The 72,089-nt window shown below is 34.6% G+C and overlaps 2 protein-coding genes, 1 long non-coding RNA gene and 2 pseudogenes across 4 annotated transcripts; 4 read left to right on the top strand and 1 right to left on the bottom strand.

Annotated features, from left to right (window-relative positions):
- Positions 1-23,630: 23,630 nt before the first annotated feature.
- Positions 23,631-25,867, top strand: LOC147383948 (glucan endo-1,3-beta-glucosidase-like). The gene is made up of 2 exons (XM_086426695.1): positions 23,631-23,741; positions 24,665-25,867. Exons 1-2 carry the CDS (start codon positions 23,687-23,689, stop codon positions 25,612-25,614), a joined length of 1,005 nt encoding a protein of 334 aa, XP_086282821.1. The 5' UTR covers positions 23,631-23,686; the 3' UTR covers positions 25,615-25,867.
- Positions 25,868-28,316: 2,449 nt separating this feature from the next.
- LOC147383947 (glucan endo-1,3-beta-glucosidase pseudogene) lies at positions 28,317-29,323 on the top strand (annotated as a pseudogene).
- Positions 29,324-32,688: 3,365 nt separating this feature from the next.
- LOC147383946 (glucan endo-1,3-beta-glucosidase pseudogene) lies at positions 32,689-45,693 on the top strand (annotated as a pseudogene).
- An 841-nt stretch (positions 45,694-46,534) lies between these two features.
- Positions 46,535-53,775, bottom strand: LOC147383945 (phenylacetaldehyde reductase-like). The gene is made up of 6 exons (XM_086425993.1): positions 53,608-53,775; positions 51,479-51,648; positions 49,450-49,641; positions 48,469-48,631; positions 47,645-47,831; positions 46,535-46,901 (listed from the first exon to the last, which is right to left on the bottom strand). Exons 1-6 carry the CDS (start codon positions 53,726-53,728, stop codon positions 46,757-46,759), a joined length of 978 nt encoding a protein of 325 aa, XP_086282119.1. The 5' UTR covers positions 53,729-53,775; the 3' UTR covers positions 46,535-46,756.
- A 6,046-nt stretch (positions 53,776-59,821) lies between these two features.
- LOC147383944 (uncharacterized) lies at positions 59,822-66,159 on the top strand. Of its 2 annotated transcripts, XR_015172722.1 has the most exons (4): positions 59,823-60,021; positions 60,898-60,999; positions 64,087-65,011; positions 65,886-66,159. It is a non-coding gene; the product is annotated as an uncharacterized LOC147383944 (long non-coding RNA). The 2 variants fall into 2 exon arrangements; XR_015172721.1 differs by having other exon boundaries at positions 59,822-60,021; positions 64,087-66,159.
- The last annotated feature ends 5,930 nt before the right edge of the window (positions 66,160-72,089 follow it).

Genomic DNA, 72,089 nt, shown 5'->3' with positions numbered 1-72,089 from the left:
AGATTTCTTAGAAGCCTTTGTGAAGACTATGAGGTCGTCCACTAATAGCAAATGACTCAGAATTGTGCAATTTCTAGCCCCAACAAACCTCTCCACCTTACCAGTTTTAACAAGATCATTAATCCCTTGGGAAAGAGCTTCCTCCCCCAAATAAATAAACTTAGGGACAGAGGGTCACCTTGACGAAGACCACGACTCCCTTTGAAGTAACCAAAAGAACACCCATTTACCATAACTGAAAACAAACGCACTAGATATGCAACCCAAGACTAGCTTAATAAAATGGATAGAAAATCCCATTCTAATCTGTCATAGGCTTTTTTCATATTGATAAATTTGGGGTCCAACTCAAAACCAATTGGCAATGAGTGGAAAGGCTCAAGATCATATAAGGACTTATAAGGAGAGAGACAAGGCAACTTGTGTCCGAAGTGAGACTAAACTCAACACGCCCCGCACGTGTGGATCGGATTGGGCCAAAGCATGTGGAAATATGAAGTGGGTAACATGGAGAAGAGAAAGGTCTGCTCTGATACCATGATGAATTTGGTGGTCTAACTCAAAATCAATTGGCAATGAATGGAGAGGATCATGATCTTATAAGGGGAGAGACAAGGCAATTTGTGTCCAATGTGGGACTAAACTCAACACATATTGATTTGGAGTGCGATATTATTACCTCTAGTTTTTCTATTGAGGTCATCAATATCTTCATGAACCAAAATGAAGTTGTCATAAATATTCCTACCTTCGACGAAAGCCCCCTATTCTGGATAAATTAAAATAGGCATAATCTCTCCCAATCTGATAGATAGAATTTTATATAGATAATTGCAAAGACTACTAGGTCAATAATCAGAAAATGATATAAGTACCTCAATCTTTGGAATCAGGACTATAGAAGTATAGTTAACCATTCCAGGAATAAAACCACATCTGAAAAAGAAGGTAACCGCCTCAATCAAATCATTCTTTATAATATTCCAAGCTACATTATAAAAAATAAAAACATGAAGATTCATAGAGCATGTTGCAAACTTAATCTCATCATCAGTAGGAACCTCACAGAGCTTATCATTCTAGGCTTGAGTTACAGTTCTCCTCAAACCTTCAAGAATATGGGGATTAAAAGACGTAGGCTCAGATGAAAGAATTTATTCAAATTCCCTTGTTGCAGCCTCACTTATACTTTTCGAATTCGAAAAAATGGAACCATTGGAAGCTTTTACATGCTTGATAACATTACGAGTTGATCGAATCTTTGTAGACATATGGAAAAATTTGGTATTCTTATCACCGTCTTTAAGCTAGGTCATTCTAGATTTCTGACGCCAAAAAGATTCCTCATGATCGACCCATTTATTATAGTCCAGCTTTGCTTTCTGACCTTGCACGTAGGATACCGCAAGTTTGTGTTCACAACTTTGCACCATTGAGGATCTCTATGGGTTAAAGTGATTTTATCAGGAGCCCCAAACCACCAAACCCAAATAGAGCTACAAGAATTTGAATTATCATTAGAGAATGCTGTTGAAGCACCAAATTGTTGGAATTATTATTATTATTTTTATTATTAAAATTATTTTGTGGCCCTTTCACATATACAAATTTTATACAAATACTAGACTGTAATTTGTTCAAAACATAAAGGGTAAAATTGAAAAGCATGCTTGTGGTCTGGCATTGGTTACCAACATCAAATATGATGGGTTAGTGAACATCCTATCAAATCTTAAGTGGTATTCACCTAATACTAGAATTCTACGATGGGTAGAAAATCTAATATCCTCTTTTATAAATAGGTAGTCGCCCCCCTCTCTCTACATACAGATTGTTCTATTATTAAAATAGAAGTTCTCATCACCAAAAGTGTAGGCAGAGTTGGGGTAGTACGCTTATTCTTTGTAGATCAAGATCAAAGTATTCTTCGCGGATTATCGAAAAAGTAAATCCAGGTATTTTAATATTTATTCCCTTTCCATTCGATTATTATGTTTTGTTCAAGATCAAATCCTAGATCCATGAATATTATTTTTGTAGTAGTTTTTCCCAACAATTGGTATCAGAGCCATGATGGATTTATTCTTATTCAAAACCCTGATAAAAAAAATCTGAGTTGAATTAGATTTATTTTGTTTTAAGAAATTTTTTTCTTAAATTTCCAAGTCGTTTTATTCCAAAATAAATCTACATTTTTTCCTTCTTCAAAGAACATTAAAAACCCTTGTTCAATTTTTGATGAAAGAACCTGAAGTAGCACTTCGATTTTATCAAGAAATTGATCAAAGAAACAAACAAATTATTTTCTGATCAAGTTCGCATCTCTGCGTTGATCAACCGGCACATTCATGGGCTGAACCCATTGAAACGATAGTAAAGTTCCATTTTTTTTTTCGTTATTTATTTAAAGAAAATTTGCAAAGAAGAAACGATTTCGATTGGATATTTTCGAAGGTTAATCTTTACATGGTTGGAATCTATACTGTATAAACTGAAATTTTTTATATATTTTTCTTATAAATTCTCAAATCAATCGTGGGTTTTACAAACCGATGTTATCGAATAGTTTCCAATGATCGTAGTTGTCGCTTGAAGCCGGCGATCAAACTTGCCAGTAGATGAAAGAGGAGGCCGCATTTTTGAATGGCAACAGATAAGGTTTTCCCAATTAGTTCAGTCTTCTTGATGAAGAAGACAACTACTGGTTTCGATTGAGATTTTTTCTTTGATTTGGGCCAAGCCCGATAGCATTTTTCGGTTGGGTTTTTGTTTTTAGTTGGACCGTTTGGCTGTTGTGATTGGGCTAAGCCCAATTCAAATTATAACTGATGTTTTAAGTTCTGATGGGTCATGCCCGATTTAGCCATTCTGACCAGCTTATTCGACCCATTTGGGTCAACTTATGATCTGGTTCGAGTCAAACTGATTCAGTTGGTTCAAGTTGAACCAACCCATTGAAAAATCATTTTTTTTTATTTAAAAAGTTTGAAAATCATAACTAATTCATTTTAATTTCAATTTGGATAAAACAAAAGTCCATTCTGAATATTTTTCGAGATTTATTCAATGAAATTGTTAAAAATAATTTATTGACAGCAACATATAACAGTAAAATCAGGTCAAGTTATACCCTTTTGGAGAATATATCTACAATTGCTTTCTTTTATGTTGATTTTTTTTTATTGTTGTTGCTACTATCACAAATGTTTGTACCTACATTCAAAAAAAAAAATAATTAGAAAACAAATGTAGACATATTAGGGTATAGGTCTAGCGTATAGGGGTTTAGGAAGACACTTTGAGTGATCGTTCAAGAAACGTGATGAAAATAAAATAGTGATTTTCCTAAAGGTGATTGTTTTATAGAAGTTGCATGTTCTTGAATTCTGAGACTTAGTATTTCACTAAGATCACTTTGTGACACTCTTTTACATGAAATCACTAACTTATGTCTAAGGGTGATTTATGGATATTTGTGTAGATCAAGTAAATAGAACATTCACAAGTGTGAAAGGGGGAGAAAGATAACCATCTTGCCTATTAGTGTGGATAATGTTTAGATTAAATTGGAACATGAGTGGTTAGGTCTATGTACATACTCCAACGCAATTTTAGGGAACATACAACATATTGAAATCTCAATCCAAAGGCGGGTCTTAATGATGCGACTTATTTGTACCTATAGAGTGGAAAGTTTTACCTTTAATAAAACACTCTGAAACAATTCGAACAAAACCCTTGATACGAATTGAAAGAATTGAATCCCACAATATATATTAATGTTTGACCATATCTTATTACAACTATGGATGTGTCATTGATTCAAAAGAGTTTGGTAGGAATTGAGCCACTTAATGACTCTAATTATACATCATGGAGGATGAACATTGACATCTTGTTAGGATGCATGGATCTTTAATTTTGTTCTCTTTGGTAACATGCCACGAGCTCCACTTTTAGATTCTACGGAGTTGGTGATGACTCATTTTGTTAAATGGAAAAAGACTAATAGATTATCTAAAATGATCATTCGAGCAACTATTAGTGAGACTCTTCGAGGTGGTATTTAGACCATAGATATAACAAAGAACTGTTGTAGATCAACAAGAAATAGTTTGTGGGAACAAAGAGATCTGTTTAGTATGAGTATTTGGGTCAGTTAATGAATCTGAAATATGATGATAACAAAAATGTGCGGAAACACATCTTAAGATGTCCAAGCTTATCATTGGTCTCCATGACCAAGGGATTATTTTTGAAGATGTTCTTCTAGTTTACATGAAAGTTTTATCTTTATCTAAGTCTTATGACATTTTTAAAGTCAATTACAGTGCACAATAAACTAAATGAGATCTAAATCAACTTATTTCCCTTTGTGTCACTGAGGAGGTAAGATTGAGAGGTTCGAAGGTTGAGTCAGCACACTTGGTAGTACACCCAAGTAACAAGAAAATTTTCAAGAATAATGATTTCAAAAAAGGTGGCAACAAGAACTTCAAGCAAGGAAAGGGATTCAAAGGTTTCAAGAATCAGAAAAAGCTTGATCCTTGAACGACGATTTGTCACTTTCTTGATTATCTCGAGAGGTTGAAGGGTAATAAAATTTTCAGTCTGTCGAAAGATATGGAGATTGTTGAAATCAATCATACTGGATTTTTTTAATATGGTCAAAATAGTAGGAGTGAAAAGCGAAAGAAGGTTATATTTGAAGAGAAATGTAGTGATCCACCAATATATTTTATTTCGTAACATTTACCTCATTTGGTGGATTTACCTGTCCGTACAGTCATTGTAAAAGAAGATGCAACCATCCAACCAAAATCCAATCCTCAAGTGGTGGTGGTCCCAGTCTACAACCAATCATTCCCATTAAGAGATTTACCCGAGAACGCAGACCCGCTATTACAGATGATTATGAGGTGTACTTTTAAAAATGAGATATTATCAAAGACGATGTAGATGATCCTTTTACATTCAAAGAAGTGATGAATTCAAATGAATCTCAATTTTGGTAAGAAGCAATGAAAGAAAAATTGAGATCTATGAAAAAGAATGAAGTATGAGAACTAATGATGTTTCCAAAAGGTCGTAAGATAATAAAATGCAAATTGGTTTTCAAAACTAAAAGAGAAAGGTAAGGTCGAGAGATTTAAAGCAAGGCTTGTAGTGAAGGGATTCAAGCAAAAACCAGGTATTGGATTCAGTAAAACTTATTCCCCAGTTTATTCTAAAGATTCACTAAGGATCAACTTGGTGATAGCGACACATTATGATTTAGATTTACATTAGATGGATGTAAACACTGCGTTTCTGACTGGCGAATTAGAGAAGGAGATTTATATGATAGAAACTAATGGTTTTAAAGTTGATGAAATAAAACATCTTGTTTTCAAATTGAAAAGATCAATCTATGACTTGAAATAATCATCAAAACAGTGGTATTTGAAATTTGATCAAGTGGTTACCGGATATAGATTTAAAGAAAATGTCCTCGATAAGTGCATATATCTCAAGATGAGTGGGAGTTGATTCATCATTCTTGTACTCTATGTTGATAATATATTATTAGCAAGCAATGATGTTCATTTCTTGTCTGATACAAAAAAAAATTTGTCAAAAAGTTTTGACATAAAAGATATGGGGGGTGCTCAATATGCTATAGGGATTAAAATTCACAGAAATAGATAAGTTGGGTTTTTGGGTTTGTCACAAAAGGACTCTCGCTAAAGGTTTTTAAGGAACATTAACTCGTATGAGAGTTATCATGTCATTTTTTCATGTTATTTAAATACTGAGTTTCTTTTATGTTTGTTTTGGTTTATCTATACTCTTGATAAACTATTTCTTGTCGCTTAAAGAAATTGATTATGATTAGTCATTATTTATGCATTATTGTGTACACATGTTATCTTTGCCTATGAGTATATGTATTCGTAAAGTGTTAAAAAATGCTTGGACTAGACGTGAGTTGGCATCACGTTGATAAAATCTTTATTCTGGATAGAAAAATGATGGAATATCACATGACTCGTTGCTAGTAAAATATCAGAATGACATGTGATGAGTATGAAGCTGGACACCTAGAGAATGTATATACAGACTATATTGAGGAGTGTACATTGCTTAATACCTCAAAGAAAGTTCATGTAAAGGTAAACTCTTAAATTCATTGATAGTACTAGTTTTGAGACCATGAAACTATCTTAGGGCCAACAAATGAGCACTTTGTACATCCATGATCCATCATTAGTGGTATTTTTGAATGAAGGTGATAGTTAAAAGATTATCTGAAATTTTTTGAAGAATTATTTTTTAAAAGAGTGCACTTAATTATTCAAAAGGTAATAATCTAAAAAGTCGTTTTAAACAAAAGGTATATATGAAGGTCAAGTAGGAGATTGTTGGAATTATTATTATTAAAATTATTTTGTGGTCCTTTCATATATACAAATTTTATATAAAAATACTGGGTTGTAATTTGTTCAAAACATAAAGGGTAAAATTGAAAATCATGCTTGTGGTCTGGCATTGGTTACCAACATAAAATATGATGGGTTAGTGAATATCTTATCAAATCTTAAGTGGTATTCATCTAATATTAGAATTCTATGATGGAAAGAAAATCTAATATCCTCTTTTATAAGTAGGTGGTCGTCCCCCCTCTCTACATATAGATTATTCTATTATTGAGATAGAAGTTCCCATTACCAAAGGTGTAGGCAAAGTTGGGGTAGTATGCTTATTCTCTTCAGATCAAGATCAAAGTGTTCTTTGTGGATTATCGAAAAAACGAATCCAGGTATTTTAATATTGATTCCCTTTCAATTTGATTATTATGTTTTGTTTAAGATCAAATCTTAGATCCATGAATATTATGTTTGTAGTAGTTTTTCCCAACACAAACTTCTTCGATATCAATTGAAAATTATTTTTCTTGTTCGAAATTGGCTCAAGAATAGCGATCAGCTTTAGATGAAACTAATATTTAATTTTCTTCAATTTTATTTGAGTTGAGAAATTAACAATTCCTCTAACATTCCAAATAATTATAGACATTTGAAAACTATTTTTTCTTGATCTTGTCATCTTAGAGGAACCCAAAAATGACAATGATTTCCTTCTACGCATCTTCTTAATCCCCTCTTTGAGCCCACCTATATCAGAATTATAATCCATGGATTTAAGCTCATCGTCATCACTACAGCTTCAAAAAGAAAGAGAATCTTCAACAGATTGATTTTGAATATTCAGACCTCATTCATTAGCCTGACCCAAAAGAACCATAAGTGACCTGAATTTTGGATAATTACTAACAACGATTTTTTCCTTCGCTTTCCTTACATTAATCTTCTTCTCAACCAACTTATTATTTTTATTTTTCTCATCTTATCCTTGCTTTTCTCTGGCAGAACAGACTTTGGCTAATCATTAGCAACATTAAGATCTTTATTCTTAAATTGGCAAGATGCTTCTAGATGGCATACTTTTTGACAGAACTTACAAAAATGGGGCACAACATCATAATTAACTTTCTGCCAATATCCCATTGCTCCATGACTGATCCTAATACTATCAGGATGATCTTTCATCATATCTAGGAGTACACAGACTTTGGCTCCATTCAGACAAGAACCTTTTTTCGTTGCTAAATCAATAGTAAGAATTTCACCCACCAGAGAAACAATACTTCTCAAATTCTTCTCTTCATGATATAAAAAAGGAATATCGGGAAAGGTGATCTACCCCGGCATCACCGAAGCATCCTTGTCAGAAGGTCTAAAAAATGGAGTCCACTTGAAGAGTCTCATAGCATAATCGTCCACAAAAATATGTTCTTTCATCCAAATGGTCACCATATCTGAATGATTATCAAAATTCATAAGTATATGTCGGGCATCAATGGTGGACGCCTTGCAAGCAATATGAATGTTCCAGCATTTAATCTCCTTCCTAACCTCTTCAACTCCAGGACTAAAATATTTGGTTTTCTAAGAGGATTTAAAGAACTTCGCTACTAGAGCAAATTGAAATCTCCTCAATCCTGCTTGCACATCAACCTCAGAAAAACTCACTACTGGTTTACCAAAGTGAGTCGTTTGCTTAGGACATGGCTTATCCATAAATGTTTCCTGAGGACCTGGATCATCCTCATCGAAGGTTTTATTCCGAGCCACAATGATAAGGTCCCAATTATTCGATTTTGGGACCGTAATTGAATTAAGATTACCATTGCATAAATGTTAGTTCCTTTAAATAATTGCAAAATTATTTTATTTATCCAAATTAATAAAGCTAATGATATATTAGTGTTAATTGTAGCGCACGTGGAAGTTATCAAATCGCGAAACAATTACGGTTACAATACACGAGCCGAAAGGAAGTATTCGAGGAATTTGTCCTCGAGATTTTCACAGAAGCTTCCAATTGCTTCGGTGGTTGTAACTGAATGGGTAGTTCGAAGCGAATCATCCGAAAAGTTGACCCGATTACCCGAATACAAATGTTATAAATTGGAGGGTTGATTTTAGAGAAGGGCCTTCTCCTTGCTCTCTTCTTCTCTAAGTTTTGATTTCTCCTCTTTGTAATTCTCTGCAATTTTCCTTTGAGTGAGATCTTGAGTGTAGTGAGAACATCAAGAGGAACCACTCATTGTTTATGTAATTGTTGGAAGAGCTATAAAAGGAGAATTTCGGATCGATCATCGTCTTCATCTTCTTCACCCATATTCTTTGCTTTTTATTAATTGTTGCAATTATGAATCTTGCAATGAGTGGCTAGAATCTCCTTAGAGAGTTCAATAATGCCAGAGCAAGTCCATCCATTTAATGTAGTTTCAAATTCATTATTCTTGCTTATCTTGTTAAATATTCTGTAAATTCTTCTTTGATTAGATCCCTTAGCTTATATTTCTGATTCAACTTTGATAGCCATTACTTAGATAAGTTCAAGAATGGCTATGCTCTGTGAAGAATCAGAATATAGATTAAGCAATCTCAATCAGATTAGGATTTACATGAATAACTTCTAGTTACTTTCGTTGATTAAACGGCTCCACTTTCCGATCCATGAGCAATGACTTGCTACATGGATTGAGTTAGATTCAGAATTAATCTGCATTGTGGATGGTTTGCAAAGGCTACATTGAACTCTCTAATCCTTCTCTCTTAGAATTTCAATCTTTATTTTCTGTTTAGATTTCAATTTAGTTTCTACTACAACTTTGTTTTGTTTTTAAAACTAATCTGTTTTCCAATTCTGTTTTGGCATTTTTATCCGAATGAATCCGTGAATCCTCATTGTCCCTGTGGAACGAATTCGACTTACCCAAAGTCCATTTCTTAATCTTAATCTCTGCATCTCTATTGCAAGTTTTACAACCGATCAAAATGGCGCCGCTGCCGGGGACAGCGAGTTGATTCATTTTCAATTCGGAAAGTATCCGAAACAGTTTCCGAAACAGAACCGAAAGTGTTTTGCTTGAAACAGAAGCCAAACGAACAGAAAAAAAATTGAAAAAAATTTCATTACAATCCTCAGGATATCAGAAACCATTTCCAATTTGAAAAATCGATTTTCATCAAAATTTTACCGCGCCGCGGTTGCTCCTTAGTGCGCCGCGGTGACGTGGCAACATTTTCTGCTGATTTTTGTTGGACAAGTTTCTGACATCATGGACATTGTAATGGTCATATTGTTTTTTTTCTTAGTATTCTGATTTGAATAATTTTGTTCTGTTCAGGTGAAGGACTCGACGGAAGGCGACACGTGGAATTTTTTATCTACTAAATTGGTTCTATCACCAAGAAGATCAGCACATTCAAATTTTCTCTGCATTTTTATTTTTCTTAGAAAACAATTTGTATTAGGTACTTGAACTTGTATTAAATTTTAATAGTATCCGAGAGGGCTCGGATTGTAATAGATTTAGGGACGGACGATAGTGGGACGAAACTATCTCAGCCCCTCGGGTTCGTACACCAAGTTTGGTGTTGGTGGCCCGAGTCGACTCAATTAGATCATCCCCCGTCTAGAACGGGAGGTAATTTCGAAACACTCACGCATCACTCGCTAGTGAGTTTCTGTATTGCTTTTGAGTGACTAATTTGTACACATTGGATTGCACCTAGTAACAAGGGCACCCTTACGAGGATGGCACCATAAGATAAGAATCGGAGTTCATTACCGATTTCTTGCCCTTCTAGGAAAATCAAATTCACAGCAAATTAATTAATTAAAATTTGATTAGACTGGACTCTAGGTTCCATCGAGCTCATTAAGCAAAGCTAATCAAAAGTTGCACCAATTGCACTTCTTGATCGTGAACAGTGCCTAGCGCAATCTTGCCCTGTAGTTCTACGTGAATTCAGGGGATAGACTACGTCTATTCAAGACGAGAGGTGATCTAAGAGTGCCCTTGCTCAGCATTGTGCGCCACCTCTCCTCTGGAGATTAAACTGGCTGTTCCGATTTCAGAGATTTGGGTTGGAGGCTTTGATTAATCCTTTGAACCAGTTAGGAGCTGTCTAGTAATAGGCACCCAGTTCTCACGTGTGAATTTCTCCCTCCTATTGTGTGCAATTTGGTAGTGTATGTTAGGTAGGAGATCGCAGAAAAATCCAATTGTATTTGATCCGGAGATCACAAGGTCTCACCCTCTACCTAAGGTTAGAAGAGAAAGCAACACCGTTCTCACTCCACCAGTCCCAGAAATGGATCCACATCCACTTCCACCTCATCACATCCATGAGGATCAACGAACGCTCAATGAGTTGTTCGCACCTATTACTGCCAACCCTCCATCATGTATAATTCTACCTGCCGCTAACGTGGCACAATTTGAAATTCGGGCAGCCACCATCAATATGCTGCCCAAATTCCACGGTTACGAGAGTGAACAACCGTACAATCACCTCAATAAATTCTTGACCTTATGCCAGACATTCAAAAATGGTCACCTCGACGATGAGAATGTCAAGCTTAGGTTATTCCCGCTCTCTCTCGAAGACCATGCTGCGGCTTGGTTAAACTCTTTGTCCTCCAACTCTATCACTACATGGGATGAGTTGTCGAGAAAATTCATGGCCAAATTCTTCCCTATGGCGAAGACGGAACAATTCAAAAATGCCATTCGGAACTTCAAGGGAAGACCGGATGAAGAATTCTCCCAGACTTGGGAAAGGTTCAATGACCTTCTTGTCAAGTGTCCACATCATGGGATAGACAAAGCCCAATTAGTTAATTTCTTTTATCGAGGTCTACCCACAGCCCAGCGTATTCTTCTCGAGTCTATGCATCAGGGTAAATTCATGAATCAAACTCCTAATCAAGCTTATGAATTCTTAGTCGAATTGGCTGAGAATGCTCGAAATTGGAGCACAAACATAGGAGATTTTGATAGAGGAGATTTAGGAGTCAAGAAGCCGGGCATGTATGAGGTTAAGTCTGATCCTGAACTTAAGAGTGTCATGAATAGCCTTGTGAGTAGCTTACAAAGTCTCAATAAGAAGTTCGACGCTTTCAGTGTCAAATCCAATTTTCAAGAAGCCACTCCAATTTGCAAGTCGCCACAGAGACATTTTCATCATGTCAGCTGTGTGAGAATTTCAATCATTCTACAGAGAATTGTCCCACCTTGACTCTCTCGCAGTCAGAGCAAGCCAATGCTGTTGGAAATTACAGCACATATAGGAAACCCACTCCTAACTCCTATAGTCAGACGTACCATCCCGATAATAGGTTTCACCCCAATTTCTCCTATCGACAAAGTGAACCTATCCAATCAGGAGGTCCTCCAGGGTTTCAGAAAAAGTTTCAATCGTCAAACTCATGCTAGTACGAACCTATCTTTGGTTCCGCAGCCATCCTATTCTTCACCTCAAAATTCTGATCAACGGGCGATCGTTGTCGACCCTATGACCAATTACTCTCCTCCTGTTGCTCAACCAAACTCAGCATTGGAATCAATGATGGCTGAGATCTTAAAGCAACAACAGCAACTCATACATCAACAAATCCAAACTACCCAGAGCCAGTCTCAGACCAACCAGGTCACTGCGCAAGCAATCAAAAATTTAGAGGTTCAGATGGGTCAGTTAGCTTCATCCATAGGAGAGAAAAACAAAGGCCAGTTTCCTAGTCAAACTGTGCCAAATCCAGCAGGAACTGTTCCAAGAGGACAGTATGAAATCAATAGTCAGGCAGGTCCCTCTAATTCTGTCCAAGCCGTCCACACCTTACGATCTGGCAAATTGGTGGACAATAAAGTTGAAATGCCTGAGGAGGTTCTATCCAAAGAAACAACCTCTAGTGCACCTTCCACAGAAAAAGAAGACCAGTCTAAGGAAACACCTCCTCCTCTCGAGAGTCGAGTGATCATTCCCAAAGCTCCGTTCCCTCATAGACTTCTAGACAACAAAAAGGGAAAACAATTGAAAGGAATCTTAGAAGTGTTCAAGAATGTTCAAATAAATATTCCCTTCCTTGACGCAATTCGTCAAATTCCCTCATATGCCAAGTTTCTCAAAGATCTCACCACAGTGAAGCGAAAAACTCCTGTGCCAAGAGAGGCTGTGATGACAGCCCAGTCTTCCTGTCTGATTCAGCAGACAATTGTTCATAAATTCAAGGACCCAGGCTGTCCTACAATTTCTGTGCACATTGGAGAAACGATGATTGAGAAATGTCTATTAGATCTTGGGGCTAGTGTGAATCTTCTTCCTTTCTCAGTCTACCAACAATTAGGTTTAGGTGAACTTAAACCTACAGATATCACTCTGAGTCTAGCAGATAGATCGGTGAAGATTCCCAAGGGAATAGTGGAGGATGTGATTATCAAGGTGAAGGATTTCTACTTTCCTGCCGACTTCGTAGTGCTTGACACTGAACCTGTCATTAACCCAAATTCTCATGTTCCAGTCATCTTAGGAAGACCCTTCTTAGCCACTTCCGATGCAGTCATCAAGTGTCGCAATGGTATCATGACCCTATCATTTGGGGACATGAAGGTCAAAATGAATGTCTTCCAAAATAAGTTTCAATCTACTGACATGGATGATTTGGAAGAAGTCAACATGATCGACACCCTGGTCAGTAGCACTTTTGAGGAAGTGGAGAACAAGGATCCGCTAGAAGAGTATTTTGGCCAATTCGGCCTTGAGTTCGATACTGAGAAATCCATCAGGGAGGTGAACTCTCTTCTTGAATCTGTCCCTATGATGGATTGGCAGCCAAAAATTCAGAGTCTGTTCTCTCTCTCGTCATCTCCAATAGTGGAAGAAATTCCAAAGCTCGAGTTAAAGCAATTGCCTGATACGCTGAAATACGCATTTTTGGGTAATGCTGAAACTTTTCCTGTCATTATCTCCCCTACTCTAGAAAAATCACAAGAAAATCGGTTACTTGACGTTCTGCGCGAAAATCGAGAAGCTATTGGGTGGACCATAGCTGATATCAAAGGCATCAGTCCTTCTGTGGTCATGCATCAAATTCATCTTGAGGAAAATTTCAAACCATCGAGAGAACCACAGAGGCGACTCAATCCGGTGTTACAAGAGGTCGTCCGAAAAGAAGTCATCAAACTTTTAGATGCGGGTATTATATACCCCATCTCGGATAGTAAATGGGCCAGTTCAGGTTGTCCCTAAAAAGTCGGGTGTCACAGTTGTGACAAATCAGGATAATGAACTCATACCTACTCGAGTCCAAACCGGATGGCGAGTTTGTATAGACTACCGAAAACTAAATTCGATGACACGTAAGGATCACTTCCCTCTTCCATTCATCGATCAGATGCTTGAACGTTTAGCCGGTCATGCTTATTACTGTTTTCTTGACGGATATTCGGGATACAACCAAATCCCAATAGCCCCAGAAGACCAAGAAAAGACAACGTTTACCTGTCCATTTGGGACCTTCGCCTATCGACGTATGCCCTTTGGGCTATGTAATGCTCCTGCCACCTTTCAAAGGTGCATGTTGAGTATATTTTTGATATGGTCGAAGACTTTCTTGAAGTCTTCATGGACGATTTTTCTGTATTTGGGTCGAGTTTTGATGACTGTTTGAATCATTTAAAGCTAGTTTTGAAAAGATGTCGAGAGAAGCACCTCGTGCTAAATTGGGAAAAATGTCACTTCATGGTTACCTCTGGGATAGTTCTAGGGCACATTATTTCCCACAAAGGAATTGAGGTAGATAAAGCCAAAGTCGATCTCATCGCAAATCTCCCTCCACCTAGAACTGTGAAAGAAGTTCGTTCGTTCCTAGGGCACGCAGGGTTTTACAGAAGGTTCATCAAAGACTTCGGAAAAATTTCAAAACCCCTGTGTGATCTGTTAGCCAAAGACATTTCTTTCGAGTTTTCTACCGCTTGTTTATCCACCTTTGAGAAGTTGAAAACTGAGTTGACCTCAGCACCTATTATCCAACCACCCAATTGGGATCTCCCATTTGAGGTGATGTGTGATGCATCCGATTACGCTATAGGTGCTGTATTGGGGCAACGAGTTGACAAACTCCCCCATGTCATTCAGTATGCCAGCAAGACGCTTAATGATGCCCAGCTCAATTATTCCACCACGGAAAAGGAACTACTAGCAGTAGTTTTTCCTTAGATAAATTCCGTTCCTATCTTATAGGGTCCAAAGTAGTCATTTTCACTGACCACGCAGCACTGAAATACCTTCTTGCCAAGAAGGATGCGAAGGCGAGGTTGATACGATGGATCCTTCTTCTTCAAGAGTTTGATCTCGAAATTCGAGACAAAAAGGGATGCGAAAATGTGGTTGCAGACCACCTATCTAGGCTAGTAGTTGAAACTCTCTCTGACTCTTTCCGATTTCTGAAAATTTTCCTGACGAGCAAATCATGGCATTTCTAATTCTGACACACCTTGGTATGCTGACATTGTCAACTACCTGGTGACAGGTCAAACTCCCACCTCTTGGAGTAAACAAAATCGCCTGCGCTTCCTCGCCCAAGCCAAATGGTTCTTCTGGATGATCCGTATTTATTTAAATACTGCCCAGAGTAGATAATTCGTCGGTGTGTTGATGAGAGAGAACAAAGTGGTATTCTTGAGTTTTGCCACAATCATGCTTGTGGTGGGCATTTTGGAGGAAAGAAAACAACAGCTAAAATCTTACAGTATGATTTTTATTGGCCCACAATCTTTCGTGACGCTCATCTCTTTGCTAAATCTTGTGATAGATGTCAACGTTTAGGAAAAATCAGTCGAAGAAATGAGATGCCCCAACAAACAATTTTGATCATCGAAATCTTCGATGTTTGGGGCATTGACTTCATGGGTCCCTTCCCCATTTCACACGGTTTCCAATACATTTTAGTCGCAGTCGACTACGTGTCAAAATGGGTTGAAGCCACAGCTTGTCGAACGAATGATCATAAGGTTGTTGTTCAATTCCTCAAAAACACAGTGTTTGCCCGATTTGGTACCCCTAGTGCTATCATTAGTGATGGAAGGAAATATTTCTGTAACCGAGTTTTCGAAAGCTTGATGCGCAAATATTCAATCACTCATAAGGTAGCTACTCCGTATCACCCACAAACCAGTGGGCAGGTCGAAATTTCTAATCGTGAGATCAAAACCATTGTTGAAAAAACCGTCAATCCGACTCGTAAAGATTGGTCCTTACGATTATCTGATGTCTTGTGGGCCTACAGAACAGCGTTCAAAACTCCAATAGGAATGTCCCTTATCGGTTAATCTTTGGTAGAGCATGTCATTTGCCAGTCGAACTTGAGCATCGAGCTTATTGGGCGATCAAACATTTAAATTTTGATCTAGCGAAGGCCAGCGAGCTTAGAAAACTCCAATTCACTGAGTTGGAAGAATTAAGGAATGATGCTTACGATAGCACAAAACTTTACAAAGATCGAACGAAAATCTGGCATGATAGGCACATTCAGAGAAAATCTTTCCACGTAGGCCAAAAAGTGCTCCTATATAACTCTCGCGTTCATTTATTTCCAGGGAAATTAAAGTCTCGTTGGACTGGACCATTTTTGATTCACAATATTCACCCTCATGGAAACATCGAGGTACTCAATCCAGCCAATGGAAATATTTTCCAAGTCAATGGCCAACGGCTGAAGCCATTTCAGACTCTTCCTCATTCATCAGAAAAAGATTCATTTTTGAGCAATCCTGTGTACCAGGATTAGCTCCAGTTCCATGTCTGGCTGAAGACATTAAACTTAGCGCTATTTCGGGAGGCAACCCTTGATTTTTGTGCATATTCTGTCAATTTTTTCCACATTTACTCATCTTCTCAACAAAAAAAAAAAAAATTCGGACCACTTATTTTGGCATACTTTCTATTGCTTGAACTCTATGTGGCGTGCTTCTTCGCTTCTACATCTTATGCGAAACACTTCTTTTGGTTGTACCCACAACTTCTGCGATGTAATGAAATCCGTTTTAGGTGTATTCTAAACCTCTACTCTTTAATCATTGAGGACAATGCTACATTTAGGTTTGGGGGTGTGGGATAGCACATTTCAATTTTTCAATTTCTGTACATTGTTTCGGTACATTTTTCAAAAATACCTTCATCAAAATGTTTATATGTACTGTCATCATATGAATTTTTAAAGCAGGCTCATGTCCAATTTGTTTATAAATTCTTATTCCTCAAAAACAAGATATTTTGAAAAATAAAATTCACGTCACTTCTGATTGTAGTGAAAAAGTTATTTTGGATTAAGAGTTGTCTTCTTCACTGTCTAGAATGAGAGGGAAAGCTTGAAAAATAATGAACTTTGACCTCCTTGTCCTTTGGTTGGCTGAATAGAAGAAAAACAGAACTGTAGTTGATATTTTTGGAGACAGCAACCATAGGATTAGACTGGGTACCTTGAAAAGGGCTACCTGCTTTTTGAAAAAAAAAATATCAGAAAAATGATAAAGCGTGAAAAAGGTTGAAAAGAAAAGCAGAAAGATGTGAAGGTTAGAACTGAAAAAGTGCAAATTGTAAAAAGAGTCCAATGGGACCAAAATAGTTCAGTAGGGTGAAAGCCGTCAATGGTAAAAATGTAAGTACACTGGAATATCACAGATAAACCCCCTTAGAGGTATTAAAGTGAACATCCATACTTCTCACAATCCCAGACAGGAGGTTTAGTTTCGAGTTAGAATTTAGGCAGACCCATACATTTTAGTAGTTAAGAAGGGAAACCTTGTTCCGAAAAATTTATGTTACAATCAGAAAAATTTGTGCACACACTCAAGATATTTCTGAAAATGAGGAATAAAAAGAATTTTTACTCAAATAGACCTTTGACTGGATTCTAAAAATTGGTGTGATGGCACTATATGCAATAATTTTGAAGTTGTTATCTTTCAAAATGTTAGAATTTTGTGGGTATATTCACTGCAAACCCTCACGAGTCAAACTCGTCCACTAGGGGTAACCTAGGGGTTTAAGGGCTTACTGCATAAGCTAAATGCAGTCGGGAACCTCACGAAAGAGGAGTTGTTTACATTTAAGTTTTGCTCGGGACTAGCAAAATTGAGGTTTGGGGGTGTGATAAGGTCCCAATTATTCGATTTTGGGACCGTAATTGAATTAAGATTACCATTGCATAAATGTTAGTTCCTTTAAATAATTGCAAAATTATTTTATTTATCCAAATTAATAAAGCTAATGATATATTAGTGTTAATTGTAGTGCACGTGGAAGCCAACAAATCGCGAAACAATTACGGTTACAATACACGAGCCGAAAGGAAGCATCCAGAAAAATCTCGATCGATTTGGGCGCCACGTCACCGCGCCGCGGCTAGGCATGACCGCACCGCAGTCATCTCGAGGAATTTGTCCTCGAGATTTTCACAGAAGCTTCCAATTACTTCGGTGGTTGTAACTGAATGGGTAGTTCGAAGCAAATCATCCGAAAAGTTGACTCGATTACCCGAATACAAATGTTATAAATTGAAGGGTTGATTTTAGAGAAGGGGTCCCTCTCCTTGCTCTCTTCTTCTCCAATTTTTGATTGTTCCTCTCTTTAATTTTCTGTAATTTTCTATTGAGAGATCTCTTGAGTGTAGTGAGAACATCAAGAGTGCTCAATTCTTTATCTTTGTAATTTGTTGGAGAGCTATAAAAAAGGATTTTAGATTGATCATCATCTTCTTCACCCATGTTCTTCATTCTGTTATTAATTTCTGCAATATGAATCTTGCGATGATCGGCTAGACTCTCCGTAGAGAGGTCAAGAAATCCGGAGCAATTTCATCCTACTTATGTTGTTTTAAATTCTTTCTTTCTACTTTATGTGTTAATTCTGAAATTCCTCTTAGAACAAGACTAGCAAGCTTATACATTCAAATCAAGCTTAGATGATTGTTACTTAGATAAGCTCAAGAACAATCATGCTATGTGAAGAATTGAAGTATAAGTCAGTTACACTTGTTTGAAGTTGGAATTCTCATGAATACTCTTTGGTTACCATCAATGTTTAACTCGATTTATCTTCCGATCCACGAGCAATGACTTGCTACGTGGATCGAGTTATAATTAGAACAAATCAGCATTTTGGATGAATTGCAAAGGTTGAATTGACCTCTCCACACCCTCTTTCCTCAATCTCTATTTGTAGTTTCAATTTCATTTACAAATTAGTTGTTAATTGCTTCTCTATTTTAAACAAATCAATTTTGTTTTTAAGAAAAATCTGTTTTCCAATTCTGTTTTGGCATTTTTATCCGAATGAATCCTTGAATCCTCATTGTCCCTGTGGAACGAATTCGACTTACCCAAAGTCCATTTCTTAATCTTAATCTCTGCATCTCTATTGCAAGCTTTACAACCGATCACACAACCTAAGCAAAAGACCTTCCTCCAAGGTTAGGAGGAACATCCATAATCCAACTTGAACAAAATTGCATATCCAAATAATAAAATAAGAAATTTATACACGGGAATTTGTAGAAAAACCTTTTACAATCTCTATATATTTTCGAAGAATCGATACATGAAATACGACATGCACTCTCAAAAGTTGAAGTAAGAGTGCTAGTTGATAAGCCATTGGTCTTACTTCAATTTTGAAGGATCTCAAATGATTCAATGATTCCAATAGATTGATCAAGAATTCTTACTTGACTATCTCCTTAAAAAATGTGATACAAACAAAAGTTATCTTGTAATAATAACCCATAAGAGAATCTATACTGATACAATCCTGAAAACCTCGTAGTTGGTTTGTCAAATAAATTAATTTCAATATTCTATATATATATATATATATAATTAATCAAATAATTTTGTTATTATAGAAATGGATCACATATGGATGGGTTTGCAATTATTTTGTTTGGTTAAATTGAATTAGAGAGATTATACGAGCTGTAGATGATGATGAAATAAAAACAAAGAAAACCTTGGCAAACAAGGGTCGAACCACATATATAACGTTAATCCAAAGTATTTTTTACTTCCAATCCAATTCAAGTTTATAGAAACGATTAAAAATAGTTTTTGAATAAGATTTATCTAAAATAAACTATTAAAAGAAATACTTAAGAATATAATAGATAAGTGTCGATCAAATGGATCCACCTTCACAAGTTTTATCAGTGAATTTTGATTTTCTTTTTATCTCAATCTATTAAATAAAGTTAATGTTTGTGTATAGGAAAATCAAGCAGTTAAAACATAAACGAGATCATAAGTATGTAATAATTTAGGCCGAGATTATTAGGTAATAACTATTTTCTGTTGAGCATGGTTCTTCTTGAACTTATCAAAGAAAGAGATCATCAAAAATTTGAAAATATTTAATATTCAATCTAATAATAAATACCTATGTTATCACAATAAAACTATTAAGTCATTACGAGAATAGTAAAATACTGACAAATCTTACTCAGCTTTCCTCAATCGATCTAACGAAGATTTAGCCAATAGTCATCGCAAGATCAATAAAGTAAATAAAAAAAAGAAAACATGAAAATGAAAAGAGATGAGAGTAGTAAATTATCTTTCCTTGGGACTACCCTCCAGGGTCCTGTTAACCCTTGACTCAACCTGTGACCGTGGGGCTAGTCTCACCCAAAGGGTGGGGATACCCATGATAAGAAAAAAAAAAAAAAAAAACCCCAAGCCAATATCTTCCCTAACAATCCCCTAGCTAGATATCCGCATTTTTAAGTAGTAGCAGGAAGCATGGTTTTAAATTTTGATTTCATGTTTTATGCACAACCAATACCTATGGATGATTTTGAAGTTTCTTTCTAAGATTTATGAACTCGGAAGAAGAAGAAATGACATCTTGTCCCGCTCAAGAGCTCATGAATGATATGAAGATGACTAGGGATCATGAATGATTTTTAAAACTATGGCAAGAAGTATGGCAAAACGAGGATCATGCCATCATGTTGTTTCTAAAAACAATGGGGGGAAATATAATACTAAATAATTCCATGGTATTTTTATTGGTATTTTAAGTTTTTATTTTTGTGTATTCTTAATTAATTTATTTTTTTTCATTATTAATTTGTAAAATAGGAAGTGTAGTGTTCAAAGGGTTGGTCTAGGCTAATGAAGTAGGCTTAAAATTGACTTAACCTGCTTATGTGAATAAAAGAAAATTGAGGTTGTATTCTTGGGATTTTGTCAAGAGAAGAGGAAGAAAGGGAGACGAAGAACTTAAAAAGGGTTTTCCTATTTTATGTAATAGCTCAAATTTCGATAAGAACTTATGAAGAGTTTTCCATTTAAATCTTGGTGTTTTGATTTGTCTCATTCGAGTTTACTTGTTTTCTTATTTATGATTTGGTTTTGTTCCATTGGGACTATTTACAACTAGCCAATTTAAAATTCTTAGATATACTAGTACTAGCAATGCATTAAAGATACAATTATCGATTCTCCCGAGAGGCCACGATTATCGTGAGATAACATATCAATGATGAGTAATGCATTTTATTTTGAGTCCGACTAGCTTTACTAAGTAAGGATTTCACCCTCATCAAGGTCCTTGGGCTCAACGTGTAGCATACAAAATCATGATCCAATGCTTTAGGGTTATAGAGGACAAAATTTTAAGAATTTTGAACGAAAAAAATTAGACAAAAAGGTAAATTTTCACCATTGAATATTAATTTTAAATTTGGGAGTTATATGGAAGTTTGGTTGTTGACCATTTTCAAAATCCTAGATCAAGCCCAAAGGAAATTGTTTATCTTGAGGGTTTTCCAATTTTAAGAAGAGTTTTCCAATTTTAAGTAAATTTCTTTTTTTGAATCTGTGTTTTTCCATGAAATCTTGAGGGTTGTGTTGGATTGCCAATATGGTAATCCATTTAAGCAAAATGACTCTTAGTAAGGCTTAAAATCTTTACTCGGTTAGAAAGGAAAATGTTTATCTTTTATTTTTCTTTTCTCCTTGATTATTTTTTTTTACTTCATATATTATTGTTTGGATGTACTTAAAAAAGTAAAAAAGAAATTATTTTTTAATTTCAATAAAACACTTTCTCCCAAAATAATTTTCTACTTTGTATCCAAACAGAGTTAAATTGTTTCCAAACGGAATCATAGTCAGAAAAAACCAATATGTGTGGAAAACTTTATTTTCACAAATATAAACACATGAAAAAATTTATTTTCGCAATTTGTGGAGTACAAAGCAAGGCAGTCTCACAGTTTAATACCATGTGGGCCCCACTTGGGACTTGAGACTTGGGAGCTTAGTGGATTCTCCATTACCTAAGTATATGGTAAAACATTGACCATTGCCATAGGAGTCAATTATTAGGCCAATTCTTTAATGCATAGAGCAAAACAAGTTCTAATACAAGGTCCTTCACGTTTGCGGGGTTGTGGTCAAGGTGAAAATTGGAGTTTAGCAAACTCTTTTAGGCTCATTAAATGATGGCATCCAATGGCTAGATATCTCCAATCATGATGATTTGGGTATGTAGGTTAGTCAAGAATTGGGATGCTAAACCCAAAACAATGCGGCCAAATAATGTGTGTTTTTATATGATTCCAATGGTAGATTTGAACAATCAAGTTGGCCATCCATGATCGATAAAGCCTCGATCACCACACATTGAACTTGGTTGAAGAATAAGATGGACTACATGTACAGTGTTCAAAGGAGAGCATCATACTGAAATTTTTAGAGTCGAGATAATCTGACTGCCCATGTGGCATAGTCAATTGACTACCTGACATGACAAGTTTGGGAACCATAGATTTTCTCTCCTTGGGATACACGGTTCCCTCAACATACACTTTTTTTGGGGAAGTTCAGCTGTGTATCCCGAGGAGAGCTGATCTACGGTTCCAAAACTTGTTATGTCAGGATAGTCGACTGAATTTGCCACATGGGGTAGTCAGATTATCATGATTCAAAATTTTATTCTCTCTAAACATAAATACGAAAAACAATTCAGAGTAAGGAATATCTTACTAACATGAAAAATGTTCAATTCTTACTAACATGGTAAAATTTCAAATCTTACTATGTGTCTTTGAGCTCACCTTGTGGCATCCAAAACATAATCCGATGTCATAGGGATGTAGAGGAAAAAATTATCAGAACTTTGAAAAATAAAAAGTTATTTTTCACGGTTGAATTTTAATCTTAGGTTTGGGAGTTCAGTGGAAAATCAGTAGCTGTCCATTTTAAAAACTTTGGATCAACCCCCAAAAAATGTTTTTTTAATATGAATTTGTCCATGAAATCTAGAGGGATTTTAGTTGATTGCCAATTTGTAATCCATATGAATTCAACGACCCTTAGTAGGATTTAAAATCTTATTAAGTTAGTAAGAAAAGTGTTTTTCAAAGACTTCGAGACCCTAACCTTTTCTATTAGAAAGAGAGAAATAGACCCAATCTTAAAATATTGATAGGTAATTATGACTAGGAAGTCAAATTTTTATAAAATACTTTCTTCCAAAATTACTTTTTTTACTTTGTATTCAAACAGACTTAAATTGTACGCAAAGGAAAAAAACCTAAATGTGTGGAAAATTTTATTTTCACAAATATAAATGTATGGAAAAGTTTATTTTCGCAATTTATGGAGTACAAAGCAAGGCTGTCTGGCAGTTAAATACTGTATGGGTCCCACTTGGGATTAGGGAGGTGGCGCAAACATTGACTTGGGAGTCAATTATTAGGCTCATTCTTTACTGCATAGAACAAATCAAGTTCTAATGCAAGGTCCCACACGTTTGCGGGGTTATGGGTCAAAGTTAAAATTGTAGTTTACCAAACTCTTTTCGGCCCATTAATGTGTGTTTTTATGGTAGTCCATCGGTAGATTTGAACATCAAGTTGGCCATCCTTGATCGAAAAAGCCTTGATCACCACGGATTGAACTTGATTGAAGAATCAGATGGACTGCATGTATAGGGTGCAAAGGAGAGGATCATACCGACATTTTTATAGTGTTTTTCAAAGACTTCGAGACCCAAGATTTTCTATTAGAGAGAGAGAGAGACCCAATCTTATATTGACCAGGAAATGGTCAATTTTCTATGGAGTGACTGACGAGGAAATGGTGTGGACCGGGACCTCTAAATTTTTAGATCTTAATTACTTCCATTTCTTTCACTATATAAGGAGCTCAAAATGATATTGGTGATGACATATAGTTAAATATATCTTCTTCTCAATCGCAACATTCTATACAAGAAGCAATTGTCCAACAATGTCTTCAATACTGCTGCTGGTTGGAATGCTAATGGCAACCTTAGAATTTACAAGTCTCTCTCTCTCTCTGTCTGACACACACACACACACACACACACACACACACATGCATGCATGCACAAAGATATAAATCCCCATCCCAGCATATATATTCTGATTTGAATAATGGATTTCAGACTCCCCATCTTACATACTATCCCATACTCTCCTGACGTGACATGTGCTAGACCATAGATATTTTTTTCATTGGGATACACAACTGCACATATATCCCGATAAAAAAATCTATGAATCTAGCATATGCCATGTCATGAGAGTACGGGGAGTATGGGAGGAGTCATAAAATCACAATCCTTCTGTTTTTTTTAATGAGGATGGTCTCTATGGTCTGGATATCCTCACAAAATATCATTCCATTCTGAAACTTTTACTCCAAAAAAAATTGTTTACAAGTTGACAGTAAAAATTGACGGTCGATGATTCTTCAACTTGTAATCCACTTTTGATGGGGGTGTTAGAAGTTTCAGAAGTGGCTGACCTTTTACATGGATGATCTCCTCACCATAGAGATCATATTTGCAAAAATTCAGCCTATTTCAAAACTTTTAGCCCTATAAGACAAAGGATTGTAAGAACCGTGTCCCGTTCCTATAGAATAGGAATGTTGTATATGTGGCACCTTGTGGTATGTGTACAGGACATGCAGCTCAATGTGTTTAATATCCAACCAAAAAGTGCCACTAGACATTGTTTGTCGCTACAAGAACGGGACACCATTCTGGATCGCGGCTCATATATATATATGACCCACACATCAAAAGACATTCATCATCATTGAAATTTGTCTAAAAAAAAAGATTAGTTTTGCTGACTCCAAATCTTGGCTATAAAACTTTGATAATGATACATGTTTTCTCTAATTCATTTACATTAGAATTCAAGTTTTGTCTAAATATTCTTCATTAACATGATGCAGGTGGACAATCCATTGGTGTTTGCTATGGGCAACTAGGGAACGATTTACCACCACCACAGGAAGTTATTGATCTATATAGATCAAATAACATAGGAAGGATGAGAATTTATTTTCCAGAGCCAGCAACTCAACAAGCCCTTAGAGGATCCAATATTGAACTCATACTTGATGTGCCTAACACAGACCTTCAACTTGTAGCATCCGACGTTTCCGCTGCTAATGATTGGGTCCAAAGAAATATAAAGGACTACTCTCCTGACGTAAGGTTCAAGTACATTTCTGTTGGTAATGAAGTAAAATCTAACAGCCCAAACGCCGCTTATGTTTTGCCTGCTATGCAAAACATTTACAATGCAATTGCATCAGCGGGCCTACAAAGCCAAATCAAGGTGTCAACCGCGATGGACACGGGTGTTCTAGGTAAATCATATCCACCATCAGAAGGGACATTTAAAGATGACATGCGTTCTTATCTGGATCCAATCATAGGGTTCTTAGTGAAGAATCAAGCTCCATTCCTGGCCAATGTGTACCCATACTTCAGTTACATTTCTAATAAGGCAGACATTACTCTTCCTTATGCTTTATTCACTTCTACTACCAATAATCAAGATGGTGAGCTTCAGTATCAGAATCTCTTTGATGCTATTGTGGATGCTATCTACTCTTCTCTAGAGAAAGCAGGTGGGTCCGCTTTGGAAATTGTTGTATCGGAGAGTGGTTGGCCATCCGATGGTGGTGATACTACATCAATCGAAAATGCACAAACTTACAACCAGAATTTGATCAACCATGTGAAAGGAGGTACTCCGAAGAGGTCGGGAAAGCCTATAGAGACTTATGTGTTTGCCATGTTCAATGAAAATGAAAAGACCGGCGAAGAGAGAGAAAAACATTTCGGGCTCTTTTTTCCAAATAAACAACCCGTATACCCGATCAATTTCAATTGACTGAGAGAAAGATTATTATGTATTAATTTTTGTATGAATCTTAAATAAGAGCTGTCTATACCTATGGCAGTGGAAGGAAAGTAATCTTAATAAAGAGTTTATATTCGCTAATTGTCCATGCCTTGAATTGTGACATTCTTTACTAAAACTGGACTCGAGTTTGAAGAATATAAATTATTCATTTAAATCTCAAATTTAGGATAGATTTTTAATATAGTTACTAATGTTAGAATATATTGATTTTTTATGACAAGTTCCTGTTGAGAATGAATCACTGTTCAGTTTGGTCTTGGAAAATGTGTTATCCATATAGATCTAAAAGCAGAAGTATCAACAAAAATTAAGTATAAAACATGAATTCCAACGATTGGGATAAATGTGTATCTCGAGAATCAATACATGAAATATGTCATGCACTCTTAAAAGTTGAAGCGGTAGTGCTAGTTGATAAGGCATTGCTCTTACTCGATTTCTGAAGGATCTCAAATAATTCAATTTATTCCACCCGGCCAATCAAGAATTCCTACTTGACCATCTCCTTAAAAAAGTGATCCAAACAAAAGTTATCTTGTAATAATATCCTACAAGGGAATCTATATTGATACAACCCTAAAGACCTTGTAGTTGGTTTGTCAAATAAATTAATTTCGATATTCTATATATAAACAAACCAAATCTTAAAAAAAAAAGTAATTTCTCACCATGGAATTTCAATTTTAAATTTGAGAGTTATGTGGAAGTTCAGTTGCCGACCATTTTCAAAACCCTGGATCAAGCCCAAAGGAAATTGTGTTACGAATTTTTTTTTTTTTTAATATGTGTTTTTCCATGAAATCTACAAGGTTGTGGTGTTGGGCTGCCAATGTGGTAATCAATTTGCGCAAAACGACTCTTAGTAAGGCTTAAAATCTTTACTCAATTAGTAAGGAAAATGTCTCTTTTATTTTTCCCATCTCCTTGATTATCTATTTTACTTCATATATAATCGCTTGGATGCACTTAAAAAAATTGAAAAAAAAAATACTTTTTAATTTCTAAAAAATACTTTCTACTTTGTATCCAAACAGAGTTAAATTGTATCCAATCGGGCTCATAGTCGAAGAAAAACCTAAATGTGTGGAAAATTTTATTTCCACAAATATAAATGCATGGAAAAGTTTATTTTCGCAATTTATGGAGTACAAAGCAAGGTCCTTTGGTAGTTCAATACTATATGGGTCCCACTTGGGACTTGGACTTGGGAAGATAGTGGATTCTCCATTACCTACGTATACGGTGCAAACATTGACCATTGCCTTAGGGAGTCAATTATTAGGCCTATTCTTTAATTCGTAGAACAAAACAAATTCTAATGCAAGGTCCCACACGTTTTTGGGGTTGTGGTTCAAGGTTAAAATAGTAATTTAGCAACCTCTTTTAGGCCTATTAAATGAAGGAATCCAACGGCTAGATATCTCCAATCATGATGATTTGGGTATGTAGATTAGTCAAGGATTAGGATGCTAATCCCAAAACAATGTGGTCCAATAATGTGTGTCTTTATGTAATTCCATTGGTAGATTTGAACAATCAAGTTGGCCATCCATGATGGAAAAAGCCTCGACCACCATGGATTGAACTTGATTGAAGAATCAGATGGACTACATGTATAGGGTGGAAAGGAGAGCATCATACTGAAATTTTTAAGGAGCTCAAAATGATGTTGGTGATGATATGTAGTTAAATATATCTTCTTCTCAATGGCAACATTCTATACAAGAAGCAATTGCCCTACAATGTCTGCAATACTGCTGCTGGTTGGAATGCTAATGGCAACCTTAGAATCTAAAAGTCTCTCTCTCTCTCTCTCTCACACACACACACATACATGCATGCATGCATGCACAAAGATATCAATGCCCATCCCAGCATATGTATTCTGATTTGAATAATGGGTTTCAGATTCCCCCTCTGGCATACTACCCCGTAATCTCCTGACGTGGCATGTGCTAGACCATATATATTTTTTTCATTGGGTACACAACTGCACATATATACTGAGAAAAAATCTATATATGAATCAAGCATATGCCACGCCAGGAGAGTATGGGGAGTATGTCAGAGGGAGGAGTCTTAAAATCACAACCCTTCTGATTTTTTATTTATAAGGATGGTCTCTGTGGTACGGATATCCTCACAACATATCACCCCACTATGAAACTTCTAACTCCATCAAAAATTGTTTACAAATCAACGGTAAAAATTGACGGTCACTGATTCTTCAACTTGTAAACCACTTTTGATGGGGGTTTAGCAGTTTCAAAACTGGCTGACTTTTTATGAGGATGATCTCCTCACCATAGGGATCATATTCACAAAAAATCAGCCTATTTCAAAACTTTTAACCTTATAAGACAAAGAAATTTAAGAACCATGCATGCCCAATTCCTATTCTACAGGAATGTTGTCTATGTGGCACCTTGTTGTAGGTGTTTAGAACACATTGGGTACTCACTAGTCATCAACTTGTTTTCTACAGGACATGCAGCCCAATGTGTTTAATATCCAACCAAAAGGTGCCATGTAGACATTGTTTGTTGCTATAAATCGCAGCTCATATATATATGACCAACACACCAAAAGACATTCATCATCATTGAAATTTGTCTCGAATAATAAGATTCATTTAGCTGACCCCAAATCTTTGCTATAAAACTTCAATAATGATATATGTTTTCTCTAATTCGTTTACATTGGAATTCAAGTTTTGTCTAAATATTCTTCATAAAAATGATGCAGGTGGACAATCCATTGGTGTTTGTTATGGGCAAATAGGGAACAATTTACCACCACCACAAGAAGTTATTGATCTATAGAGATCAAATAACATAGGAAGGATGAGAATTTATTTTCCAGACCAAGCAACTCTACAAGCCCTTAGGGGATTCAATATTGAACTCATACTTGATGTGCCTAACACAGACCTTCAACTTGTAGCATCCGACATTTCCGCCGCTAACAATTAGGTCCAAAGAAATATAAAGGACTACTCTCCTGATGTAAGGTTCAAGTACATATCTGTTGATAGTGACAGCCCAAACGCCGCTAATGTTTTGCCCGCAAAACATTTACAATGCAATTGCATCAGCGGGCCTACAAAGCCAAATCAAGGTGTCAACCATGATGGACATGGTTGTTATAGGTCAATCATATCCACCATCAAAAGGGACTTTCATAGATGACGTGTGCTCGCATTTGGATCCAATCATAGGGTTCCTAGTGAACAATCAAGCCCCATTCCTGGCCAATGTGTACCCATACTTACAGTTACATTTATAATGAGGCAGACATTCCTCTTCCTTATGCTTTATTCACTTCTACGTCCAATAATCAGGATGGTGAGCTTTAGTATCAGAATCTCTTTGATGCTCTTGTGGATGCTATCTACTCTTCTCTAGAGAAAACAGGTGGGTCCGCTTTGGAAATAGTTGAATCGGAGAGTGGTTGGCCATTGATGGTGGTGATACTACGTCTCGAAAATGCACAAATTTACAACCAGAATTTGATCAACCATGTGAAAGGAGGTACTCAGAAGAGGCAGGGAAGGCCCATAGAGACTTATGTGTTTGCCATGTTCAATGTGAATGAAAATAGCGACGAAAAGAGAGAAAAACATTTCGGGCTCTTTTTTCCAAATAAACAACTATTATACCTGATCAATTTCAATTGATTGAGAGAAAAATTATTATGTATTAATTTTTGCATGAATCGTAAATATGAACTGTGTATACTTGTGGCATCAGTAATAGTAGTTGGTGTGGTAATAGCATCTATTAGCAATTGTTGGTGTGGCAATAGCATATCTCTTTTGTTATAAATACAACAACTATCTTGTGGTAGAATAAGTTAGATAGAAATCTGTAAAATCAGAGAGAGGGCTAGGAGGGATTACAAAGGAAGATGTTGATCTTCTCTTTGGGTAAAAACCAAGCTTTCTTCTTAGGACGAACTTGTGGGTTGTGCACGTCGTTGGTTTCTTCATATAGTGAATTCTCCCTTCACCCCTGTGGACGTAGGCACATCGTTGAACCACGTAAATATTGTGTGAGCATTTCTTTATTTGTTATTTACGTTCGTAATTAGTTTTACTTTACTTTGATTGCTAGTAGTGTTGGTCATTGCTTGTTGGTGTGTTTTGGAACTTGGTATAAGTTCCGATAAAAGGTTTCTCTCTAGATGGTTTGTTTCCGCGGCTCCCCTCCCAACAATTGGTATAAGAGCCTTCATTCAAATCAGGGTGGTTAAGCTCCGATTTGAGGTATTTACTTGGGTATTGTGTGTACACAAGGTGTTTGTTGAAATTCCTGAGAGAAGCTAGTATTATTAAATAAGTAGATAATGACGTCTACTAGCGGAACCATCAAAGTGGGAAAGTATGAGATAGAGAAGTTCAATGGGAAGAATGATTTTTCCTATTGAAGGATGCAAATGAAAATTTTGCTAATCTCACAGAAATTGTACAAGGCGTTGGTAAGAAAAGAAAAGAAGCACAAAAACATGTTTGACGAGGATTGGGAAGAGTTGGATCTCGAAGCACGAGCGTCGATAATTTTATGCCTTGAAAGGGATGTAGCTTTCTTGGTGGATGGAAAGGTAATGGTTGTGGGTGTGTGGTCAAAGTTAGAAAGTAACTTCATGACGAAGACTCTAACAAATCGGATCTATTTGAAGTCCAGATTATATACTTGCTAGATGGAGGAAGATACACCAATCTAGGAGTACATCAACAAGTTTGATAGGATCATATCAGATTTGAAGGATATTGATGTCAAGGTAGAAGATGAGGATCAAGTACTTTTGTTGTTTCTTTCATTACCAAAGTCATATGAGAACCTTGTACAAACATTGATGCTTGTGGGTGAAAATTTAACGATGAATGAGACTAGAACATCACTTCTAGCGGATGATCTTCAAAAGATTGTAACTAGTGGTATGGCTACTAGTGGTAATAAGGAGCAAACACAGGGGCTGTTTGTAAGAGGAAGAATAAATGAACGAGAAAAAGGCAATGGAGGAAAGTCTAGATTGAGTTCTAGACCTCTTGCGGAAAGACTGTGTTTCAAATGCGGTGAGCTTGGGAATTTCAAGGCAAATTGCTCTAACAAAAGAGTAGGCGGGAAGAATAACAATAAAAACAAGTTTAATGGGAAGCAACAAGGCAAGCAAGAGGCTAGCTATGCTTCAGAAGAAGGGGGCAGCGATGAATGCTACTCCGTCACGAGTGATGAAGAAATCTCCGATAAGTGGATTCTTGATTCGAGTTGCTCTTACCATATGTGTCCAAATAGGAAGTGGTTTACTACCTACAAAGGCATTGATGGTGGAATCGTATTGATGGGTAATAACCATGCTTGTAAAACGGTGGGACTTGGTTCAATTAGAATCAAAATGCATGATGGAGTAATCAGAACCTTGACGGATGTGAGACATATTCCTGACTTACAGAAAAACCTTATTTTTGTTGATGCTTTGGACTTCGGTGACTGCAAGATAGTTACGGAAAATGGAGTGAAAAAGGTTGTTCGTGGTTCTTTAGTAGTGATGAAGGGTATTTGTCATGGTAATCTCTATACTCTTCTGGGTACTACAGTTATAGGAAATGTAGCGGTTGGAACAGTTGGAAGTGGTGGAGACCCAACTGAATGCACTAGGTTATAGCACAGGTGGCTTAGGCATATGTCAGAAAAGGGTTTAAATCTGCTTGGTAAGGAAGGTCTACTGAAGAACATGAAAAAGCCTTGCATGGATTTTTGCGGGCATTGTGTGTATGGAAAGGCACACCGGGTTCAGTTCTCTTCAAGCAAAAACAGAAACAGAGATATATTAGACTATGTGCATACAGATATTTGGGGTTCGGCTACGGTAACTTCCAAAGGTGGTTCCATATATTTTGTCTCGTTCGTGGATGATTACTCTAGGTATGCTTGGATTTATTTCCTTAAGTATAAGAATGAGGTATTCGAGACATTCAAAACGTGGAAAGCAATGGTTGAGAATAGAACGAGCAGAAAATTGAAGACAGTACGTTCTAATAACGGTACAGAGTATACAAAGGGTGCTTTAAAAGAGTTCTGTGATCAGGAAGGTATTGCTCGACACTGGACAGTCAGAAAAACACCATAGTAGAATGGAGTCATAGAGAGACTGAATCGAACATTACGGGAGAGAGTAGTGTGTATGCGCCCGTATGCTGGTTTGGGCAAAGAATGGTGGGTAGAGTCGGTTGCTACAACTTGCTACATAGTGAACCGGTCTCCACATTCGAAGTTAGATGGAGATATACCTTATAGGGTGTGGTCAGGAGAGCATGCAGATTATGAGAGACTCAGAATTTTCGGTTGCACAACCTATTACCATGTCAACGAGGGAAAGCTTGACGCTAGAGCCAAGAAGGCAATATTCTTGGGGTATGCAACGGGAGTAAAAAGATATCGCATTTAGTGTGTAGAGGATTCTAAGTTCATAATCAGCAGCGATGTTACTTTTGATGAGAGTTCCATGGTAGCTTTGTCAAAAGCTATGGCGCCAGGTGATGAAGGTGCTGGGACTTCAAAGTCTCAAGTGGTTGACATAGAACCTAAAGACCAACTAGGTTCTAGTCGTGTACAAAAGGAGCATCATAGAGACACTCAAGATGAGAATGATGATGAGCTTGAACATAAGGAGATTCAGCAAGAGAATGTACAAGTGCTTCAACAACAACAGCTTGAGGAGTCTTTGGCTTCCACTAGGCCAAAGCGAGCATACAAGCAAGTTCAGAAGTTGGGTTCAGATCAGCCCCTGAGGCATTATGGGCAGGTAAATTTGGTTGAGTATGCACTTTTGGTAGAGGATGATGAGTCGGTCACCTTCAAAGAAGCTATTCAGGATAGAGATAGTAAGAGTTGGGCAGCTACGATGGAAGAAGAGATGGAATCTCTCTAGAAGAACCAAACATGGGAGGTAGTCCCATTGCCCGTGGAAAAGAAAGCTATTGGTTGTAAGTGGGTGTACAAAAGGAAAGAGGATCCTTCCAATCTCAATGGTACAAGGTACATGGCTAGACTAGTGGCTAAGGGGTTTGCACAAAGAGAGGGTGTTGATTACAATGTGATTTTTTCTCCTGTAGTGAAGCACACTTTTATTCGGGTGCTATTGAGTATTGTTGCTCACGGTGATCTTGAGTTGGAACAACTCGATGTCAAAACAGCCTTCTTGCACGGAGACTTGGATGAGGAAATTTATATGCATCAACCTGAGGGTTACAAGGTTGAGGGTAAAGAACATCAGGTATGTCGTTTGAGGAAATCACTTTATGGATTGAAGCAATCTTCTCAGCAGTGGTACAAGCGATTTGATTCCTTCATGCTAAAGCATAGGTTCTCCAAAAGTGATTATGACTATTGTGTCTATATTCGGAAGCTTCGTGGAGGTGATTATATCTATCTTCTTTTGTATGTGGATGACATGCTTATTGCTTTGTTCAGCAATGTGGAGATATAATCAAAGGACACAGGTCTGATTTCATATGATAGATCTTAATCAAATCACCAAGCAACGATCAAATGACTCTGCATCAAAACCAAAATTTTAACCAAGTTATAGTTCTGTAAATAGCTGAGTCACCATATTATTCGAGAAGACTCCAAAGGTTTGTGGCGTGTTCTTATGAGGCCAATGAGATCGAGTTCGAAACATAATTTCTTCGAATTCAAAACGAAGTGAGATTAATTCTAATTTTAATCTGAAATCAATGTGATATTTTTTTTTATTAACGAAAAACAATAACAAATACCAGAGGATTATCAGGAAATTCCCAAAACCGAGAATCAATATCTAGAAACAATTCATCTGAATCTTCAAATTTCGATAAAACAACATGAAACTAGAAATCTGAATTTTCACTAATCTTCATTATCAAGAAAAACCTTTGAAAAAAGACTTTGAGTTATCGCCAATTCCAAATTCTGACTCTATAATCGGGATTTCCCAAATGAATATAGAAGCCCATTCCATCATTGAGATAAAACATGAATTGTTTTTTTTCTTAAAAAAAAAACGATTTCTAAAAGACATTGCTGCAATCTCTCAAGTTCAGAGAGGGCGATGGACATTTTTTAGATCATATGGTTAGATGGATTTTTCTCCTTTGGATTTGAGACTCGGCGACATTGATTGAGTTTCTCCCAATATGTCTCTTCGTTTTGGTCATAGTGGGACATATTGAGAACCTGTGTTTCGATCATGGAGAAACAATGGTTTCTTCATGGACGGAAGTTTGGATTCTGGTTTGAACAATGTGAGACATGGAGAGATGAAGGAGAGAGAGAGAGAGAGAGGTGTTCCTCTCTCTTACTGGTTTTTTTATCTTCTTATTGAAGAAGAAGATGGAAAAATAAAAACCAAATTTTTTATTATTATACACCAGCCCCCTTTATTTTTGTTACCCCTTATTTTTGTTAAACGTTGCTGCCCCTGCCCCTTAACAGCACAAATTTTTTGTTTTTGTTTTTTTTACACCACCAGCCCCTTAGTTTTGTTAAACGTTGCTGCCCTTTAATAATACAAAAAAAAAAAAAAAATTAACACACACTAGCCCTTCTTTTAAAATATATATATATATATATATCAAATGATAGATCATCGTACGCTTAATGAATATTAAAAAAGAGAAAGAAAAAATTAAAATTTGTTTTTATTTTTTAAAATCGACAACCTCCATGTTTTAACAATCATTAATTCATCTTGAATAAAAATCGATTTCTTGCTCCATTTAGGGTCACCCTACGTAACCTTCGATTGAATCACAAAAAACAATGTGCTAGATCAACGCACTCAAGATCGAACCGAATGATTAATGATTGGACCAACAAGGATAATAAATAAATAAATAAATACAAAAAAAAACGATAAACAATAAATAAATAAATAAATAAAGCTAGGTCATTGGCAATGTTCCCATACTTGGGACTTTTCAAGTATGATCCTCAATAGTCCCTAGTGGAGTAGCCACTGAAAGCGCCCTCGATCCGCGGGATGCGTGAATCCGCTTTTGACTTTGGAGGTTTGGGAGTCGTCACCTAGTTATTATGGTCTAGGAACCGAATATCGACTTTAAACGGATAAAAACAACTAATCTACTAAAAAATAACTGAGTTCGAGAATCAAATTATGGGGTTGAAAGGTGTTAGGCACCAATCCCACACGGCAAACGCCGGTCTTTACTAATTTTCAAATAAACTACATTGCTAAAAGACCTAAGTAATAAAAAAATAAGAAATATATACCTTTTGAAGACAACGGTCTTGTTCCCTCAGATCTGGTAGAATAGCTCCTTATACGGTACTCCTCGTTTCGTTCTATCGATGGATTCGCTTCAGATCTCCAAAGCAAGGTATCTTTTTCTTAGATCTGAATTCTTCGAATTTTTTTTTTTATGGATTTCTAGGTGTTTTTGAAGGGTTTTTAGGTGTTTTTGAAGGGTTTTTAGGTGTTTTTCAAGTTAAAGTTGAAGTATGGGTGTTAGGTAAGGAGTTAGGACTTCAAAATTAGAGTTTATCGGAGGTTAAATAAGTTTTTTTACTTACTTCTCTTAGGATTTATTATTTAATACGAAAATAGGTTGTAGGGACCCCTATTTATAGATTTATTCAGTGCCTTTTAGATAGAGTTAATGTTTAATTATAATTCTTTTAAAGAGAGTTATTATTTAATTATAATTGTTTTAGGTAGAGTTATATTTTAATTAGAATTGTTTTAACTAGAGTTATTATTTAATTAAGATTATTTTAAATATAGTTATTGTTTAATTAGAATTCTAGTAGGGTTTTGACTTTTAATCTCACTTGATTGACTTTAAGATTTTAACTTTAGTCTTACTTGATTGACTTTAATTTTTTGACTTGAGTCTTACTTGATTGACTTTAAGATCTTGACTTTAGTTATACTTGATTGACTTTAATTTTTTGACTTGAGTCTTACTTGATCGACTTTAATTTTTTGGAGAACCCCCCTTTATTATATCTTTAATTCTTTGGGCCCCCAAATGGAGAGGTTCTTGCAACCATCTACAATTTTGCCTAAGAGCTTAATTGATCGATTTTTTTGGTTAAAATTTTTAAATTAATTTTATTAATGTTTCACTTTACATTATTTAATGTTTTATTTATTAATTTCAAAATTTTAACTTTTTTTATTTGAAAAATTACCGTTTTGCCCCTAAAGAGAACTTTTGCGTTTCAAGTCGGTTTTTGATGTTTCAAAATTTTTTAGAATCGATTTTTCGTAAGTAATTCAATTGAAACATTTTTTTGTGTCATTTATGAATATTTTTGTGCGAAATGGTCGTGAACTTTATGAGGGGAATTTTCGTAATTTTATCAAATTTTGTGAAAATTGGCGAAATAATTTATTTGATTTTGATTTATTATTTTATGTATTTGAATGAGTTTTCCTAAGCGTAATGTAAGCTCTAAGGATGTTTTAATGTTATGGGTATTTTAGTAATTTGATCATTTTTTAGTAATTTTTATCGTGAAACTTATTTTTTTCTTAAAAATGATGATTTCTAAGCTTTTGGGGTTATATTTTCTTAACGTAACATGATTTCTACAGTTTTGTTAATTTGAGATACCTCATCCAGATTTCTGAAACATATCTAGTAATAAAATAAAGCATTGGAATAGACATCCATCATTGGGAACCGTTGCGATCGGATTGACGAGTTGATTAATCAGGCAAGTGCAAAAATGGGGTGTTTACATAAGGTTCGCAGATTTCAAAAAAAATAAATGTTAGGTCAAGATCTTGAACACCCAGAGTAAATTGGATGTGTTCATACTATTTCGAAAAATTTGATCTGATAAGGATTGAGATAATAGAGGTATAAGAGAGCAATGAAATAGGAACTAAAATTAAATAATGACAATACTCTAATAAGTACCTTGAGTTTTATTTGATAATAAGGAATTTATTAATATGACCTCAATTATCCTTTGGGTTAACTAGGTTTGTTTATTATTCACTCATTTTTTAGGGTAATAAACTAATTAGGTTATCCTATAAGGTTAATATAATTTATATAATTTATTCAGTCAGTTTTGTTACGTTTGGAAGTCCAATCCCAATTTTTTTAAATTGATGTAGATTATATTACCTTATTCAAATTTTAATTAGTTAAATGAAATTCTCCTTTGGGTTAATCTCATTTACCTAATTAAGTATGTAATTGTAAATATTATTGTTCTTTAATGCCACCCCGATGACCAAAATCTAATGCAATTAAATATTCTATAAATTTTACTAATTTAAACTATTTTGGCGGCAATAAAATTAATACAATTTATGTATATCTGAATTGACCAATAATATTTACTAAACCATTAGGTTACTCTCCAAAATGTTTCAACAATAACATTGCACATCTCAGTTATAACGTCTTGTCCTGTTTAAGCACTCATGAATAATACGAAGATGACTAGGGATCATGAATGATTTTTGAAACCATGGTAGGAAATATGGCAAAATGAGGATCATGGTATCGTGTTATTTCTTAAAACAATGGGGGAGATAGAGTACAAAACCATTCCAAGGTATTTTTGTTGGTTTTTTATGTTTTTATTTTCGTGTATTTTTAATTTATTTATTTTTCATTATTAATTTGTAAAATAGGAAGTGTTGCATACAATGGGTAGGCTTAGACCCATGAATTAGGGTCAAAATTGACTCAACTTGCTTATGTAAATAAAAGAAAATCAAGGTTGTATTCTTGGGGTTTTGTCAAGAGCAGTGGAAGATAGGTAGATGAAGATGTAATACTTGTCTTGTCATATTTTATGTAATATATCAAATTTTCGATAAGAACTTGAGAAGAGTCTTCCATTTAAATCTTGGTGTTTTGATTTGTCTTCTTCGTGTCTACTTATTTTATAATTTATGATTTGGTTTTGTTCCATTGAGGCTATTTAAAACTAGCTAATTCAGAATTCTTACATATACTAGTACTAACAGCATTAAAGGTGCAGTCATCGATTCTCCTCCCGAGAGTCCACAATTACCGTGAGCAAACATATTAATAACAAGTAACGCATTTTATTTTGAGTCCAACTAGTTTTACAAAGTTAGTAAGGATTTCACCCTCATTAAGGGTCCTTGGGTTCAACTTGTGCATACAAAACCATGATCCAATGATTCAAGGCTATAGAGGAAAATTTTTTATGAATTTTGAACAAAACAATTCTAAAAAAAATGTAATTTTTCACTATTGAATTTCAATTTTAAATTTGAGAGTTATGTGGAAGTTCGGTTGCCGACCATTTTCAAAACCCTGGATCATGCCCAAAGGAAATTGTGTTACGAATTTTTTTTTTTTTTTTGAATCTGTGTTTTTCCATGAAATCTACAGGGTTGTGGTGTTGGGTTGCCAATGTGGTAATCAATTTGCACAAAACCACTCTTAGTAAGGCTTAAAATCTTTACTCAGTTGGTAAGGAAAATATTTCTATTTTATATTCCCCATCTCCTTGATTACCTTGTTACTTCATGTATAATCGTTTGGATGCATTTAAAAGAAATAAAAAATTACTTTTTAATTTCTAAAAGATACTTTCTACCAAAATTACATTCTACTTTGTATACAAACAGAGTTAAATTGTATCCAAACAGGATCATAGTCAGAAAAAACCTAAACGTGTGAAATTTTTTATTTCCACAGACATAAAAGCATGGAAAATTTTATTTTCGCAATTTATGGAGTACAAAGCAAGGTCCTCTGGTAGTTTAATACTATTTGGGTCCCACTTGGGACTTGGGAATATAGTGGATTTTCCATTACTTACGTATACGGTGCAGACATTGACCATTGACTTGGGAGTCAATTATTAGGTCCATTCTTTAATGCATAGAACACACAAGAAGTTATAATGCAAAGTCCTACACGTTTGGGGTGTTGTGGGTCAAGGTTAAAATTGCAGTTTAGCAAACTCTTTTAGGCCCATTAAATGATGGAATCCAAGGGCTAGATATCTCCAATCATGATGATTTGGGTATGTAGATTAGTCAATGATTGGGATACTAATCCCAAAACATTGCGGCCAATAATGGGTGTTTTTATCTAATTCCATAGGTAGATTTGAGCAATCAAGTTGGCAATCCATATGATCAATAAAGTCTCGATCACCACGGATTGAACTTGATTGAAGAATAAGATGGACTACATGTATAGTGTGCAAAGGAGAAAACACTACAAAATAAACGGTCTTCCCGGCGTTTTCAAATCGCCTCAATATGATAAAGAACCGTCGGTATTATATATCAACTGCGGTTGGTCTTTAGCTGGCAAATTTTGACATCGGGGAAAGTTATAGCGGCGTTTTCAACAGCGGTTGTAGAACCACCAATAATACTATATTTTTTCCAATGGTTTTATAACTAATTACCGGCGGTTATAAAGTATCGATACAACTTTTTCGTCCACGTGTATTTTCTATTACCGGTGGTTATAAATGGCCGGCAATACATACTATAAATGGCGCTTATTGGAAACCGCCACTAAAATAATATATTAGAGGCGATTTCAGAACTGCTGGTAATATAATATATTAACGGCATTTTTCGCAACCGCCATTAAATGCTGTATTAGAGGCTTTTAAAAATGGCCGGTGACATAATATATTAACGGCATTTTAGAAACCGCCGTAAAATTCTGTATTAGAGGCGCTTTAGAATTGTTGGTAATATGTAATATTAACGGCATTTCCTGTAAACCGCCGGTAAAATAAGTATTAGGGGCCCCTTAAGAAACCGCCGGTGATAGTATTACTAATGTTTAAAAAAATGCTGTACATGCCTCTAATTAATAACAAACAAACATGCCTCTAATTCTAAGAATATCCAACTGTGAACAGCCACAGTTGAAACTATATCACCTGGATTAATCTAAGCATTTTAGAATCACGCAAATAATCGTCCATGTAAGTGACTGGAAATACTTCCCTTGGGAATGTATTCAATGATAAGTATTTGTTGTCCATTTTCTTGGCAGTAACCCAAAAGACTGACGAGATTCCGATGCCGAATGGATGAGAGATAGCATACCTGATAGGAAATAGTCACAATCATCCAAGACAAAACATGAAAAAAAAAAAAAAGCAGGAATGCAAATTTATGGAATTCAAGGGAAAAAAAAAGATCACCATTGGCAAATTTGCCAATACAATATGAAAAAAGTACAAAGGATTAATCTGTAAGAAAGAAAAATGATCAAGCCAATGGCATACTCAATCGACTACCTGATGTGACAAGTTCGGGAACCATAGATCTTCTCTCCTTGGGATACACGGTTGCCTCAAGCTACACTTTTTTATGGCGAAGTGCAGTTATGTATCCCGATTGAGTTTGCCAGGTGGGGTAGTCAGATTATCACAATTCAAATTTTTATTCTCTTTGAACATAAATAGTAAAAAAAAACTTCAGAGTAAGGAAAATCTTACTAACATGGAAATTTTCAAATCTTACTAACATGGTAACATGGCAAGATTTCAAATCTTACTATGGGTCTTTGAGCTCATCTTGTGGCATCCAAAACATAATCTGATGTCGCAGGGATGTAAAGGAAAAAATTATTTGAACTTTGAAAAATAAAAAGTTATTTTTCACGATTGAATTTTAATGTTAAGTTTGCGAGTTCAGTGGAAAATCAGTAGCCGTCCATTTTAAAAACTTTGGATCAACCCCCAAAAAATGTTTTTTTAATCTGATTTTTCATGAAATCTAGAGGGATGTATTGTTGGATTGCCAATTTGTAATCCATTTGAGTTTAACGACCCTTAAATCTTACTAAGTAAGGAAAGTGTTTTTCAAAGACTTCATGACCCAAGACTTTTCTATTAGAAAGAGAGAGAGAAATAGACCCAATCTTACAATATTGATTAGTGGTATTTCTTGGAACTCAAATTTCTATGTAGTGATTGCCAATTTGTAATCATTTGAGCTCAATGACCCTTAGTAAGATTTAAAACCGTACTATGTTAGGAAAGGAAAGTGTTTTTCAAAGACTTCAAGACCAAAGACTTTTCTATTAGAGACAGAGAGAGAGAGAAATAGACCCAATCTTAGAATAGAATATTGATAGTTGGTTATTTCTTGGAACTCAAATTTCTATGAAGTGATTTGCCAATTTGTCATCCATTTGAGCTCAACGACCCTTGGTAAGATTTAAAACCGTACTATGTTTTTTTTATTTTATTTTATTTTTTATTGATAAGCTGGGGTTAAAGGGAACCCACCCTGAAAACACTTCTAACGAGTGTACATACACATTAAATCTTCCTCAATAATTCTCACTAGATATTGAGGAACATTACTCCTCTCTTCTATAACAAAATAATTATTCGAATAGCACCACAATTTTGCTAACTAATCCGCCGCCCTATTTTTTTCTCTCCAATAAAATTCAAAAGCACACTTCACAAAAAATTTGATTTGTTCTGAAATTTCTAGCAGAATTTCACTATACTTCCATGAAGGCTTGATTTCATGCTTAATACTTTTGATTAAGTATAAAGAATCAGAGGAGATTATAATTCGTTAAATGCCCTTCATCCTTGCATATCTCATAGCCTCTAAAATAGCTTGAAGCTCAATTTGAACAATATATGCAGAATTCGTGTTACTCCACCCTGCAAAAAGAAATTATCCCACGTTATTTCTGCTTATGAATCAAAATCCTTACCTATGCTGAGAACTCGCTCTATCTATGCTTATCTTCACTTCATTCTCCTTTGGAGTACCCTAAAAAAAATGTTTGAGCACTGGTTTGATGACTGAGTAGCTGCATCTCCATTTATTAATGATTTGCACTATTATGTTTCTCGAATCAACTTCAATTTTTGCTCCATCAAAACATTTCTTCACCGTCTCTCTCACCTGATTCAGCACTATCTCCTTTGCAGACTGAACTTCCACAAATATACGTTGATTCCGTTCCTTCCAGCAATAATAAATAACTGCACAAAGCGCTAAGTATAACATATGCGTAATCTGATTACATTTGATATGTACACTGTTAATCACTTGCAATTCATCTTCTATTGATCCTATTCCAACTCTGTTTATTCCAAATTTCTTTAAGCATTGGATCCAAATCCATTGCATATATGGACATCGAAAAAATAGATGGTCATTCATCTCTTGATGGTTACCACAGAAGGAGCACCGTGGCACCCATTTGAACCCCTTCTTATTCAGATTTTCAACAGTTGAAAGCTTCTTTTGTACAGCTAACCAAGCAATAAAGGAATCTTGGAATACGGTTCTTATTCCATATAATTTTTTTCCAACCAACTGAACCTTGCCCTTCAACTAACATCTCATATGCTGATTTTGATGTGAACTGGCCATTTGCTGTCAAACTCCAAATAACTCTGTCCCTCATCAACATTTTCAGAATTGGATTGGATGAAATATGATCAATGACTAATTGCATTCGGTTATTGTAAGGTCTTGGGAAAATCCACTTCTTGTCGACAATAAAATCCTTAATCTTTGCATTTAAATGACTGTCGAATTGATTAATAATTCGATTGCCAAATCTGGATATTATGCTCCCTTCTTGAAGTTAAGGATCTCTCCAAATACAAGTGTCTTCCCCATTGCCAATTAAAAAGCAAACATGCTTTCAAACAAATTCTCTCTCCCTTAAAATGCCTCTCCACGCCCAAGAAGCATTATTTGCTTGCTAACATCCCCAAATATCCGAATCCCCCACATATCTCTTCCTCATCCAATCTGCCCAAGAGGATATTTATTTTCCACCACTCACCAGAACAACTTTGCCATCCCAATTTTATTTATATCCCTTAGGCGTCGAATGCCAAGATCTCCTTTATCATATAGTTTACACACACTTGTCTAACTGAAAGGATGGATAGACCTTAAAAGAGAAGGACCCTTCCAAAGAAAGTTATTGAGAGTATTTTATATTTTTTTCAAGACACTCACCAGAATATTAAATGAGGCAAACCAATAGACTTGAAAACTAGATGACACTAATTTAATTAATTCTAGAGACCTGTACATTCTAAGGTTACCATTAGCATTCCAACCAGCAGCAGTATCGCAGACATTGTAGGGTTATTGCTTCTTGTATAGGATGTAGCCATTGAGAAGAAGATATATTTAACTATATTATTTCATCACAACATCATTTTGAGCTCCTTATATAGTGAGAGAAATGGAACTAATTCTAATAGAAAAGTCTTGGGTCTAGAAGTCCTTGAAAAACACTTTTCTTAACAACATAGAAAGATTTTAAATCTTACCGAGGGTCGTTGAGCTCAAATGGAATACAAATTGGCAATCACTCCATAGAAATTAAAGTTCCAAGAAATAACCAACTATGAATATTCTAAGATTGGGTCTATTTCTCTCTCTCTCTCTCTCTAATAGAAAAGTCTTTGTTCTTAAAGTCTTTGAAAACACTTTCCTTACCTAACATAGTACAGCTTTAAATCTTACTAAGGGTCGTTGAGCTCAAATGGATTACAAATTGGCATATCACTCCATAGAAATTTAAGTTCTAATAAATAACCACCTATCAATATTCTAAAATTGGGTCTCTCTCTTTCTCTCTCTAATAGAAAAGTCTTTGGTCTTAAAGTCTTTGAAAGACACTTTTCTTACCTTTGATTGATAGAATCTCAAAAAGGGTGGAGGGTTGGAGAGCGAACCTGTTGTCCTATGCGGGAAGGCTAGAATTAATTAAATTAGTGTCATCTAGTTTTCAAGTCTATTGGTTTGCCTCATTTAATATTCCGGTGAGTGTCTTGAAAAAAATATAAAATACTCTCAATAACTTTCTTTGGAAGGGTCCTTCTCTTTTAAGGTCTATCCATCCTTTCAGTTAGACAAGTGTGTGTAAACTATATGATAAAGGAGATCTTGGCATTCGACGCCTAAGGGATATAAATAAAATTGGGATGGCAAAGTTGTTCTGGTGAGTGGTGGAAAATAAATATCCTCTTGGGCAGATTGGATGAGGAAGAGATATGTGGGGGATTCGGATATTTGGGGATGTTAGCAAGCAAATAATGCTTCTTGGGCGTGGAGAGGCATTTTAAGGGAGAGAGAATTTGTTCGAAAGCATGTTCGCTTTTTACTTGGCAATGGGGAAGACACTTGTATTTGGAGAGATCCTTAACTTCAAGAAGGGAGCATAATATCTAGATTTGGCAATCGAATTATTAATCAATTCGACAGTCATTTAAATGCAAAGATCAAGGATTTTATTGTCGACAAGAAGTGGATTTTCCCAAGACCTTACATTCTAAGGTTACCATTAGGATACACAACTGCACATATATCCCGAGAAAAAAAATCTATGAATCTAGCATATGCCACGTCATGAGAATATGGGGAGTATGTCAGAGGGAGGAGTCATAAAATCAACACCCTTCTGATATTTTTCATGAGGATGGTCTCTATGGTACGGATATCCTCACAAAATATCATCCATTTTCAAAACTTTTAACTCTATAAAAAATTGTTTACAAATTAACAGTAAAAATTGACCGTCTTCAACTTGTAAACCACTTTTGATGGGGTTTTAGAAGTTTCAGAAGTGGCTGACCTTGTATGAGGATGATCTCCTCACCATGGAGATCATATTGGCAAAAAATCAGTCTATTTCAAAACTTTTAACCCTATAAGACAAAGGATTGTAAGTACCATGTCCCGTTCCTATAGACATTGATTGTTGCTATAGGAACGGGACACCGTTCTCGATCATGGCTCATATATATATGACTCACACGCCAAAAGACATTCATCATCTTCGAAATTTGTCTCGAAAGAAAGATTAGTTTAGCTGACTCCAAATCTTGGCTATAAAACTTCAATAATTATGCATGTTTTCTCTAATTCATTTACATTGGAATTCAAGTTTTGTCTAATGTTCTTCATTAACATGATGCAGGTGGACAATCCATTGGTGTTTGTTACGGACAACTAGGGAACGATTTACCACCACCACAAGAAGTTATTGATCTATATAGATCAAATAACATAGGAAGGATGAGACTTTATTTTCCAGACCAAGCAACTCTACAGGCCCTTAGAGGATCCAATATTGAACTCATACTTGATGTGCCTAACACATACCTTCAACTTGTAGCATCCGACGTTTCCGCCGCTAACGATTGGGTCCAAAAAAATATAAAGGACTACTCTCCTGATGTAAGGTTCAAGTACATTTCTGTTGGTAATGAAGTAAAATTTGACAGCCCAAACGCCACTTATGTTTTGCCCGCTATGCAAAACATTTACAATGCAATTGCATCAGCGGGCTTGCAAAACCAAATCAAGGTGTCAACCGCGATGGACATGAGTGTTATTGATCATACATATCCACCATCACAAGGGACTTTCAGAGATGACATGCGTTCGTATTTGAATCCAATCATAGGGTTCTTAGTGAAGAATCAGGCCCCATTCCTAGCCAATGTGTACCCATACTTCATTTACATTTATAATAAGGCAGATATTCCTCTTCCTTATGCTTTATTCACTGCTACGTGGAAAAATCAAGATGGTAAACTTCAGTATCAGAATCTCTTTGATGCTCTTGTGGATGCTATCTACTCTTCTCTAGAGAAAGCGGGTGGGTCCGCTTTGGAAATTGTTGTATCGGAGAGTGGTTGGCCATCCGATGGTGGTGATACTGCGTCAATCGAAAATGCACGAACTTACAACCAGAATTTGATCAACCATGTGAAAGGAGGTACTCCGAAGAGGTCGGGAAGGCCTATAGAGACTTATTTGTTTGCCATGTTCAATGAGAATCAAAAGAGCGGCGAAGAGACAGAAAAACATTTCGGGCTCTTTTTTCCAAATAAACAACCCGTATACCCGATCAATTTCAATTGATAGAGAGAGATTATTATGTATTAACTTTTGTATGAATCATAAAAGATTATTATATGGAAGAAAAGTAATCTCAATAAAGAATTTTTATTTGCTAAATTATAATGAAGTAATTTCACTTTTCGATGTTTCAGTGAAGTAGTTCATCGAAATGAAGTAATGTTTCTCGGTGTTACATGTATGTTCGCTAATTGTTCATGGCTCTAATTGTGAAATTTTTTACAACAAACTTATTTGAATTTGAAGAATCTGGACTGTTTATTTAAATCGCAAATTTAGGATAGATTTTTTATATACTTAGTAATGTTAGAATATATTAATTTATTTATTTTTTACATGTTCCTGTAGAGATGACTGAATGTACATTTGGATCTTCGAAAATGTGTTATCCATACGAACCCTAAAAGCTGAATTACAAACAAAAATTAATTATAAAAATGACTCGTTTTAAAATTAGAGAGCTGCTATTGGCACCCAATCTTTTACTTATTACACCCCAATTAAAAATAAGGAAAATAAGTAAATGATTGACAATGAGTAAAAGTTGGGGTGCCAATGGAAGCTCTCTCTCCCGGGATGTGCTTTTTTTTTTTTATTGGCTAGATTTCTATATTTTGGATTTAAGATTATATATGAGCCTAATCATAATTGTAAACAACTACTGAAATTGTTTGAACTAAGAATTATAATATTTTGTAATGTTGAGGATTAAGATTACAAATTGAGCCAAACCTACGTAATGTAGGAAGAGTGTTGCATTTTGCATTTTTTTTTTGTTGATAAATATAAAGATTTTATAAATAATGAGAGAGAAAAAAAAAAAAAAAAAAAGGAGAGTACAAGGCCAAGATGATCTCCAAAAAGAAGAACAAAATGCAATGACAAAGCAAAATCATTGTTAGTTTTTTGGGATCGACGACTAGTTCCACCACCGAAATAAGAATTGTTCTAACAAAAACAGTACAAAACTTTAAACAGCGAGAACTTGAGAAGATTCAACATTATTATTGCATGAATCAGATAATTGGTTCCTTGTGTCTTAGGGTTGGTAGACAATCCAATAAGGTTCCAATATAACTATTTCACCGGACACTCGCTCATACTAGCATATAGAGCAAACAAGACAGTTGAAAACAACTTAAAAGAGATTGGAGAGTACACATTGGCCACAGCCACTATTTATTTAGATGAGTTGAAGCAACAAGGCTTAAAAACAGACAAATTTTTTCTCCTTCAAGCATTCAACAGTTTCCTTGAGGCTCTCCTCAACGGGAGTGAAGTCGATGCCCAAGCCTTTTGCTTTCTCGATTGATACCTGATACGTTGGCACGTAAGGCTTGTCATCTGCACACCTGTCAAACATGAAACACGTGATAATATTAATAAAAATGACCAATATTCAGTCACAGAAGCCAACTATCAAGAAGCGGTTTGGGTAATAGAATATAGAAATGTAGATTTTATCATGAAAAATTCGGTTTTTTTTTTTTTTTCATGGGTAAGCTGGACTTCAACCCAGGACCAATGTGTCGAACCAACCGAGCTATGGGTCTAAGCCCAATTTACCATGAAACATTCATCTGACTATTGAATGGATACTTCCAAATAGGTGAAGCACCCGTGTCAAACGATGCTAGATGTCGACAATACATGGATTCTGGTGTGGAACTTCTAGGTTCCAATTTTTTTGCATTTTGTTATTGCAAACACTTGATTAAAACTTTACGTGGATTACAAGTTCTATGTTTTTCAAATTGAAATTTTCTGTTCGATAAATGTAACTGTTTGATAATCCTTACTAGTTTTTTCTGCTCTATAAGCACATAATGCAAACTTATTTATTAGTCATCATAGTAAAGTTACATAAAATTACTTTATCCTAAATTACTTAAAATCAAGGATTAAATTCTCATTTCATGGCAATGTTTCAGTCAACTTTAAAACTGGAATGGTTCCAAGATATTCAATGTTTCTTTCCAATCTCAGTTGAAACCGGAACATAACATAGCTACAAAACTTTTGCTTCTGCTTACAGCATACTAAAGAATGAAGTTAAAAGAAAAAAAACTGATTTTGGCAAATGCTAGAAACTTACTTTTCAGGAAGCTGAAGAGTAGGGTAAAGCTCATGTAAAATCTTCACAACTTGTGAGTAGTGAAGAACTCTCTCAACTAAACAATATCTTCCACTGGCAGAAGGAATCTCAAATGCCAAAATATGTGCATTGGCAACGTCTTTGACATTAACCCATCCAAGAGTTGTATTGTTAAATGTCGTTGCTCCTACATCAGAAAAAACCCCATACCCACATCACATGAATGACATATATCAAAATAAAGGTTTTTGTTTCCTTCCAATAAAAAAGAGCACATTTTGGCAACAAAAAAAAAAAAGTATTGTATAATACATAGCCTACTAAATGTTAAATTGTAGGTGTTAATCTTCAGAGTTCAAATAAGAGTCCTCATGTGACATATGTCAGCTTCTCAATTCCCTAATATTTAATATGCAGAAAGGATGAAGAAAAAAGTCTTTGAAGAGTTTGATGCAGGAAAGAGGATTTGGTACATGCAATCTTTATTTGTTTTCTTCCGATAACACTCGATTGGACATGAATAATAGTGAGATATCTGAACAGGATTTGGGTAGCCAATGGAAAATATGCACATGATTAAGATTGATTATCAGTGCTTATCCACCTTGTTTCCAAATTGCAAAAACACTTGACTTTATTTTTCATAAAAAGATGTGATTTGAAACAAAGAAAAAATAAACCTGTATTCCTACTTGAGGAACATGTTTTAGGAAAAACTTTTTTTTTCATCACTGGAGCATATTTACTTATTAAGATGAAATATAAACTGAAATTAATGTAGGAGGAAAATTTATACACAATGGACTCTATGAATCAAAACATACCATTTATTAAGTTTAAAACAGCCTCTGCACTTGTATTGAGCGTTGGTTGTAAAAGTGGACCAATCACCATTGCAGGATTTATAGCAACCATATCAATCCCATTCTCTTTTGCAAATTTCCAAGCAGCCTCTTCAGCTAAGGTCTTGGATACCAAATACCAAAGCTGGCAAAAAACCAAAGAATCTTCAATGCTTGTGGAAAAAGTTAATGCTAGCTAAGTGTATTACTATAAGAAAAATGCTAAAGTGATCGCGCAGGACACAGCGTTCGACACTGAGCTGACTGGAGGTGTGCACGGAACCATAGATGATTTTCCTCAAGATACGAGTGAAAAGCATCAGTTATGCACACCTCCACGTCAGCTTAGTGTCGAACGCAGTGTCCTGGGCAGTCACTCTGGGACGATTCTTACTATAAATGTTTTCTTATCATAGGTGGTAGTTATAGTACTAAACACGTTGATAACCAAATGAAAATGAACAAATAAAAGTTCTCTACATTGAACAACATAAATCTGTTTTAGTAAATTTTGAAAATTAATTGAAAACGTAGTCCCAGATGTAGGAAAAAGTATTCTACAGGTAGGCAGCTATATTAAGGGTGGCATGGAGGGTCTTTATGTCGTCAAGGTGTAATTTTTAAAGCATATACATTCGCACCCCAGGTTGGTGTAAAGTAAATATTGATGCATCTTTTGCAAATTATTTAGAATAATACAACTTGCGTATTATCGTGCAGGATCATGTATGTTGTTTCCATGCAGTAGGAGATACCACACAATATGAAATTTCAAGTGTCTTTTTGAGAGATATGTTAGGAGTGATTGTACTTGCCATGGAGGGAGACTTCTCAATAGTTTCTTGCGCCACTAAAGCCCTTAATTTGGATATTATTCCAATATTACATGGTCCTGTAACTTAGAATTCATCTTTGATTCCGAGAGTATAATATAATTGTAACAAAATGTTCACATATACATACCTTATATTCCTTACAGAACTCTGCATCAGAAAACCAAGTTTCATCAACTACCACTTCTGGAGTTCGGGCTTTTCTGTTGTACGCAACTGCAGCTACAGAGGATGTTACAACCACTCTTTTAACAGACGGAGTTTTTGCGCAGGAACCAAGAACATTAAGAGTTCCTTTCACTGCAGGGTCAATTAATTCAGCCTGAAATATGGAGTGGCGACTTGTTACAAAACTCAAAGAGCTAAAGAATCATATCACAGAAAAAAATAGGATCTTGTCTTCAAATACTGAATATTGCAAGTCATCAAGAAAAATGCCGAGTGGTATAGGAAGAAGTAATATAATGCAGAGTTTTTTTTTAATCTTCCAAACTGACTAATTTAGTATTAGCTGTGCTCTCATTTCTTTTGGTCTTCCCAATTTAGTCATAGTCAATCATGAAAGGGAGGCAAACTAGTGCAAAATATGCAACACAAACAGAATCTCAAAGGACATATAGATATCTATTTTACAGCGCACTAGTTTGAAATGTGAAATTGACTATCTACTTCAATATCTTTGTTTGAGCAACATCATTAACTCTGAAAATTTATTAACGTTAACACTTCCTTTATATTAAGACACATGCCTTCACAGAGGATATGGCTTAAGATAGGCAAAATACGATCCATGTTGACAATCCAATATTTGGGAAAGGCCAATATTAGTATGTAGTAAAGCAACAATGCAGCTCCATTTAAGCAAGAATTTGCATATGGCATTGCAATATGGATTGAATAGATAAAATCTTGCATTTGTAGGAAAATTCTGCTCTTGAATCGAGGCTTGGCCAGTCATTCATGTTCTGCTCTTTTTAATTTCATTGGCGTGAGGCAAATGAAGCACAGCTTATTACCAAGCAAAAAGGGGTGCAAGCTGTAGAGATTTCTCGGTCATCCTAGATGATCAGTGTTTCTTTCTGAACTTTTGAAAGTTCTGCTTGATGATGTAAAATATATATATAGATATATTATGGGTAAGCTGGACTTGAACGCCACGACCTCAAAGTTGTTTTACAATGTGTGAAACCAACCGAGTTATGGGTCTAAGCCCTTGATGATGTAAAATAGTTACAACCCTAAATAGGAGAGGAGCCAGAAACAGTGCTTTAGTAACACGTCTCCCACCCACCCAGCCATGAAAATGACAAGAAGACCTTAAATTTGGAACCTAAAAGGTGGTGGGAGCTCTGAAAGAGAAAAACCACAAGCAACCTGGCCCACGTCCACAAAAAAGCAGCTCAACACCTTCCACACGTATCACAGATCTGATATTACCAAATATCAGTCCTCTTTTCTTGATCATAAATACCGCATAAAATTTTCAGAAAGCATTCCATTCTTCAAGTTACATAGAAATTAACGGTTTATTTGCTAAGCATACATTCACATACTATCCTACTCATAGCTAGCTAAAAAGGGATCTTGTGACTATGGTTTCAGCTAACGTTGACAAATGAAGTGTCTGTGAACATCGATTTTGGTTCAATACTGGACTTACAAGGGACTAGTCCAAATTTTATGCCTGTGTCAGATCTGCAACTTCATCTCTTTCAGAACTAAATATCTCAGTACGATTGTAAATTCTCCATTTTAGTTTTCTGAGAACGCGTGGTTGTTGATAAGTATAGTCACTAAGCTGTTTTACCATCCTAAACCACCCAGTCAAATAGTAACCTCAGAACCAAAACAATCCCAATCTTAAGTCAGAGTACAGAACTCAATAAGCACCAAGCCCACTCATGTAAAAGAGTGCGGAAAATCTTATACAATAAAAGATTCATGCAAAACCATTCTATCAAAACAAAGAACCAACAGCACACAAAGAAGAAAGCCATACCAAAAAAAAAACATTCCTGTACAGGCAAAAGCGATAATAACAAAATGGAGAGGCAACAAAACCTTCAAACATCAAAACTGTGATAACCAGTCAAAGAAAATGAGCTCTCACAACAGATCTCTACAACAATTGCGACAAAAGAAAGTAATATAGAGTGAACCTGAGGATCTTTGACATTATGATAAAATGGAGAAGCCGTGTGAAAGACACCTTCACACCCATCAACTACAGAATCAAAGGATCCTTCATCCAATAAGTTTGCTTTGAACAAGTGTAGTCTTTCATTAGCTCCAGAAAGTGCACGTAAGTGTTCTGTCTTCTTTGGATCATCTGCAACATCACATGAACTAAACTGAGAAGCATCCTTAGGTACAAATAAATCATTCACAAACTCTATTGTACCAAATTTATTAATATAACAGTAATTATGAGAAAGGGGATATAGTTAGGTTTGGGATATTCTAACATGATTTGGCATACGAAGGTTAGAGCCACATAGAGTCTAGCACAATTTTCTTGTGGATAATCTCCTCATCATAGAGATCAACGAAATTGGCCACTCCAAAAACAAGAAAATTATGAAATTTCTAATCCAATCAAAATTTGGCAAGTGAGGTGAGGCTCCTCTAGGGAGAGACTTCCCAGTTTTGTTTCCTTTGTCCAATAAAAAAAATCTCCTAAGAGTGCTGAAGCCAAAATCATGTGAAAGCGCCACATCAGATTACACCATGAATCTCTTTCCAACGTTAGCTTTAGCTTCATGTTGTGATGATGATCTCCATGATGAGGAATCACCTCAAAAAAAAACACAAAACAAAAATACTACACATTTCCGTGTGAGTTCTAAAGGCCCATGTAAAAAATTGTGTAAAATAAAAATCATGTGATTTATTGTTGTAGAACAAGCATGGAAGACTATTTGAAGTGGCAGGACCAAAAGAAGATGGGTTGAACGTATAAATTTGCACCCTAGCCTCAAACAGGCATAACTTTACAACCAATTATCAGAATCTCTATTATAGTACTAATTCATAAAGTTAATGACAAGCACTATGACAGTAACAACTGATGAGGTCCATTAGGCATGTTTACAACTGTGAAAAAATGTCATTTCAGAGGTCAAAATACACTTTTTTGAGTTATACTTTCTATTTTTAGTAAATTACATTTCAGCATATTTTGGGTTATTTTGAGTCCAGATTTGCTTTGCAAGTTCACCATTAATTATTCTAAGGTTAGTAGAGAAGTTTTTTTTTTCTTTTTTTTTTTTTTTTTTGATAAGTTGGTAGAGAAGTTTTAAACAAATTGGAATTTTTTACAATTTTTGAAATTTTACTATTTTGGGCAAGTATGGCGCGAGAGTCAAATTAGGAATCTAGAAATCTATTTAAGCCATTGTATGGCATGTTTAAATTCATTAGTATCATCATTCACATTATGAATAAAATTTCAATCTCATTAGAGAATTACTTTTCTTGATTTTTTTCCCTGTGGATTCAACGTTGCTTTCTCAAAAGGAAGAAGACAGTGTGATCTTCTCTTTCATTTCACCACACTATGACAGAAAAGGATTAACTAGTTTTAGGAAAAAAAAATGGATTTAGCATCCCATATGCACCATTATCCAATGTGATTCAAAAAAGATAATACAATCCAAGATGGCACATCTTGGTAAAATAGCCAAAAATTCAAATCCCAGATCTAGGCAGCTATAGGGATGGATCTGTATCTGACTTGGATCAAGGGACATCAACCCTTATTCGACCCATATTTTTATTCGGATCTACTCTAAGGGTCCAAACCCGTTAAATTCGGATTAGGTTCACTTAGATTTTGGCTAAAATCCAATCATAAGCCCCAAAACCACACTGATTAAACGATGACCTAACCATCCATTAATACAAAACTGTCATCTATGGCAGCATTCCGCGAGAAAGATCACCTATCAAATGATCTGGATAGTTCGACTAATATGACTGTTTTTTATTTCATCAAAATCCAGATTAGCATCTAATTTGGGATTGTTAAGAGATAGGATTAATAATCAATAATTACAAGTACCTCTCTTTTACAAATCTTAATCAAATTTAGGATTATTTGGAAAAAAAAAAAAAAAAAATCATGAAATAAGTATGATTTAGGTCATCCGAACCAAGATTATGAGTCCATAATAACAGAATCAAAAGAGATACTTGAAATGAAGATCATTAGATCTATGATCGAATCATGAACAATATAAAACAAAAACAGATTCGAAAATTAAATAAATAAAAGATTAGAAATACAGACTTGGATCACGAACAGAAGCTTTGACTGTGTATCCTCGATCGAGGAGAAACTTCACCAACCATGAAGCAATGTAACCAGACGCACCAGTCACGCAAACTACCTTTCCTGCTCCTGCGCTCATTCTCTCTCCCTCTCTCTCTCTCTCTCTATGTGCGACTCTGAGTGTTTGGCTCTCTTATGTGTTTGTCGAAATGGAGTGAATCGTGAAGGTTACAAGTAATGTGAATGTGACAATACTACATAGAACACGTGGCACAATTGGAGCAGATGACTAAACACAGCATATTCTCGAGATTCACGATAGACATTTCGAGGATCATCTTGCAGTCTGTACTTGGTAAGATGGTTCTACAGTATTTACGTTTGAAGTATAACATCATTTCCCATGACCTACCAAAGAAATTTTTGGTTTGAAAAAAAAAAAATGTGAAAATTTACTTAAAAGAACCTGGTGGAACGGCTCTTTTTCTAAATAGTCTTTAAATTTTAGGCGTACTCTTAATAGTTTATTTTGTAAACTTTTATTTTTTTTTTTCTTAATGATGATATGTGGACCTCATCTCTCACATTTCTCACAATTGAAAGTCCTAATCATTCGAATTCATTATTTTTATTAAGAAAAATTAGATTTTTAGCATTTTAATCGAATTATAAAGATTTTATTCCGTCAGAAAGAATTTAAGAAGGAAGAAGAAGTCATTTTCAAAAAGGTTTTCAAATATTTTACAAATATATGTAAAAAAAACTAAAAAGTTTTCACTTTTTTTCCTAGTTTTTGGATGAAAATTGGTCAAGAATGATTTTTTTGGATTGAAATCATCTAAACAAGGTGTTATCTCAAGATTTTAGTGGATCTTTCTATGTATTTTAGTTGAAAAACTCAAAAATTAAAAATAGATGGGTTTTACCCATGTCGAGCTCATCAGTTTTATTTAGAAAGTAGTGAACTCGACAGTAAATAATGGTGAGTTCGACAATAAAAATTATGAACTTGAAACTAAATAAAAAAATGATGAGTTCGACAATAAATAAAAAGTGGTACAGTAAATAATTAAAAAAGTGGTGGGTTCACCAATAGCAAGGGACCATTCAAAAATAAAAATTTACTAAATGTCTTATCGAGCTATTATTCAAAATTTAGGAATTATTTAGAAATAAATCCCTATGTCAGGGTCCTTTCAAGTAATTATCCCAAAAAATCACATACTAAAACAGCAGCAGTTATGTATTTGCCGAAATTACTGAATTAGTTATAAATTTAGAGAGTTGCTTTTGGCACCCCCAACATTTACTCATTACACCTCAATTACAATAAAAATATAGGGTAAATTGCCATTACGTGCACTAAATATGGCAAAATTCTGATTCTGGTACATTGTTTATTTTATTTCTCAAAACATGTTTTCCAACGAGTTTGTCACTTTTATAACAGTTATCTTACTAATAAATTACCAACGATCTCGCCATTTAAAATATCAAAGGTATTTGACTTTAACATTACTTATGATCTCACTAGTAATTTATCAGCAAGATCGTTGATTATTAAAGTCACTTTAAAATTACCTATGATCTCGTTGGAGATTTATCAACGAGATCGTTAATTATGAAAGTGACGAACTCACTGGAAACTTGTTTTGTGGATTAAAATGAGCAGTATATCAGAATCAAAATTTTGCCATAAGTTGGACATGTTTACGGAAATTTCTTTAAAAAATAAATAAATCAATTGTGAATAATAATTAAAAATTGTGTGCTAGTAGAAACACTCTTTTCGGTTTTAGAATTCCATTTGCTAGATTTAGGATTTTATATGAGCGTAATCCTAATTGTAAACTGAAGTTGTTTTAATGTGTTAGAATGGTTTTATTGTTGAGGTAATAACTTCAACCAAACTTTTGTAATGTTTGAATGGTACATCTAGAGTCAAGCGAACTCCACTAAACTAAGGTTCAAGTTGTGTTTTAATCTTTAATTGGGTTGTAATAAATAAAAGTTTATGTCAATGCTCTCTTTATCAGTCAGATGCCATACGGTGTCCCAATATTATAGATACGATAGGTCTCTATGTGGCACAATTTGATTAGGAAATAAACGTATTAGGTTGCAAGAGCAGGAGTGATTGTTTGCTCATAGCCTAACATTGCTTTGACATGTGGCATTGATGACATAAGCAATAAGATGAGAACTTTTCTCTCTCCTACCCACATTGAAAAAATGAAATTTCCTTAATAGATGACTTGTGGCATTCAAAAACATGATCCAATACCATAATGTTGTAGAGGGTGAAATTCTATTAATTATTATTTTTTTTCATCGTTGAATTTTAATTTTAAATTTGAGTGCTTGCTAGCCCTCAACTTTGATTTTTTTTTTTTTTTAATTATTATTTTACTATGTAATTCTTCATGAAATCTAGAAGGTTGTAATATTCAATTGCTAATATGATAAATCATGTGGATCCCTCAATATTTTTTAAGATTTGGAATCTAAAAAAATATTATTTCTCTCTTATTACTTATGTCATCAACACCACATGTCAAACATCAGTGTTGGGTTGTGAGTAAACAATCACTCGCGTGAATGGGAACCGGACACACTATTGGATTTTGAGTTTTTATAAAAAGGGTAGGTCTATTTGCATACACTGAAATCGCTCATTTCACCCACTCCTTATTATACCTAGCTTAACTTTAAACTATCCATTTGCACACACCTAATAACCAGTTTTTACCTCCATTACTTATTGCACACACCTAAAGTTGTCAAATCATTTCTTCTTCTTCTTCTCCTCTCTCCCTCTCACTTATTTCTTTTTCTTTGCATCTTGAAAGATTTTAATGAGGGTTTTAATTTTTTATCTTACTTGTTAGATAAGTACCTACAGAATATGATTAGTAATATTCAATAGGTACTTATCGAATTTGCTAAAATAAGATTGTTTTGAATTGATTGAACATAACTGTCAAAAAATCTTCAAATTCTTCAATTTAAAATTGTCATTTTAAGATTTTAATAGTGATTGTCCTTCTTCCTTGATGATTAAATATAAAAATAATAATAATAAATAAATAAAATGTAATAAATAAGATAACTCTAAAAAAAATCTAAAATCAAATCTCCATTAATTCAATATCACATAAAACTCAAAAGGAGATTAAAAAAAAAAAAGAATGAAGAAAGAAGAAGAATAAGAAGAAAGTGAATTTTGGATTTTTATTGGATAGGTGATAATATGTGCAATAAAGCCAAAATGAACTCTACCTTTATTTATTATTATTTTTTTATAAATATACAAAAATTCACTGAAAGGGATGCATTGAGCCATTTAGGTGTGCAAATAGACCCAAACTTACAATAATGATCACATATGCAATTTTATGATGGCCCCGCTTGTTATGCCTGAAATGGCGGTAAATCACAATTTTACTTTGTGGGTACTTGATGGCAACACCCTAGGTGGGGTCGCTTGTAATTATTGTAAAGTCTCGTAAAAAGAGAAGAAAACTTGGTGAAATTTTGTGGTCAAAATTGTCCTGAAAAAACATTGTAAAATAATATAGTCCCCTGCTCTCTCATCCTCTTCATCCATCTCTCTCTCTCTCTCTCTCTCTGACTCTCTCATGTGAAATCTTTCCCTTAGTCAACTCTTTTGTTAGGCATCCGTTACCTTACCACCATTAAAATACCTAAAAGTAGTGTTGGGGCCTAAAAAGTATCTAAGATACCCTTTTCTCACCTCTTTTTAAAATGGAAAATGTTGAAATGACAAAAAGTATTTACTGTGATTCTCACAAATTTGACGTGGGATGTACATATAACCATAGATGTATTTCTTTGTGATATGAGTAAAAATCATCTATAGTTATATATGCATGTCCATGTTAGAATTGTGAGAATCACAGTAAATACTATGTCACCCCAGCACGACTCTTTTAAAATACCATTTTGTTTCTAAATGGTAATTGCAATTCATTCCGACCATCACGGGTAGAGCTAATAAGGGGTTAATTGGGGCATGCCCCTTTCATCTTTTCTAGACTAGCAAAAAATGACTTACATACCATCATTTTTAATTTGTAACCAAAAGGCCTTTTTTTTTTTATTCCTAAAACCATCCATCTTTAAGCACTTGAAATCTCAATAGAATTTAAAATGAATTTTAATTTATTTAACTTCATCTTCAATCCATGTTTTCAAACATTGCCTTAATTCGATGACTTAAAAGAGTTAAGAAAAGGTTATCTTTGGTATTTTAAAATTTGTTATGAGGGGAAATGAAGTTTTTTAGGGACTATTCAAAAAGAAAGATTTTACTAATTGTACTATTAAGGCGGGACTTAAAAATTAGGAATTATTTAGTAACAAGTCCCTAACGAGGATTTATTAAGTGATTTTCCCAAGGAAAAACTTTGAAGCCCTCTCGATCGACAGCCGCGCCCTCTCCCCCTCAAAGAATAAAGGCATCTCCTTTACTTGACATGTGGTCACTCCATGCTTTGATGGAATGCATTAATAATGCTCCTTCACCTTGATCTTATCTTATCCAAAATATGCTTCATTTTTTTCTCCAAAACCAATGACTTCAACTCTTAATAAGATGGTGATGAGACGATGATGATGAGAAAGGATGTTGAAATCAATTGTCATTAATCTAAAAGAGATAATCACAGTCAAGATCGTCATGATATCAGTTTGAAAACATAAAAGGTCCACATGCCTTATAAATGAGATTTCTTCAAAATTTTGAAGTGGTCACGACGTCGATAAGTTGGAAAAAGAAGTCATTGGTAATTTATCAGCAAGTTTTTCATTTAAAATTTAAAAAATCTACCAACGAATTTGCTAAAAAATGATTCATGCATGTTTTCAGAATTAATATGAACATTGTATCAGACTCAGAATTGTTTAAGTCTTATATAGTAAAATAAAATTTATGCTTATTTCAAAGTATTTTAATATTTCTTTCCATCAAACAAAAGAGTCCAATCTCTATCATAATTTCAAAAATAGTTAAATATACAAATAAAATTTTATGTTATAATATATTTTGAGATCTGTTATTGGCACCCCAACTTGTACTTATCACACCTCAATTAGAATTAAAAAAGGGAGCGACTAGAGGCATACCACTAGTTTTTGGTGGCACTGTAACTTTTAAAAAATTCTTTTTTTAAAACCTTTATTTTAAGGTACTAATTGCACTTCATTACGATGATCTTACAATTTAAGGTTTATTTATCTTCCCATGGCTTCTTCTTTACTTGTACTGTATTTCTCTTGTGATTGATCTTGCTCATGTTTTCTTTGCGCCAATCAAAGGTATTAGTTTTTCAATCTATATTTAGACTTTGTTTCAAAATTGATAATATGCTTGGATCTTATCTATTGGAATTTAGAGGTCTCTGATAAGCCTGAAGTGCTCACATGGATTCTGACAAGTTTTTTAAACCTCACAATAGCTTTAAAATCATCAACAACAGTCCTCCATTGGTTTATCAATCTGGATAAATGGTCATTAGAAGGATTTGTGATGCATGTACACAAATTAGGCCATGTAAAAATTATTGAACCAACAATAATTTATGTGGGCATGATTGAAGAAGAGGAATACAATTCTTATTCTATTATTTTTGGGGTGTAATCATCCAAACGGAGTGCAAAGGAGATTTTTTAAGTAATGCATTGCAATTCATAATGGGTGGTGTGCAACTAATTGGTCTCTAAAAAAATCAATGGTTAAGAAACAATAAAAGTTGGGGTGCCAATAAAACTCTCTCTATCTTTAGATTTTTCTTTGTTAGATTTAGGATTTTATATAAGCCTAACCCTAGAATGGTCTGTTTTTCAATCTTTAATTGGGGAGGGATAAATAATTTATAAAATTGGGGTGCCAATAACAATTATTATGTGTGTTTTTTAGTCCACCAAGTCTTACTATCATGGTGAAGAAAAAAAAGGCCTTATTGAGTCTCATCCACCATCAAAGGACCTCGAGATTTGTAACAAACTCTAATATCTTATTTTACAAACTCAAATTGACTTGAAAAACAACATCAAGCTTTGTATCGTAGTGAGATATCAAAATCTTATTTCCAAAGAGGTCGTTTAGAGGAGACTTGTCGTTTTTTTCAGCCCTCTTATACATTTTTGATGCGAATGGTTCGCATCAAAGTGATATACACATGATATAAAGGGAGGCGATGGCATCATGGCAGAGAACGAATTAGGGTTCAGCGAATTCGGCTTTAGGGAAAATAAGTGAAAAAGTTGCAGAGATTGAATCGATGGGCGACGATCGAGAAGTAAGTTGTGTGATTTTTTATTTCGGAATGGGTGGTTTGGGAAAATTTGTTATTTATTCGAAAGAAATTCGAAGATGGGGGGTTTGGGTAAAACGACCCATCTTAATTACAGGTATGTTGTTCTTGCTGATATTGGAAAATTTTATATTTTTGATTTGTAAGTTCAGACAGATCTTCTGCTTTGGATGTAATTTAATTTTCAATTTCTTCTATTCTTGTGTAATTTTTTTTTTTTTTTTTGTAATCCCATGAAGTGGATTTACATATAAACCTTCTTGACACATAAATTTATATGATTCTTTTTAAAAACCAAAAGCCTGCTAAGAGATGCCACAAACAGAAAATTTCATTTATTTTTTATTAGTAGATTGATAATTTTACTTCGGTGACACTATTTACTACAATTTTTTTTTTTTTTTTTTTTTTGTAGAGATCCTAATTACTGCAAATTTTCCTGAAGTAATATGTATGAAGAAATGGAACTTTAATTTTCATTTATAAATTATAATAAAAATTACATTATTTATTAGTTTATGTAATCACTTTTAATTAATATGATTTTATGCGGATCATTAGAAAATAATGATAAATTATACAAAAAAAATTTGAGAGCTGCTATTGGCACCCCAACTTTTCCTTATTACACCTCAATTAAAAATAAAGAAAATAAGGGGGTGCCAATAGAAACTCTCTCATTTTTTTTTTTTGCTAAAATTTTATTTAATGGGTTAAGGATTTTATATGAGTCTAATCATAATTATAAGCAAGTAAGCAACTATTGAAATTGTTTGAAAGAGTGTTTTAATGTTTTGTAATGTTGATATTATAATTTGAGCCATACCTTTGAAATGTTTGAAGAGTGTTTTAATAGTTAATTGGGATGTAGTCAGTAAAAGTTGGGGTGTCAATAGCAGTTTTGAAAAAAAATTGATTCGCAGAATGGTCTTTAAACTACTCAAATCTCTTCTTGACAATTGTTGTTTTACAGTTATGCCCATCTGCGTTGTGAGAGCATCGAAGGAAGCCTGCGAAAGGTGTACCAACTACTTTAATGACTTGAAATTTTTAACACCTATCTCGATACTAGATTGTAAGTTCTAATTATTTAGTAAATTTTGAGTTTATTTTAATGATTTAAGAGTTTGGATTTTGATTCACCAATAGATTCTGGAGTGTAAAAAAACATACCTTAGCCTGTAAGCGCGTTTTAATAAGAAGTCAATTGAAAAGTTATCAAACCCTTGAGTTTCACATTAAGTATTTATCAAATAGGTAAAAAAAAATTTAGAGATATAATTTGGGAAATTTGATCACACCATTAGTATCGTATTGAAAAATTAACCAAAATGGGTTATAAGATTTTCAAAATCAGAATTCGGGAAAAACAAATTTGAAAATGACATTTTGTCTTGTTTGGGTATAAATATGCAATATAAAGAAAAATGTATTTCTTTTCTCATCTTCCCTTGACCTAACACAGTCCCATTTTTCTTCCACATTCCAACTTAGATTTACAACGATAAACTAAGATTTGAGGCTTGACTAAGAAGAAGAAAAGATTCACCACGATAAAAGTTTCGATTTGAGCCAAATAAATTTGATATTTATCAACGTAGAACTCCAAGATAGTGCCTAGACTAGTGGCATAGAGGTTGATCCAGTAGTTGTTGAGAAAGAAAAGATCTTCACGCTAGCGATGGCTTCATGTTAATTCAAAGAATTTCCATTTTTAGTTGAATGATCAATTTTGTGATTGGATGATCGTGATCATCTCAAATCGATTTTCAATCTAATCCTTCGTAGAAGGAGCTAATCATGTAGGATGCTTTCCCTTCTATCTTTTAGTTTCAAAATTTTTATAGAAAATTCATTTGATCTTTGATATTATTATTGTTTTTTTTTTTCTTTCAATTATGGATTGATTCACTAATTTCATACATTTTGAATGAATTGAATCGCAATTCTTAAATTGATTCGATAGATTTTGTTTAATATGTCGTGCTTTCCAAATTCATGATTTTATTATATCATTTGGTTGGGATTTCTTGTAGATCTTTCGATTAGATTTGCAATAGTGAAAATTGTGATTGAATTTGAGTTTAATCGGATTGGAAATTGAATAAAATGTTTTTTTTTTTGGTTCATGTCTGTCGAAGGCACTATTTTTGTTACTGCTAGAAATCGGTTTTGCCACCGACAAATTCTATGCTGGTGGTGGCATCGACTCTTGCCAACAACTATTTTGTCAGTGACATCGCCGGAATGATCCTTTTGCCACTGACATAATTGTTCATTAAACAACTTGTGTGTTTTTTCAGCATTAAAAACATTTAAGTAAATGTCATATTTAATTTTAAGTTCTATAATGAAATTAATTGATTACCCCCTATTTGGAAACAGTAGGAATGGTTTAAAAATTCATATATCAATGTATTTAAATCTAAAAATTGGTTCAAAAAACAAAACATAATTTTTGGCGTTTTCGTTAGATTTTGAATTCTCGGTATCTTCTAAATTACTATGAATAAATCTATAAAAATTGCATGATGTCAATACATTTATGTAAGGCTTTCATCATGAAAAATCTTTTTTTCTTTTAACGTTTGAAGAATTTTGAAGAATCAAGTTTCCAAATTCTTAGTTTAATTTTCTATAGTTTTAACTATTTGTGGTTTTATCGCGATTTTCGAGTCTTTCTAGCTAATCAAGACCTTATGAAATTAGTTGTTGCCTTAGAACCATTCTAGAAAATCATATACTCTGATAGATATGTAGGAGGATAAATGATGGATTTATCGATTGATTGATTGATGAATGTATATCGATAATGTATATTCTCGACTGTTTGATGAGATAATGACTCTAGAGGTATGTAGTAGCTAAGACCAATATTATTACTTGATTGATAGGTAGATGAGTGTATATCTGACATGTTCCCACAACCATATGAAGATATGATTGATAGATGGGATTGAAGATCACTACCATTGTGATGTATTTTCGATAAAAAAAAACTAGTATATATTATAAAACAAAAATTATTTTGTTTATTAATAAAAGATCGTAGAAAACCTAGAAATGGTGATGCGTTATTATATTTTAGGAAGTGACGGGTCAATTTAGGATAACACTTGATGTTATATGCTCTTTGGTAGTATGGGATGCCTTAGAACGTAGTATAACGTGTGATATCCGGAAATTTCTATTCTTTTTTTTAAGTAGTATGTGTGTGTAAAGGCGATCTTTGTATAGTATAGAGGTAGTCGGGGTTTACATGTATTGTCTCTTGATAGGTTTAGACGTGGGGAGTTCACTCCTAGACTAGTTGGTGATCATTGTTAGTCTGTAGTCATCAAATGAATGACCCACGTAATTGGTCTAAGTGTTCGGACCTTGGTTAACGGTTGATTCTAAGTTGGATAAATGGTCACCCAAATGTGGTAACAATGATCGGTTACAAAATCAGATGCCAACGATGGGATTTTATCGTGAGGAGTTTGGATATAGATAGTCCATGCCAAGGCTATCGTATCGGTGTGTTACTCAATTCTCTTTTCAAGGCTCTATCTGTGGATCTCGAAAGTAGCCTCTCACAGTATGTGCGACCCTCAACTCCTGATTACGCGGAGGGGCCCACTTACAAATGAAGTTGGGGGATCAGGGGTCAAAATCTCTAAGAGGATTTTGATTCTTGGTTACCCCCCCGCAGAGCAAATGGGAAAACCCGACCTTGGCTCCTTTCTAGAGACTTGCATGATTTAAATTGTTCAGTTTGATTATGCGTTGCATTTGTGACTAATTGTTAGAATGGCGTTTATCTTATTAAGTAACTTTCTTGTTACTCATGTTATCATTCACCATTACAGATTTTTCAACTTTAGATGAATTTTTCTTTGAGGAGTCGTTTGAGAAGGCTCCTAAAGACGATCATGTCGATGTCTTGCCATCGCCGTCGATTTGAGGATTATTATAGGATTTTTGTGATTATTTGATTATAGATAAGAAACATATGTTTGTTTAAAGATTTTGTAATATAATGTATTATGAGATTGAGGATTTGGATTATAACTATATTTGCTGATAGCTTCCGCATATTTTATATATTTATGATTAATTATTTTGTTGTTCTGCTGCATTATATTTGTTTAAATCAAGAAGTATTGTGTTTGTTTTGCAGAGAATGAGTGGTATTGTTATCACACCTCGAGATTCCAATGTAAGACTTGACCATGGCTGATGAGTGGTTGGAGTGCTTAGATACACAGAAGGTTTTATGTGTCATCTTTATGTACAAAGGGATGTTGCACATTGGTGGACATCAGTAAAAGATAATCAACTAGGGAGACAAAATAGTTGGAAAATTTTCTAGAGGAAGTTTCTTGATAAATACGTCCTTACTAGCTCTAGAGATAGGAAGAGGATGGATTTTGACAGATTGGTTCAGGGCACTATGATAGTAAATTAGTATGAGTCTCGATTCACCTAGTTGGCTCATTATGTACTAGAGCTAATTTTTATTGACCAGATAAAGGTTGAAAATTTTGTTCGAGACTTGAAAATTTCTTACAAGAGTAGGATGGTTGCGTTTGAGATCACTGACTATTCTGAGGTAGTCACTAAAGCCCAGAGGCTGGAAATGGTAGACGAAGTTATTCAGAAGCAGATTGCCGGAATTAGATCATTGCCCCATAGGGCAAGAGACAGATGATTCATTGGTCTGGTGGGTCAAGCTAGCAGTGGATTAGTAAGCTATAGGAAGATATCATCGACTGACTTTCGGCACCAGTAGGCCAGTATACTCAAAGGGCAGTAATACCTACACAGGGCAAATGTCAGCTTACAAGGCCACAAGCTCAAATGATTAGAGGCCAAGGTCAGACTATGAGACCACAAGCTCAGATTACTGGACCCCCACCTTAGTCGCAAAAGACATCTATGGGCCAAATGCACAAGGAGTCGATTAAATGTTATGAGTGTGGAGAATTGGGGCACTTGAGGAGACAATGTTCTAAGATTCGTCAACATGTTCGACATACATTGACCCAGATTAGGGTTTTATGCTATGTCATAGGCCAACGCGATAACTTCAAAAGACGTGGAAGGTATGAATATGATATACAATTGCTTAGCTCATATGTTGATAGATTCGGGGTCTACACATTCTTTTATTTCCTCTACTATGGTAGGAAAATTAGGTTTGTCCACAATTGACACAAAACGGGCATATTATCTTTGCTAACTACCGTTGGAAACAAAACTATATCACATCATGTTTGTAAATTTTGTGCTATTAAGATAGGAGATAGTTCATTTGAACTAGACTTGACAGTTTTAGATCTTTGAGATTTCAACATTATCCTAGGCATGGACTGGTTAGCAGCATACCATGCTGTTGTTGATTGTTATGCAAAGACAGTTAGATTTGGTACATCAGGGCGATCATAGTTCCAAGGATTTCAGAATCGAGTAGTTCGAATGATAAAACTCCCAAAATGTATAATAGATTTTGGTAGTATGTATGGCTGGATGACTACCGTTAGCGAAGTAAATGACGAACCACTAACGATAGTAGCAATTCAAGTTCCCAGATGTGTTTCTTGAAGAATTGTTCAGATTACTCCCAATTAGAGAATACAAGTTCTCAATTGAATTGATTCTAGTTGTGTTCTCAATGAAAGCTTTATCAATTCCACCACCGTGTTCTTATTATGTATCTTTCTTTTCTTTTATGATGATAGATAGATTATTTACGTAAAGCTATGATAGATGATTTTAATTATAAATTGATAGATTAATGATTACTATAATTGCTTATTGTTTTCGTTTAGACATTATCCGAATGTTATTTTGTACTAAAGCTTGCATTATTTAAATTGTTCAGTTTGATTATGCGTTGCATTTGTGACTAATTGTTAGAATGACATTTATCCTACTGAGTAACTTCCTTGTTACTCACCCTATCATTCACCTTTACAGATTTTTTGATTTTAGATGAGTTTTTCTTTGAGAAATCATTCGAGAAGGCTCCTGAAGAGGATCATGTCGATGTCTTGCCGCCATCGCCGTCGATTTGAGGATTATTATAGGATTTTAGCGGTTATTTGATTATAGATAAGAAAGGTATGTTTGTTTGAAGGTTTTGTAATTAATGTATAATGAGATTAAAGGTTGGGATTATGATTATGTTTGATGATAGTTTCTGCATATTCTAGATATTTATGATTGTTAGTTATTTTGTTGTTTCGTTGCATTACATCTGTTTAAATCAAGAAGTATTGTGTTTGTTATGCAGAGAATGAGTGGTATTGTTATCACACATCGAGATTCTAATATAAGAATCTTCGGGATTCATGTTGGGATTTCGGGACGTGACAACTACAGATGTATGGATTCCTTTCTAAAATTTTGCAAAGAAAACTGGAAAAATATTATTAAACGTGGAGTAAAACTTTCGAGTATGGTTAGTTTTGCTTTCATCAAGTTTCAACAGCACAACACTTATAGTGAATTCAAATACTTAACGGTATGAGTTGATGAATAGTGTCATGAATTTGAGTTGTTGCCTCGATTGGAATAATCACTGGATATCGTTCATTGAAATACAATACACTATAGATTCCTTCACAAAATTTTGCAAAGAAAACTGGAAAAAGATTGCTAAACAAGAGTAAAGCTTTTGAGTATAGTTAATTTTGATTTCATCAAAGCTTCAACAACACAACACTTCCAACAACCTCAAACACTTAAGAGTACAAGTCGACGAACAATGTAATGAATCTAAGCCTCTACCTCAACTAGAATAATCACTCGAACAATGTAATGAATCTAAGCCTCTACCTCAACTAGAATAATCACTCAATATCCTTCATCACTATCCCCATGCATTGGACTAATCAGAGTCAATAACAAAGTTACAACGTTTCCAATTAAAACTTCTTTTTATAATTTTTTCCATAAATTTCTATAGGTGCAAGATTTAAAATGCTTTATTAAATTATCAATTAGAAGAAAAAAAAAATGATACACAAATACTTATCATTGATATGCTTTATATTATTTTTAAAAATGCTTCAACTTTGTTTCTAACAAATACTTATATTAATATTCAAGATGCAATTTCTGAATAGAAATTGGCAATCATGTAACTCCTTACATCCCTAACACTACGTTTGGATAGAGCTTCTTAACGACTTATGCTCCAACGGGGAGCTAGCAAACGTTTGGATAGATTTTTGCTCTTACACAGAAAGATTTTTAGCTCTTTGTTGAAAAACCCCAAAAACTTGTTCTTGCGCGAAGAGATTTGGCTTCTGCTCTTGCACGGAGAAGTGTATTCACACAAGGCCTAAGCCTTCTGTCGAGCCAGCTCATGCTAGTGATTTTGGACTAGGGGATATAAGCATTTTGATGGTGGGGCCATTTGGAAAGTGACCAGACTAGTGATTTTGGCTACATTGATAGTTGGTTTCGATGACCTTATGATCCCAAATTCCTCCTGTTTAATTCTTTATAACATAAAAAGATGCAATGAGAAAAATAAGATGAGTAGCTCACATCCGACGATGTCCCAAACTATTGGTATATATTGGGACAAAGAAAGCACGAGAGTGCGTTTTGAGAAGATAATAAGTTTAATAATACCTTATTTGTTAATGTAGGACACATTCCGATTGATCGATTGAGAAGATAGTAAGTTTAATAATAAATTATTTGTTATTAATTATTTATGTTTAATGCATTATTTATTAAAAATATAAATATTCTACAATGTTTTGTAGGAAAACATACGCGATCTGAGGGCACTCTCAAGTCATGGGATTTGAAGGACATGGCCGCCTTAGCAAGTAGGTTGGGCATGACTCCCAATGAGTAGTAATATACACATTTGATCTCAGATTTTATAATTCCTTGGACTTCTCGTTTATCGTAAGATTGACAAGATCATCCGTTATTACTGAAGAAATAAATGAGTTTGAATTTGCATCTATTTGAAGATAATTGGTTGGTATTGAAGGTATTAGTAAAGGATTACAGGATGTTGGATACATATCAGATAGATTGAAATCACAGTTTTAAAACTCAGTTTTGCGTCTCATCTCGTCCATGCTAGATATCGAGTTGTCTCAGACGAGTTTTCCTATACATTTGAGATCTCTTGTTAAAATTTTTAAAAAATGAACATGGGGTTTTAAATCTCGTCCGAAAAATTGACTTGTCGACTTGGACAATATGTCTCAGTCTCGGACGAGTTTTGAAACCATGATTGAAACTGCCCTTACTTCATTTCGAGTCTCATCTCGTCCATGCCAGATACCAAGTCGTCTCGAATGAGTTTTTCGATACATTTGAGACCTCTCGTTCAAAAATTTGAAAATTGAACGTGGGGTTTTAAATCTCATCCGAAAAATTGACTTGTCGACTTGGACGATACATCTCGATCTCGGACGAGTTTTGAAACCATGATTGAAATTGCCCTAATTTTTATGGAGCACAGATTGGGAACAATTTGGATTTGGAGGAGAGTTAGAAATTGTTGTTTCAAAGTGGCTGATTAATGGAATTTGATCGATAATTTAATAATTGTAGGCTATTGTACTGCCCAATCACATTCCCATGGATCCAGTTACATTTGTTACCAATCTAGATCTCGTCAATGATAAGATTTGTTAGGTTATTTTTGTACTATTTATCTTATAATTGATCGAACACTGCATTTTTTTGATCGAATATTGTATTAAACTAACTTATTTTTATTTTTAATTATATTAAAAACTAATAAATGTCTGTGCCTATGAAACGATTCGCTCTTGCACATGTTCCTTATAAGTTGAATATTCCTTACTCGTTGAAAATTTAAATAAATCGATGAAATATATTAGCAATCTGAAATTAATTACATTCCTCTAGATTTCATGAAAAAGAAAAATCATATTTTGAATGAAAGACTTCAAATTTTGTGTTGAAACAAGGTTTTGAAAATGTATTAACTTATAACTTCTAAACTTAAAATTATAATTCAATGGTGAAAAAGTAACTCTTCTAGCATCCATTTTATTAAAAATTCATAAAATAAAATAAAATTATAAAAATAAATGAAATAAATTAAATTAAAAGTTTCAACAATTTTGTTTAAATTTTTTACTAAAATGTTATATGACCCCTTTCGTAAATATTTCAAAATGGTTGCAAGGAAAATAATTCCGATAAATATGAGGCCATTTTTGTTAAACTCTAATTTGATCTTAGAATTTTTTTTACGCTATAAGTTTACAATTTAATATAAATATTTTTCGGTCCAATTGAAGGAAAAGTTGAGGTTAAAACCAAAAATAGAGATAATGGGTCATATAAGGAATGGGGGTGCAAACATTCAAGACTTCCATGCGAACCAAATTTTCTTAATTTTACCCATACCTATAAAACTTGAGAACTTTACATGCTCAAATTTCCACTTTGCAAAGCTTCACTCAGATTAAAATAAAAATATATTAAATTTATAAATATAAGAAATAGTTTTAATATATTTAAATAAAAGAAATGTGATTTTTTGTTCTACCAAAAAAAGATGGTTGGACCACCATGATTGAGTTTTTAAAACATTGTTTTGGACTTTAGGTGGCTGTCATCAAGCTCAAAAAGGTGGTTGTTTATTTTTTTATTATTATAATAGTTTTATCGAATCTGAATTTTTGGATGAAATCTTTAGGGTTGGGGTGTTGGATTGCCAATTTTATCATCCTTGCAGACCCAACAACCCTTAGTAAGATTTGAAATCATACTATTGTAGTCTATTTGCTTTGGTACAACGGTGAGGGTTTTGTCAAGTAGATAAGGGGAAGAGTGATGATAATCTGGCTTAGGCACATGGCAACTCAATCGACTTACTTGATGTGACAGGCTCGGGAATCGTAGATGTGCTCGCCTCGGGAAATAGAAATGCGGTTCCTGATAAAAAAGAACAGTTTTTGTATCCGAGGAGAGCAGATCTATGGTTTTCGAGTCTGTTATGTCAAGTAAGTCGATTGAGTATGCCACATGTCTAAGTCAGATTATCACAACTCTAGGGGAAGATAACTTGCTTGTATTTTTCACGATAGCATGAACATGATCGGTGAATAGTTTGTGGGGGCAATTGAGTAGTTTTAGCTAATAGGGTTCTCAACCTCTGGATTTTCACAACTCCATCTAACACCGTGGGTTGTCTTTATGACCGGGATAAAAAATCCTGTTTTGTATAATAGATTCAAAAACATATAGACTATTTAGCAAGAAAAAAAAAATGTAGACTAACCAATGTCAAGATAAATGTCGGATAAACAGTATGGAAATTAATCTAGCTAAGAGTTTCCACCACAAGGTCAATGAAATAATATTGAAATTGACATCATTTGGGACGTTGTTGTCGTGGACGTGTCGATTGAACCATAGATGCTTTTCATCAAGATTCAAGTGAGAAGCATCTATGGTTTTGTGCACACCAACGTCCCAAACAATGTCATATAAGTTGAGGTTAAGTAATCATGATCTATAAGCATGGTTTTTAAACTCGGTATCGCTTCTTGTCTCGTTCAGCTTCGATACTGAGTCATCTCGGATGAGTTTTTCGATACGTTTGAGACATCTCGTGAGATAACTCGAAAAATTGTACGTGAGACGTAAAACTCGGTAAAAAAAATGACTTTGTGAGCTAGTCTCATTCAACTTCGATACCGAGTTAACTCGGATGATACGTCTAGGTTTCGGACGAGTTTAAAAACCATGTCTATAATTTCTTTTATGTAATCTAAATTTCAAATGATTATTTAGTAAAATAGATTTTGTATTGAATAATATTAAATTAACTAATAAAAGACATTCACATACACTAAACTGACATGGAATGTGCATAGAAACATATATATTTTTTTTAAAGTTAGTTTCACATGGCTTTTTTGTATTACACACGAATAACAATAATGACCTTATGACCTTACACCCCTCCAAGGCTATGTGAGATGACTAAGACCACACCTCATGATGTAGATGTCTTGAGTAGAAATCCCCATTTAGGGGTCACCCTTAAGGGTTTATCTCATAAATTATTTGTTGTGTGTGGGGGAGGAGACGCATGTGCCGTGAGGATTAATCAGGTACTCTAAGAGGATCTCTTACTCCTTAAAGAGCAAAGATAGAGAGATTTACTGGGCAAACTTATCAGTTACAATTTTATTACAAAAATTCCCTTACTTCGTCAAGTTTGTTATTGAACAAACATTTACTTTATGAATCAAGCTACCATGACTAGCTTAGTCAGATTTGAAAGGGACATTGGACCCACATAAATTATCAAAATGACAATCCAACATCACATACTTTTAGATTTCATGGAAAAAATTAGATTAGAAAGAAAAAAGAAATTGAAAAAAATCATTTTTGAGCTTGATCCAAAGTGTTGAAATGGATGACTACTGAACTCCCAAATTTAAGTCTTCAATTCAACGGTGAAAACTAACCATTTTTTTTTTCAAATTTCTTAGAATTCTTTTCCTTTATAACTCTGTGGCATCAAGTCATGTTTTTGGACTTCAAAAATTGGTGTGGTTAGGATCCACATCAACGTATGTTCAGTAATTAACTAACACATCAATTTGAATTTTATGATGTGGATCTCCACTTAAAGGTTTCTTGGGTTACAAATGTGGTAAAGTAAGGCTTGGAGGGTAGCAAACTTCATGAAGTTAGATTCCTTGGGAGTTGTGAGAACTCGAAGGGAGTTTTTGTAATAAAAATACAACAGGTAGGTCTGCAGGGTAAATCTCTAAAAAAAAAATGTAAACCAATACAATCCCTTGAAGAGAGACATAAACTTGACCAAATCAACTCAATTCTTGTTCCATATCCAACAGTGCAATGTGGCACCCATTTTTTTTTTTTTTGACTCACTAGCCCAATGATCATTTTCACTCGGGTAATGTTAAAGGCATCCCAATTATTATCAAGCACAACCCACGCTATAGTCAAATTATTTTATCTTATATGAGTAAAAAGATTTGGAATGACCTGATTTTTTGTGAGGATGATATCTATGGTGAGTAGATCATCCTTATAAAAATAAATCCATTCCGAAACTTCTAACCCATCATAACAAGTTGGAGAAACGTAAATCGTTCATTTTTTTTTTTTGTAAATCACTTTTGATGG

Source organism: Akebia trifoliata, chromosome 15, assembly GCF_017979445.1.
Source record: "Akebia trifoliata isolate Shusen 1 chromosome 15, ASM1797944v1, whole genome shotgun sequence".
Taxonomy (NCBI): domain Eukaryota; kingdom Viridiplantae; phylum Streptophyta; class Magnoliopsida; order Ranunculales; family Lardizabalaceae; genus Akebia; species Akebia trifoliata.
This window is presented reverse-complemented; position numbering and strand designations above follow the sequence as displayed.

Coding starts and splice junctions, on each gene's coding strand:
- LOC147383948 (XM_086426695.1), top strand. CDS start 23,687: ATGTCTTCAATACTGCTGCTGGTTGGAATGCTAATGGCAACCTTAGAA. Junction 23,742..24,664: donor GGCAACCTTAGAATTTACAA/GTCTCTCTCTCT, acceptor AACATGATGCAG/GTGGACAATCCATTGGTGTT.
- LOC147383945 (XM_086425993.1), bottom strand. CDS start 53,728: ATGAGCGCAGGAGCAGGAAAGGTAGTTTGCGTGACTGGTGCGTCTGGT. Junction 49,642..51,478: donor ATAATGTCAAAGATCCTCAG/GTTCACTCTATA, acceptor TCCATATTTCAG/GCTGAATTAATTGACCCTGC. Junction 46,902..47,644: donor ACTCTTCAGCTTCCTGAAAA/GTAAGTTTCTAG, acceptor CATGTTTGACAG/GTGTGCAGATGACAAGCCTT.